At 41.9% G+C, this 72,089-nt stretch overlaps 1 long non-coding RNA gene across 1 annotated transcript; it reads left to right on the top strand.

The window, feature by feature from the left end:
* The first annotated feature begins 31,450 nt into the window (after positions 1 to 31,450).
* Positions 31,451 to 68,191, top strand: LOC140104227 (uncharacterized). Its single transcript, XR_011850277.1, has 3 exons — positions 31,451 to 31,611; positions 64,070 to 64,134; positions 65,719 to 68,191. It is a non-coding gene; the product is annotated as an uncharacterized lncRNA (long non-coding RNA).
* The last annotated feature ends 3,898 nt before the right edge of the window (positions 68,192 to 72,089 follow it).

Here is a 72,089-nt window from a genome sequence, read left to right as displayed (position 1 = left end):
ATTTTTGAAGAAAATAAGAAGATAACTGCAGTTATGATGCCTGGATCTATGAGTGTCCCTGGTTTATCATGTTTGGTTTTCATGGTAGATTTCCTTGATGAAAAAGTAATTGATCAGATTAAAAATATTTACTTCAGACAATTCATGTCAAAATAATATTACTGTATATATACTCGAGTATAAGCCGAGATACCTAATTTAACCACAATAAAACTGGGAATTGACTCGAGAATAAGCATTGAGTGGGAAATGCAGCCCTCTATTAAAATGTCCATTAGTTTCCCCTCATCAATAAAATGTCTACTAGTCTCCCCTCATGAATTAAATGCCCAGCAGTCTCCCCTCATGAATGAAATGCCCAGTAGTATCCCCTCATGAATGAAATGTCCAGTAGTCTCCCCTCATGAATGAAATGTCCACAGCAGCCCCTCCAATTAATATAATGTCCAGCAGAGTGCCCCATTAATATAATGTTTAGCAGATTGCCCCATTAATGAAATGTCCAGCAGAGTGCTCACATTAATATAATGTCCAGCAGAGTGTGCCCATTAATATGTCTAGCAGAGTGCCCCCATTTATATAATATCCAGCAGAGTGCCCCCATTTATATAATGTCCAGCAGAGTGCCCCCATTAATATAATGTTTAGCAGAGTATCCCAATAATGTAATGTCCAGCAGAGTGCTCCCATTATTACAATGTCCAGCAGAATGCCCCCATTATTACAATGTCCAGCAGAGTGCCCCCATTTATATAATGTCCAGCAGAGTGCCCCCATTTATATAATGTCCAGCAGAGTGCCCCCATTAATATAATATTTAGCAGAGTATCCCAATAATGTAATGTCCAGCAGAGTGCTCCCATTATTACAATGTCCAGCAGAATGCCCCCATTATTACAATGTCCAGCAAAGTGCCCCCATTATTCTAATGTGCAGCAGCGTGCCCCCTTAAAAAATTAAATTATTACTCACCCTCCGAGGCTGACCCCCGGTCCAGAAACTATGGCGTGGCAGTGTCGCCACCTGCTGACATCATAGTTTGTGTGACAGAAGAATGCATCTCCTGGCCCGTCTGGGAACCCAAAATGGTGACGCTGGGAGAAGAGGACGCCAGTGGTGAACGCCAGCGAGTCAGTACTAACTTAATTTTTTTATATACTTGAGTACAAGCCAAGTGGGGCTTTTTTTTATTATCCCTAGTAACAAGGAGAAATTATTAAGTTATAATGCAAACTTAGATATTTTTACACCATCATACAATATTCTGTTCATCACTTTGCTAAGGCTTCCAGTGGACTACAATTCCTAGATTCCTTTCCCTTCTTTTTCTCGCAGTTATTGGAGTAGATTCACAAATATGGCACAGTGCAGAATTAAACTACCCTCATTCCTAAAAGTGTCTCAGAAGTTTTAGAATAAGACTGTCTAGTATAAACTTACAGCTTTAGTTTTTTTGGCTTAGTTCACCCAAGCAATATGCCAAAATTCAGGTGCCACAGGCACATTTTTTAACACACCAAAGGGTATAAACATGCCCCATTTTTATCCATTTTGTCGAAGTGTCTACAAGCTGTCTAAAACACTTGTTAGATGGGATGTAAGGCATTATAGACAATTTTCTGTCATATTTTCTGTCTCATTCTGCTTAGTACAAGTCCCCCAGGACTCAATTTACAGATGTCTTCATTCCTTTATGCCTCTATTACAAGATGTAATCTTCTGTAATTATGAACTGTCTAAAGAAACTTCTGCCCAGTACGTAAAACACAATCCATCCCCCAATGACAAGGGGATAAACAGGAGCCAGGGAACAGTGAAGATAAAATGCATGTGCTCGGCTATGTCATCAGCTACTGGATGGTAGACAAGATGGAAGAATAAGATAGTAGTCATTACAACTGGGGGCATGGAAATGGTTTACAGGGCATATCAGCTACATACACTACAATAAATGCCTAATCCCCCAGGGCTTAGACTTCTATGTTATACTCCTCAACACATTATACAGTACTGTACTGGGTTTGGTCTGGAACTGTATCCATTATGTCTTCATATTTATCTATCTATAAGACCATAGCCAGATTAAAAACATTGCAGCAAACAACAGAAAGTAACAGGACAACATAGTACAGAAACACATGCTCTAATATTACACAGTGATAATAACAACAAAGTAATTTTACCCACAGGATGTCAAAAATAAGGGCCACACATTAAACTAAATCTCAATAATGTTTCTAAACTTTAAATGGCATTTAAATGATTTATTGTAAAGGTGGTGTCACGCACGGGGGGTGTGGGAGAGTTTCTTGGGGCTAGAGTCTGTGGACTCCCTGAACCACCACCGGAGATGATGGTACTAGCCGCAACCGGAGTCTAAGAGGACCCCTGGTCTCCGCCAGAGCCCACTGCAAAGCGGGATGGTCTTGCCACGGCGGGGAGCCACCAGGTCGTTCCACGGGTGCAACTAGTCTAGAAGGTGGCAGCCAAGGTAGGGATGCAGTACCTCATGTAGGCAGGACCTCGGGTAGGCAGGACCTCAGGAAGGCAGGACCTCGGGAAGGCAGGACCTCGGGAAGGCAGAACCTCGGGAAGGCAGAACCTCTGGAAGGCAGGAGTACAGGACCGCCACAGGAGTACAGGACCGCCACAGGAACATAGGACCGTGGGAATACCACAGGAACACGGGAAACACGGAGGCATCTGGAAACGCACAGGAGGTACACAGGAGGCTTTCTCTTCAGTGATCAGATCTGGCAGAGAGTGAAGGGAGGTACCGGATTATATAGGCAAGCTGCAGGAAGGCAGGACCTCTGGAAGGCAGGAGTACAGGACCGCCACAGGAGTACAGGACCGCCACAGGAACACAGGACCACCACAGGAACACAGGACCACCACATAAACACAGGACCACCACAGGAACACAGGACCGCCACAGGAACACAGGACTGCCACAGGAACACAGGACCGCCACAGGATCACAGGAATACCACAGGAACATGGGAAACACGGAGGCATCTGGAAATGCACAGGAGGAGCACAGGAGGCTTTCTCTTCAGTGAAATGATTTGAAGATCCGTCAGAGAGTGAAGGGAGGTGCTGGATTATAAAGGCAAGCCGGATTAGAGGGACACTGGCCCTTCAAATCCTAAAGAGCTGGCACACATGCGTTCCAGTGAGTGGGTAGGTGCATGGTCCAGTGAGAGCAGGGTCACGGCCTAGTTGGGACTGGAGCCAAGCAGGAGCCAGGAGAGGTAAGTCCGGACCAGGGGAGCAGGGGCACCAAATTGCGGACATCGCGGGGCACCCATGACAGGTGGTACAATATAACCTTCTTTTCTTGAGACTACTGTTGAGTAGTAGTGTTGAGGAGACCTGAACCACAAAAGTTCAGGTTTGTATTGAACTATGTGAGTGTGTCTAACTTCCAAATCTTAATTTGTAATGGCTGCAGCCATGCAACAACATTAACCTGCTGGCGCTACTGGGCGTCATTAATATTGACCCTACCAAAATGGAGGTTTCACATGGTAGAACTGGTGCACACTTGACCTCATTCGTTTAAATATTGTTTCCGTTTCACTGATCAGTGCCAGCACCATTGGCAGGTGTGAACCCGACCGGAACAAGATTTTAAAATTTCAATTGATCAGTACCATGGGTCATGTTTTCCAACTTCTGAAGACTGGGAATAGTGTTGTTGAATAGAATATAGCTGTTAAAAAGGTTGACCACTCTACTTCATGTTTTGTGTAATGAATGTGTAAGAGTGATGGGCTGGATATTAGGTCATTTACCAATGTACATCTATTAAATATTCTGCACTGGTTTTTTTTTAAATGTATAGTGAAACTTCCTGGGTCAGAAAAATATTTTACCTTATTAGATGACATTTCTGTCCATAAAATAGCCACATATAAGGGGTTGTGAGATCTCTATCTCCCAGGACCTTAAGCTAAGTTGCATTCATGACTACTATCATAAGGTCCTGGAAGGTAGATTGATCATGGAGAGTTTGGATCACATGACCCTTCATCTGATTTCATTTTATGGATAGGAATGGGAGCCAATGAGATAAAAGGCAAGAAGGTGCTGAAGAATAGTTCATAGATGTATATTTGTGCATTACCTAATATCTTGCCCTCCACATTTACACACACATTACAAGAAACATAAAGTAAAGTAACCGACCCCTTTAACTACCCTTCATACTTATGACTTGACATGCTTTTTATGCTCAACATCGCACACAAGTTTCTTGTTCATTATTGACACATTTCATAAAAAGGAACATAATATTATTGATTGTGAACTACCCCGGAACATGTGTAAGATAATGTCGATCACCGGAGCTATTTTTATGTTGTTTAATTATTTACTTGCAGAGGCCTGGGAAACATACCGCATGCCAAACCCTTCATCAAGATACCAAACCTCAACTCAAGACGCTTCCTTCCTTTATGAGACAGATTGAAATTCATTAGTAGTCACTTTGTGGTACAAGATTCCTTCAGTGAACTGTATTTACATCAGATAGACATATGGAGCCGCGTTATCTGGCAGAAATACTTTCCCATCGATGTGGCATCAGGGTGGGTCAGGCGCCCACAATACGAATATCTCTCACCTATAATAATAAATTAGTATGCACACGACTCCTAGATCTGTGATGGATCGGGAGGGCAATCAATCACATACATTATGGGACAAGGTTATTTTTTTTTATAATAGAGAAGACTTTATTCATTAACCCCTTTCCTGCAACAAGCGTATAGCAAACAGATTACTACAACTGCAAGTGCTGAATCTTAAATGAGGTTTCAACTTGTCAAAAAATCCTTTCACATAAGCAAGCCAGGCAGGGTGAATAGGACATTTCTGTGTACCACTTGTAATGATAGAATTAGTTGTTTTCCTGCCTTGCATTATTGAAATTATTTTGCACCAGGCAGATTTTTTTTTAAACTTATCCAAATGCAAATGCTGTTTCTGGAGAAAAAATAGGAAGCTCATTATTTCTGGGACAGGTGAAGTTTTTATGAAAGGTAGAAGTTTAGCAAAGAAATGGAATTTCACTAACTCAGAAGCTGCATATATGATATATTTAATGTACTAGGAGATACATTTTTACTGAGCTGTCTGTTTCATATACAGAGGGTTTTTTTTAGAGTTTCTTACCATTAGTCCCCGGGGATGGAAGCTGTGTAGATTTTCAAGATGCTGCTGCTTGGGTGCAGTATATGACTAAATAATTAACTGTAATGCTCTTAAATATATGGGGGTTATTAAAATTGTATGATTTATAAAACAAACAAAACAAAACCTCATAGCTTGATGTTGTTGCCATGTGGGATTAAAATAAAATTCTTTTTAAAAATGTTATTACGGATTAATAACAATAAATAAATGTATTATATTACCCCCAGAAAAATAATCTAATAAAAATTGTATAATAGATATACAAATATAAAAGTTTCCTCTACCCAAAAAGAAAAAAAAATACTATATGATATGAGCAACAAGGCACAAAGAAGGTGACAGGTGTCATTGGACAAAGGCTAAAGAAACTCCATAATACATTGACAGATATGACTTCCTATGTTTCCTTGCCCTTCTGCACATAGTGCTGTTGTCATTGTTCTTAGTAAATCTAAGCCTTTGTGTTCCATATTGTGTGTCTTAGCGGAGAAGGCCATGCTTGGTTTAAAACAAATGGATCACAAAGTAAAAACAGGCACCGAAATATTGGTGCAATGTAAGCCAAACAATATGTTCTGAAGCCTATTGGTTGGCCTAACATGTCTAAAGATTTGCATAAATTTGATGTCACTTCAGAATGTCTAGTTTAATTCTTCACTGAAAATAAATTGCAGGTAAGTGTTGACAATGATCCACCGGAAACAGCAACAAGGCATATTATTAGTTCATAGAAGGTTTATCGGAAACTGCATGTTTCAGTTGCATACCACTCCCTTCCTTAGGTCCTAAATGTACAGACCAGGGGCGCACCTGCCATGAGACGAGTTGAGAATCTCGCCTCAGGCGGCGCGCCTCCTGCTGTACGAGGGGGTGGCACCGTGCTCCCGCCAGCCAGCCTGCATCCTACTCCCACCCGCCCTCCGGCCCGCACTCCAGCCGGCAAGAGACTCCTTGCGCCAGCCGGCGCTGAGCTGCCCGCCCCTTCTGCCGGCCGGCAAGCACCGAGGTCCCGCCGGGCGCCCGGAACCGAGATCCCGTTTGCACGCCTTCCGGCCACTATCATTCTCCGGCCCGCGCTCTGGTCCCTGCCTGACGAAACCAAGCTGCCCGCCCCCAGGCACCGGGCTACCGCCCGCACGCACCATGTGACTGGCCGCCGGCCAGGACCATTCGACCGCCTGCAGACCAGCACCATGCTCCTGCCCATGCTACGACCGGCACCATGATGCGGCAGCCCACTGGGCAGCACCGAGCGCCCGGCTCCCCCACTCCCTGCATACCTGTCATAAAAAAAGGTAATGTAACTTTATCTGTGCATGTATATATTTATGTGTTCGTGTATGTATATGTGAGTGTATATGTGTATGTATGTGCATGTGTGTGTGTATAAGTGCATATGCTGTATGAGTGTTTATGTATATTCTGTGTATGGTGTGTGTATATATATATATATATATATATATACATATATATATATATATATATATATATATATATATATGTATGTGTGTGTATGCATGTATGTGCAGTGTGTGTATATGTGTATGCATGTGCAGTGTGTGCATATGCTGTATATACTGTTTGTATATGTGTGTATATATGCTGTATGTATATGTAGTATTTGTGATATTTATCAGAGCTTCTATTTTGTACTACATGGCAATATGCTGTATACATTTTATACTACATGGCGGTACGCAGTATGCATTTCATATTACATGGCGGTATGCTGTATGCATTTTATTCTACACAGCCGCACGCTGTATGCATTTTATACTACATGACAGTACTCTGTATGCATTTTATACTACATGGCGGCACACTGTATGCATTTTATACAACATGGCAGTACGCTGTATGCATTTTATACTACATGACAGTATGCTGTATGCATTTTATATTACATGGCGGCACACTGTATGCATTTTATACTACATGGCAGTACACTGTATGCATTTTATACTACAGGGCGGCACACCGTATGCATTTTATATTACATGGTGGCACACTGTATGCATTTTATACTACATGGCGACATGCTGTATGCATTTTTTACTGCACGGCCGCACGCTGTATGCATTTTATACTACACGGCCGCACGCTGTATGCATTTTATACTACACGGCCGCACGCTGCATGCATTTTATACTACATGGCGGCACGCTGTGTGAATTTTATACTACATGGCGACACGCTGCATGTATTTTATACTACATGGCGACACTCTGTATGTATTTTATACTACATGGCGGTACGCTTTATGCATTTTATACTACATGCTGATACACTGTATGCATTTTATACTATATGGCGGCACACTGTATGCATTTTATACTACATGGCGGGACGCTGTATGCATTTTGCGTTGCTTAATTTTTCATACCAAACCATTATGATGGATCTGGTCCTGACACTCCCAGATATATGATATATTACATATATGGGGGGGGGGGGCGTCTCTCTATGGCTCGCCTCAGGCAGCAGAAAGGCTTGGTACACCCCGGGTGCAGACAAACTATAGCAAAAACCAGGAGTACATATATATTTAGTATATATACTGATAAAAGAATTCCACATAGATCACATAGTACATAAAAATCAAGGCAATTATATTCAAGAAATTAAAATCTTATAAAAATGGTTTATAAAATCCATGAAGCGGTGTAAAACAAGGGGGAAATTAGATATACGTATGATTTATATACTGAATAAATATATATTATATATATTTTGCTGAACGTATCGCCCACCGTGCCATTTCTTACCCCCATAAGTACGGGTGTGCTGCACTTCTTCCGAAGGAGAGCATTCTTCCGAAGGAGAGCATTCTGTAGTTTGCGTAGTTTGGCAGTGGAGTGTACAGCGAGTGGCAGATTAATGAAGACTGTGTTCCAGTTTTAATTAATCTGGTGCCCCCGGCACTGCTCGGGAAGTGTGCAACATTTTTTTTGTTCATGTTGCAGAATTGTGGTGCAGACAGAATTGTGGTGCACGTCGGTAATAAATGTGGCACAAATTCCGTCTAAGCAGTAACACATCCCTTTAGGTTCACATTTTTTTTGCCTTGTCATGCACAGTGCAGCAGCAACACAAAAGTGGCACAGACACTTTATAAATTTATGTTCTTTCTAGTGCAAAGTAAGACAGAAAACTGGCGCAAACACTTTCATAAATGTGGGCCAGTGTGTTATAGCCATGCACCTATGTGACATCATATGGCCATGGACCAGTTTGTCTATAGGAGGTAAACAATGAAGCTTTGTGTTGCAAGACAATAATCAGAAATCTAGAAAACAGTGAAGAATTAATACAAAAAGTAAATCGGAAAATGTTATAACTTTTCATTATACAAACAATATCAAGTATTTTCTGGAATGTGCTTAAAGTGGACAACCCCTTTAAGGATGGCCATATCACCCCCTTTGTTGGCGGATTTTATAACTTGAAAGCATCCAAGGTAGAAGCATTTTTATGCCATTTTATTTTTTTTTTATTTAGTCACCTCAATTTACATGTATTATGTCATATTTTTATTTTTTATTCGTATATATTCTACATTTATCTGTACCACTGTTTTTATACTTCAGTCTGTCTATACATTTTTGACCCCTATAATGCATAGTCCTCTAATAATCCTTCTATGAACTATTAATTTCCTGTGTTTTGGCTCTTTCCCATAAAAAGTCTATCACCACTTACCTAAGGTTTTTTCCTCTTCACACAGGAGACACAGAATCTCACTATATATTTCTACTAACATTGTTGTTGTGCCTTCAGCATTTTCAATTTATAAAGTGCAATCTTCAACTGGATGTTTTTGTACATGTCTTCATTCTGGTCTACATAAAAGCTTACTGCTTAGGCTGGGTTCACATCACATTTTTTGCATACGACTGACGGACAAAAAAGTGTGCTACGTCGTATCCATATGGACATGTCTATGGACATAATGGACGCACAAACAGCGAACATTTGTTGTCCTGTGCGTCTGTATCTGTTTTTTTGGGTTGAGAAAAACATGGGCTCTTGCATTTTTCATGTCCTTTTGTAAAACATATGCAAAACATATACATTTTTTTAAACATTGGTGTAATGGGCGACATATGCTACAACGTGTTACAGAATGAATCCATCACACCCATTTTCATGCCAAAATTTGGATCTTGAAATTCTTCATCTTGGTAAGGACACATGGTTCAGAAGCTGCAGGAAGTGCAAGTGAAAAAAAAGGATATGTTTGTAAAGTGTAAAAACAGATGCCAGCGTATGCGATAGATACAAAGTATAAGTCAGAAAAGGTAGACGTATGACAAGGAATGCATGAGTTTTTGTCAATTATTAAACATTTCAGTATACGTCTGGCGGATGCAAAAAACGTGATGTAAACCCCCTATAGGTATCTGCAATATAAAACTTGTCCAATTTCCATTATATATATTTATATACTGTATATATACGTCTGTACAACTTAGTCTATTCTGAAAAAGACTAAGATAACTGTCTAATACTATGGCTCTAACCTTTTTATTTAGTGTCTTGAGCATTATAATGGAACATAAAAGCTGTTTTCCAAATGTTTGCTTTGGAATCATTTAAAAGATTGTACATTTATTAAATGTAATTAAGAGCATTGGCTAATGGTTGACTGATTCTCTAAATGCGGCCTTAAATTTGCTAATCTCTCCCTGACAGCGCTCCTGTAATTCCCAGGTAATCAACGCAGTACAGAAAGAAAATTGCATGTCTTGTTGAAGAACAATACTTCCATTAGTATTTTACAATTTCATTTTTGTTGCGTATAACAAATATTTTAATATTTAACTGCCTTATGTGAAATTGTGTGCCCTTTCTAATTTGTTAATTTTGATAGACCTCTATTCTGCAAAATCATAGATCTTTACAGGAAGTTTTTTTTTTCACAATTAACTTTATTAAAGATGTTACTGAGAGAAAAACCACGCTACAGTATGGCACACCCGGTTTTGTCATGAATGGGCAACTCCATAGAACCAGATACATGAACACCACAAAAAACATCTAAAGCAGAAGGGTTCTCAGATTAATTGTACAATGGTATGATCAGCATTGAAAAAACAAGAGAAAACTAAACTAAAACAATGCAGAAAGTAAGTAGTAACAAAATGTATGTATTGTAAATGTAAGAAGTTAAAGCTGATTGTACAAAATTGGAAAACAAGACCAACAACTCTAAGGACCTCTGTAGTTATTGACTATCCACAAACTTCCAGTAGAAGAAACTCTTTTGTGACCGGAGCTCAAAAACGAAAAAGACGATCCATGCAGGTTTCCTCCTTATTTGTGCACCAAACACAAGGGATCACTTTCAGGGATAAGTCACCATTCAGACCAGAAACCGTCAATATTTTCACTCCTGTCCTAGTCTCCTCCACTCACTGCATATAAGAGACATATCCAGACATAGTGTAGACAGTTTCAAACTTTTAAAACTTTTATTTCCAGTTCTACTCACATATGTAGATAAAAAATGCGCATATCACAAATGACTCCACGAGGACGCCAATCCTTTGTTGGTATCCACAAACTTGCCAACATTTTTCATTGTTTCTTCCCATGCTACGTTTTTGTAGATCAAACCACTATTTATGCCAGATCTCTTTCATACAATGGGATGTATAGAAGCTTGTACCATGCGCAAGTACAATTGTTTCTAATTCTGCTATGGGAATATTTTTTTTGTAAGAAATATTGTCATTGATGTGTATTCTGAACCAAATTAATATATTGTGGTTCGCCAAACAATTTAACCAATAAGCTTAAGCTTCCTCAACCTTGTGAAATGTTTTAATGTGGTACAAAAGCTCCCTTTTTTTCAAAATGTTGCACCAAAGATTATATGAGAAGGTGTGGTGGAGCACAAAAAAATTTCAGATGTGACAATGCATCCAGCCTAAAGTAGGTACAAACAATAGAGGCGACTACTTTAGAAGCTAAGTTTACACTCAGGCTTTGTGTGGTCACCATCCGAAACTTTTTATAATACCCTAAAAAAGACACTTGTGCAGAAACTAAAATAAAGTGAAAATCACACCACAGGCATGTAAAGTAAATCAAAATTTTACTATTTACCATATATTCTAAATGGAAAATTCAAAGCATATTTGGGTTGTAATCAGGTTGTTGCCAGTTAAAATGGTTCTATAGAAAATTTATGAATCTCAGAAATTGTCAACACAAGAATTATCTGCCCTGCTCATTGTAAAAGGATACCGTAGATATACCATCTGAAGACTAAGAGGAACCTACAAGGATAGTTGGCAACCACAGTAGTACAAAGCCACTTAAAAGAGGTTGTCCGATTGTTTTTAAAATTCTGGAGTCGTGCTGGGGAGGGATTTAAAAAACAAACAAACCTGTACTCAACTCCTCCGTTGCTCCTGGTGTATCGCACCGCTATCTCACCTGGCTGTGCCCCTGTTTGTTTACAGAAGCACGAAAGCTGCGCTGAGCTGATCTGAGGTGGCCAGCCACGAGCATCCAGCACTTTATCATGTGCAGATATATGGGGATGGGTGGGCATGGCCAGCCATCTTGGCTGGCAGAAAGCTGACTTCAGCACAGCTTTCGTGTTGCTGTAAACAAACAGAGGCCCAGACAGCATGCGGAGGTGCGGGACACAAGGTGAGTAAAGGTTTGTTTTTAAAAATTCCTCCCCAGACCGCCTCCAGAATTTTAAAAACAATCAGAAAACCCCTTTATGGCATATAGTTTTTGCACAATCGAGAAGTCAGTTCATCCCTGTCAATTACAAAGTAATATAAGTAATAATACAGCTTATGGTGCTATGGGCAGGGTAACATACACAAAACTGAGAAAAAGTAGTGCAAATGAGAGCATCTAGCGTTGCCCTTGGTGAGAATTCATCTGAGAATACACAAATTATTGGGAAATCATTGAATGAGAAAGAGAAAAAGTTATGGTAACTGCTATCCAGTGCTCTTCTTATAATTCACCTGTATTCATTTAATAGAGGGAGCACACCTTTTTGTAGCTTATCAGTGGTTCTCTATTCTTATAATGTAGCAGCAACTACGTACAATCAAGTATCAAAGAGTAAGGAAACTGAATAGCACTCACCCAGCTCTTGATTCCTCAAGCCAAAAAACGCTATTGGCGAGAAACGGCCATCACTTGTTTTTTGCACCTCTGCATAACCACATATCCTCTGTAAGTTGTTCGTATATTTCAATAAAGAATGAATTTTGGAAGTGACAGCTGGGGGAGTGCCATTCAGTTTCCTTAATCTTTGATACTGCATTACTGATTGGGGATACTGCTGACACCCTTTTCCCTTAGAAAGGGGAAGGTACCACCCACTTGTCAGTTCACTCATATTACAGAGTAGCTGCACAATGCAGAATTTTATGGGATGATGCTTCTGAATTATCATGATGACTATATGTACATTTATGACACCTTAGCTGTACTTTAAGTATGAATTTTGAGTCTGTGGTTAATGTAAGAAATTAAGGAATCTTAAAAAAAATAGCAATCTCTATTGATTGTCCAAAATGTACTGTTAATTTCTAGTAAAAACTGCATTAGTCAAATGATTATGGTAATTTTCCCATTGGATTCCGTAATTTAATGGGTTACAGACACCAACTTTTTTCTTCAATCCATTGGCAGTCAATTGACTCGAAGAGCTCAATGATGGTATTACCACTTGTCTGGGCTTATATCTGCATGTTCCAGGATAAAACGGTGCAGTTTTTCTATCATGGTAACATTTTAGTGTATTTCTTATTTCTTTGATGCAATATTTTGTGACTTTTTTGGCAAAGCCAGACATAGAATTTCTTCCACATATTAAATCAGTCTACTGTGTTCTTCCAAGCTTTGATAATATGTATTTTACAAGCAATTGTCACCTGGGTTGAAAGTAGCAATTGTCATGTAATGCAGCCGGTGTCACAGCCTGTCATTTGGAGCTTGGAAGAGACTATTGTACCGCGATGTCTAACAAGATAAAATAGCTCTCTCCATTAAGATTAAAGCGTTTAACACTGGCAGTTTCACCTACGCAGCGACAGGATTTCATGTCTATGTGTCATATTTATGCCATTTCCACTAATGTTTTCCTAAAGTCAATTATTAAATATAAATTCTCTGTTACACTAGAAAAAAAGGAGAATAAATTGAAATAAGTGTAATAAATGCCTCCTCTCCGCAGATAAATCGCTGCATTTGATGTAAAAAGCTTTGAAGTTGCCGGGATATGATATGGAGATGATACTCTTTGCTCTCTTATGAGATGCAGCAAATGTATTTTGGTGTTTTAGTTTGCTCAGTGTGGCAATTTAGATAATTGTATTATGATAATGCACAAAGCAAAGCCCCAAATAACTGGGACTATATATTTTTCTCAATTTGATTCTTTAACCCCCTCTTCACATCCTACCAGAATATGAGAACTGGAAACAGATATTCTCTGTTATAAGGATGAGGATAGTCCAGGTCAAACATTTAAAAGATTTGTTTATTACCTAAGCCCACCCTTATCTGACCATCACAATGGGGCTCATTTACTTACCCCGTCCCCGGAGTACACAGAAAGTGCATTGTCCGACGATGACGCACAAGATTGTATGCCCGATATCCTGCATGTGTCACTTCCCCGCTCAGGTCCGTCAAATTTCACCATCTTTTTAGAGGTGCATGTAAGTGCATGGGCTTGCGACACAATTTGAATGTTAAAATCCACCCTCAGTCCGAATCTGTGGAATCTAGTGCAGCTGCGCCAAAAACAGATTGTGTGCGACACAATCCAAGCGCAAATACTTGTTAAATACCTGTCCAAGCCGTATAATCCCTGAAAAAGGCTCACAGTCTGACGAAAGTGCTCTACCCGACCCTTAGTAAATGAGCCCCAATATCTCCTTAATGGAGATATCTACCATCATTATCAAGCATGACACAAACTCTTATTCATAGAGTAAGTGGTAATCATATTGTTAACAGAGCTCTGGTAATCTTCGTATGTATTATCCTTACTTCTAAAATTAACTGCTAAAATTATGGAAATGAGACAAAAGGGCTTTGGTGAGCGTTACCAGAGCTCTTCTGTGCTTGGGCTGTACATACTGTTACACTGTTTCATCCTCCTCCCTGCTCCCTCTGAACTTCTCCCTTCATCTGCCAGCTGTAATCTTACATCAGCAGAAGACATTCCAGCACACAGTGAGAGGGGGGAAGTGCTCATGCACAGTGCCCTTCTGGTTCATTAACATTATTTTAATTCTTTAAAATGGTTTTTCAGCAATCCCGGGAGAGTTCCTTCGTTGTAGTTGTCTCTGGTTTACCAGCACCGCCATGTGAGCCTAAGGTTTGGGGGAATTGTTTTCTCTATGAAGCGAGCGAGAACAGGAGACTGACTTAACTCTGGAGCCAGAAGCTGCAGTACACTTTTTCTTTTGCTTACACCTGCCCCAGACCCTGTTTTTTTTCCTTAGGTACAGTATGGGCTACATGTCTAATTCATTGCATTGCTATGCTAGTAAAAAAAAAAAAACTCCCTACTTAAAAGGGTATTTTGAGAATTGTTTATTGATTACGTATCTTTAGGAGAGGTAATCAATATCAGATGTTTAATAGATTTCAGAAGCCTTTTCTCTGTCCACTATGCACAATGACGGACACTGTATATTGGCTGTGCCTGGCATTACGGCTACATTCATTAAAAGGGTTTGTACATGATCACAATTTTTTTTAGTGCTGCCGCTAAGTGGTGTAAAAATAAGAAAAAAAATGATACTTTCCTCTATCTTTTACTCCAGTCCACTCCTATCACTATCAATCGCTGATGTCATGTTAGTAGTACGCTCCTGCTACAGGCTATTACAGATCAGTGGCAGGCCTCTTCTCGAAGTCAGTCCTTCCTTCATATTTGCCCCTCCTCATAGTCAGCTCCCCTTCATATTTGTTTACCTCCTCACTGTCACCTCCTTCTCAAAATTGCCCCTTTTTCTCACATTCAGCCTCCCATTCACATTTGCCATTCCTCTCCTCATAGTCATCCCCCTTCATATTTGGGAACTCTCCTCACAGTCATGCCATGTTCATATTTCTGCCACACAGTCAGTCTCCCTTCATATTATCACCTCCTCTCCTCACAGTCAGTGCCCTCCTCATAGTCAGCTCCACTTTCTAACCCTCATTCAGCCACCCCCTTTATATTTGCCCCTCTTCTCGCTGTGAGCCCCCCTCTATATTTGCCTCAGTTTACCATTCATATTTCACCCCTTCCTCACATTCAGAATCCTTTCATATTTGTCCAACCCCTCTACATGCAGTCAGTCTCCCACTTCATGCGCCCTCCTCACAGTGAGAAGCCATATACTACTTTAGGTAGTGTTAGTACTTTCCAGTTTTTTCTAGAACCTGTTGGAAGGTAGGCAAGACATGCTAATGAGGAACGCACACACAAACCCTACATGTAACTGGAGGGGAATAAGTGGTTGTTCAGTTGGGGAGTCAGTTCATACTGCCTTTGGCCAGACATGTCTGCTGCAGATAAGGTGAGAATAGTAAACAAGGGCTAGAACTGAGAGTGTGAGAAAAAGTTCACCAGATGCTTTCCACAGAAACCAAAGGTACCTCTACTGTTAGTGGGGAATCCTCAAAGCAACTGGACTTGAGTAATATAGGGAAGCAGAGCTTTTGGCTTGGCCTAGATACTTTAAGAGAACCTGTCAAGGAAATTAATCCCCCCCCCAACTAAATATTTTTTTTTCATAAACTGCCATTAGATAGCATTGCTCCTATTCCTTCATTGTCCCTCTACATGCCTATAAACTTAAACAATCAGGTCATGAATCTCAGGCACTGCCCACCCCCCAGTGCTAGACTGACAGCCTGTATAATGATGAGACACTCCTAGTGCTGGCTCCTCTATGTGCTTCCTGGATCTGGCGCCCGTTGCAGCCTGTGTGTGTTTGAGATACTCCTATGCACTTGACTGACAGCCTGTATAATGATGTGACACTCCTGGTGCTGGCTCCTCTATGTGCTTCCTGGTGATGGCAGCTACACCCACTGCAGCCTGTGTGTTTACCTGATACTCCTATACACATGACTGACAGCCTGTATAATGATGAGACACTCCTAGTGCTGGCTCCTCTATGTGCTTCCTGGATCTGGCGCCCGTTGCAGCCTGTGTGTGTTTGAGATACTCCTATGCACTTGACTGACAGCCTGTATAATGATGTGACACTCCTGGTGCTGGCTCCTCTATGTGCTTCCTGGTGATGGCAGCTACACCCACTGCAGCCTGTGTGTTTACCTGATACTCCTATACACATGACTGACAGCCTGCATAATGAGGTGAGACTCCTGGCTGACTCCTCTATGTGCTCCCTGGTGCTGGCTCCAAGATGCAGCCATGAGAGGAAAGAGCATGTCAGGTATGAGAGGAAAGAGCTTGTCAGGTACTTGTCTAGCTGATGTCTGGTGTCTCTCAAATGTGTAAAGGAGAAGAGAGTATGCCAGGTACTTGTGTAGCTGATGTCTATATCTCTCATGGGCAGCAGATAAAGCACAGACACTAGCAATGCTTTACTATACATTGCACACAGACATGAGCAGGGGGAGTGGAGTGGTAACAGGGGTGACATCACTTTCTCTCTCCATTTGCCCAGCCTCATTCACATAAAGAAAAGATGATGACTAATCCAGGACAAACAACCTCAGTTCTTCTTCCGGAGACAGTTTATTTTATTGGATTTCATTTCCTTCAAAAATCTATAACTTTTTTATTTTTACACATAAACAGCTTGGTGATGACTTATTTTCTGTGTAACAAATTGCACTTCATGGTGACATTATTTAATATTGCATGCCCTGCAAAAGCAGTGAAAATGGTGAAAAAAATGCATTTTACGGCTTTCCCTGTGCGCCCCAAATGACAAGTCTACTTTATGCTTTTAGTTGAAGCAATCATGGGGATAACAAATTTGTATAGGTTTTATAATGTTTTCATCCATTTCCAAAAATTAAAACCTCCTGTAAAATGTTTTTTTTTTAAATTTTGCTGGCGCTTTTTATACTTTGGTGTACAGAGCTGTGGGTGGTGTCATTTTGTGATTTTTGATGACGTTTTCAGTGCTACCATTTTTAGGTCTGTACAATCTTTTGATAACTTTCTACTGAATTTTTTATATTATTAAAATGGCTGAAAGTGCCATTTTCGATTTTGGGCACTATTTTCTGTTAGGGGGTTATACGCAGTGAAAAACCATCATTATATTTTGACAGAACTGTCATTTTTGGATGCAGTGATACCTAATGTGTGTATGATTTTTACTGTTTATTTATATTTATATAGCTTATAGGAAAAGGTGTTTTTTTTTATAAATTTTTTTTTAACATTTTTTAATTTTTACTATTTTTCAGATCCCCTAGGATACAATGGCGGTGCATGGGGTGATGGTGTCGGTACCGAGCGAAAAGGAACAGGGGGGCTGTGTGGAGCTTGATAATCAGGCAAAGGGTGAGGTGTACAAATGTTTTGAGGGCAGCTGGGGGCTTAATCGAAGAAGAAGATGAAAGAAAAAATATGGAAGGACAAATATGTCTAAATATTTTCTCTTTTGCCTCTGTCAAAATTTAACCTGGAGATGTGGAAGAGGGATGAGAGCAAGAAGGAGGAGAAAAAAAAAGGAGGTGGAAGCTTATTTGTCAGACCTTCTCTGACTGGTCCCAAGTTTTTTTCTATTGTGGCGCGTGTAATAGGGGAAAAAACGTCTGAGCACTGCTCCGCGCTTTTCATGTATCAGGAACCCCATGAGGAGGGCAAGCATGGCTACGCTATGATGAGGAATTCCGGCAGCAGAAGGCAATTAGACCTAGCATTACGTGGGACCAAAAAGATATAGGCCTATGGTTAAAGGTTATGGCACCGACGAAGTTTGGGCACTCCTTTCGTGACGGGGGGCTAACACTTCTCAAGGGACTGGGTTTTCAGGGGGCCACCAGGGAGGGAACAAACTTGGACTATGCTGGAAGTTCATTGAGAGCCAGTGTAAGTTCGGGAATAGCTGTAAGGTCAAGCATATCTGTTCCTCATGCAGTGGGTCTTCCCATGGCTCAGCAAAATGCTGGAAGAAAGGGAAGGGTAGGAGCAGGCAGCGGCTGGGCAAGGGTGCGACACTGGTGAGTTTCAACAAGATGGTGCCGTACCTAAATAGGTACCCAAACAGGGATTATGCAACATTGCTTTATGATAGGTTTATTGAAGGTTTTGTTATCCCAGCCCCTCAGCATCAGGTCCCCTGTAGCACTAAGAATCTTAGGTCCACTTTAGAGCACCCGGGGGTTGTAAGGGAGAAGCTGGGCCACATGGCAGTCTCATTTTCCTCACCTCTTAAAGCAGATTTCATTGTTTCCCCACTGGGGGTGGTATCAGAAAAAGGGCCGAACAAGTTTCAACTCATCTACCACTTATCCTATACTAGGGGGCTATCAGTGAACGATGGCATCAATGATAGCCTATGTTCAGTGGTATACACTTCCTTTGATACAGCACTGGATTGGGTTAGGAGGTTAGGCAGGGGCACTTTGATGGCAAAACTTGACAGTGAATTGTTTTTTTTCATGAAGACACGTTTCCTTGAAAATAACAAATTTAAGCCTATTACCTTCTAAAATTTCTACACATTTTTCAAATTTCTTATTTCCATTAATGGCACGCGGTCCCAATTTTGTTTTCATTCATTAAAACCAAAATATATTAGTTTGTTCAAGTCTGTTCTGATATAGAGTTTTGTATAACCGTGAGCTAATTGCACAGTTTTAACAGCTGTTTTAAGTATGTGACCCCTTTTCCATTCTTCTTTGGTAACATGTCCCATACCTGTGTCTACCGCCTATTACACAACACTGACAATACAAGTCAGTCTGCGCTCTCCGCCCATCACTTTCCTAGTCACCCCTGTACTGCGTGAAATACCACATAAGTACCATAAGTATATTCAATATAGAGTAGATCTACTTCATCACTATTTATCTGGTATCAGAGTCTTATTTCTGTCCAGAGGTTGACATAGAGTAGCTATGGTTCAGTAACTGGCTGCTGTGTTAGTATGAAAACCAGATGGATTAGCATATAAACTGCCAGAAGAACACAGTTTTTTGTGTATTAATGTTAGTGGTTCATTGTCTGTATAAAGGATGAGACCGGTCTTGGTGCAGACCCTTTCCACTTTGAATATTTTCGGATTAATTTGCTGATAGCTCCCATCGACAAACTGCAGTCATTTCATGATGATTTTCATTCTCTTGTGCATCTACCGTGTTGACTAAAGTTTATACTATTACTTTACAGCCTAAATTACAATGAATCAAGTACTTATTAGCATAACCTATTACTTCCCACAAACACCTTTTCTAATATGAAAGTGAATTAAACAAAATCCATAAAATGTGTGCACACTAGTAATTAACATATGTACAACATTAATAACTTTCCCCCAGACTGCACATGCCAAATATGAATTCTGTCTGTGGGTTTTCAGAATATTGGAATAAATTCAATTAAAGATGTATTTGCCCCGAGTAAAATGAAATGACAGACAGTTATCCTGCTACACACCGCTGCTCATGACATAATTCACCAGTCTGTAGTTTCATAGACTCGAAAATGAAAGATGCTCCTGTGCTGCATACATGTAACTCCCAGAGAGTATGTGGGGGGCAGTTCTCCCCCACCACTAGAAAATCAGATTTGTTACAATATAGTTGACATGAATACTGTGTTTTCATTTACATCTATGTTGCACACAATATTTAGTGAGGACAGAGTCTTAGGCTGCCGATACATGTTCTGACTGAGAAGTGTCCCGTACCAAATTAATAAATATTGCTGAAAAATCATTACAAAATTATTATTTAGTGACTATACCATGTACTGTTAAAGGAAGTATACCATCTGTTTTCATGCATTGAGAACCAAACATACCTTGAGAATGCTGTAGCGACACTGATGCAGAAACATATCTTGTTTAACCCCTGATCTGAGTGGTGTGCTGGGTTGCATGCTGCCTGCCATTAATAAACACCTAACACTGAGCTTCCTGAACTGTCCAGACACGACTAATCAACCTGAGCTGGGTGACTCATAAAATTCAGCTGGGGGATGGTGCAGTGATTGATTACTTCTTCCTGTCAGGGGCAACACAGTGATTACATCATTCTCTGGAGCAGTGCATAATTAGGGTAATTCAAGAAGTGGTGAGCCAGCCACACGAGCGCCAGAGATGCATTAGCATAATTTTGGCATAGTCTTTTTCAGCAGAATGGGTGGTACAACTTATAAAATGATACGTGGCTGATTACATAATTATGCGTGATAGCTTATTGGCAGTATCTTGTGGGTCAGACATCTGGAATATTTCAGCTCTCATGTTCGACCTAAAAAGGAGGCAACTGGCGCCTCAATAACATCATGGAATGTCCTTGGCCTTCTACATGTTTTCTGAGGCCAGGATGATTTTTCAACTGCGGACTGATGTAAGATGATAATATGCAGACAAAATGGAAGCTTAACTGTGTTTGTGTATATGTATCCTAATCATGTATATAGAAATATACACACATCAAAATATTAGTTCTGACCATAACTATCACACCAGTAATGTGGGCAAGAAGTAGGTGATTACCTCTTTTTATTAAACAATTGCCACTGTACAGAATTTTAAGTATTGCATGAAAAATTCAGCAAATTAAGAACGCTATTAAAAATAGAAATATTAAAAATGTTAATGATAAGAACAATGGTGTAATTCCAAGGCATTGGCCCTATAGCTGGGGCCCACTATAGCTTACCTTATTTTTCAGACTATAAGGCGTACCGGATTATAAGGCGCACCATCAATAAATGCCTGCTAAAACGTCTAGGTTCATATATAAGGCGCACCTGATTATAAGGATGAATATATCATGATAAATCTGAAAACTATAGCACAAGCACTGATAACCCCCCCCCCCCCTTATTTTTTCAATGAAGTTTGGTGGGGGGAGTTGTATCATACATTATATGATCCAAACCCCAACACCCTCATTGCCTCCTAATAAATATTGCTTGGCATAGACGAAATTGCTTGGTGCATTGTGCACCTGGTCTCAGTTCTATGCCAGGTCCTGACTGGTGTAAAACTGCACTTTAGCCTGTGCTCGAACTTGGCTAAGGCTATATCTAGCGGTTCTCCCTTTCGAGTAGTAACCCTCCTTCTGTATTGGTAACAGACAGGGCAATCCTGGTCTTTGGGGGCTTGCACCAAGCGCTATTCATTTGTTGTTATGTTTTCTTTTTAATCCTTGTGTTGCTTTTGAATTTCCTTTCCTAAAGTACCTATTTATCTATATATTTTTCTAGAACATGTAACAGTACAGGAAAATCTATCTATCTATCTATCTATCTATCTATCTATCTATCTATCTATCTACTTCAAGAAAATGAAAACAGCACACCAAAAAGTAAGCAGGTAGTGGTGGGTGCAGGCACACTGGGATCGGGCCACGGATCCTTTGTCAAGATATGATGAGAAAGTAGGCAGCACTCCAAAGATATCGTGCAAAAAAATAGTGTCCTTTATTCCATGTTTTTGAAAAAGTACAGCAAGAGCGACGTTTCGACTCACACAGAGTCTTTATCAAGCTGAATAACAAGAGTGAACATCACACATTTATACCAAACAAAAGTGATCACGTGACGTGGAAGTTCACACCCACATAATTAGCATGTTGCGTCATAAAATTCATAAAAACAATTGTATAGCAGAGTAAAATAGAGCATATCATAAAGAATGCAACAGTGGATAAAGTGCTAGTGCATATACAGTATATAAAGGAGTCTTTTGTGATTACCTGGTGCCTAGTGCATGTTAAAGTGTCCAGTGTGTTTAAAGTGTCGTGATTTTTTTAAAAAAGACAATACAAATATACATATGAGAATGACATGAGGTTCTCACCGCCAAGTCCACACGCTGAAGACAAGTTTATGTGTGTCCCGAGCCTGAGAAGATAGGTCACGCGCCAGGGTATGTTACCCTGGAACGCAGCGATGGAGCGCAAACAATGTGTCGCTCGTAGTGCGCATGTCAGAGGAACTCATGTTGTCAGGGAGACTGTGTAAACAGTCTAGTGTTCCCTGATGAGTCCTGGGCAGCAAAGTAATACGCAGGAGACAATGATGCAACATAGTTGCTGGCACAGCGTGAGGTAATTAAATAAGCATTTGGACTATGCAAGGAGGGCAACGGAGAAACTATTAACCCCAAACATGGGGAAACAATTGAAAAATTATTCCCTAAAGTCTAATACAGACTTTATCAGGGATATTGAGTGTGCCAACCGTTATATGCAAAACAATGTCCATAATGTCCAACAGTTATATGCAAAACAATGTCCATAATGTTCACGCTGGCCTTTGTGTGAGGCAATATGAATGACAAGCAATGTAAGAGAGGGGAGAAGGAAAAGGGGGACACCCAGGCTGGGACGAATGGAATCAAACAATTGACAGCGTGGATGTGGAGGAGACGGTGAGAATTGTCCCTCGGTGACTCTCTGTTTTGTTCATGTAGTCTGTAATGACAAAAACATTCATTATGCATACATAAAAAAATAATGTCTGAATTATGTTGGTGGGTTCTTGTTACTGCAAACTTACAATACACACAGAGAGGACCGTGAAAAATACAAACAAAAATAGGACAATGAATACTGACATTAGACTACACTTAATTTGAAGTCCACGTTCAATCCATGCGGACGTAAGGTATTTAATGTATGTATCCAACGCAGTTCTTTGATTTTAAGGATCTTTACTCTGTCACCACCCCTTCGCAATGGGGGTACATGGTCAATGAGTTGGAACCGGAGTTCCCTCTCGGTGTGTTTAGCGTCAAAAAAGTGCTTGGGAACAGGTAAATCGCGCCTGTTATTGCGTATGGTGTATCGGTGCTGGTTAAGTCGTGTCTTGAATTCAAGAGTCGTCTCGCCTATGTACAACAATCCACAAGGGCACGTGAGCATATATATGACAAAACTACTGTCACAATTAAGATAATGCTTAATGTGGTATTGTACATTATTGTGAGAAAAAGTACTGCCTTTATTCATTTGCTTGCAATTAATGCAATTCCTGCACGGAAACGAACCCTTGTTCAGTTGTCCAAAAATGGCTGTTTGTCTGTTGGGGCGCGATGTGCCTACATCTGCTCTTACTACACGGTCTCTGATGGATTGTGCTCTTCTGTATGAGAAGAGTGGGGGATTCCTGAACTCGGGGACCGAGGTCGGACTACCAGATAACTTAGACCAATGTCTACGTATGGTGTCACTGATGGAATTACTATATTCACTGTAAGTTGAGACAAATGGTATTCGGGCACTGTCTGGTTTTTTGTTAGTAGTGGACAGGGACATGGATCTGTCTACGCGGTCCACTTTTTGTAAATTTTTGTCAATGATACTGCGGGGGTAACCGCGTTGTATAAATTTGTTGGTCATGTTACAAAGATTTTTATTTGCTTTATGAGAGTCACTTGTGATGCGCTTTACGCGTAAAAACTGACTGAAGGGTAGAGATTTTACCATGGCTCGTGGATGATGGCTTTCGTACCTGAGCAGGGTGTTTCTGTCAGTGGGTTTTATGAAGATGTCAGTTTCAAGAGTGGAATGGCTAAGTGTTACCAACACGTCAAGAAATTGTATTTCAATCTTGGAGTGTACCAGAGTGAACTTAATCGACTCGTCTATGGTGTTTAAATATGTGTGGAACTCTAGAAGTTCAACCTCGCTGCCTGTCCAGAGGAGGAAGACGTCGTCTATGTACCTCCACCACCGCAGGCAATGCCTGAAGTGGGTGGAGGCATAGACGGCGTCTTCCTCCAGAACCTCCATGGTAATGTTGGCGTATGTGGGCGCCATATTGGCGCCCATTGCCACACCCATTAGTTGAATGAAAAAATCATCGATGAAGAGAAAGTAGTTATTTTTTAGGACTAACTCCAACAGATCAATTATGAACAGCTGTGTGGCTAATGTATATGCGCTGGTCGCTAACTTGCGTCTCACTGCGTTTAGACCCCTTTCGTGGTCAATTGAAGTGTATAACGAAACAACGTCAAAAGACGCCAAAAATGTAACATCTGTAATCAATTCGCCAAGATCCGAGATTTTATTAATAAAGTCTGTCGTGTCCTGTATGTATGAAGGGCCAGAGATGGAAAATTCACGTAACGCTTTGTCTAGAAAAGTTGCAATGTTGGAAAAGATGGACCCACTGCCAGATACTATAGGTCTCCCTGGAGGAGAGGTTAGATTCTTGTGTATCTTTGGTAATGTATATAGTACAGGCGTGGTGGGATGTTGTACCGTCAAAAATTTTTTTAGGTGAATGTCAATGATATTGTCAGATAAAGCTTTGTCTAAGATGGATTTAATTTTTTTAGTCAACATGAATTTAGGATCTGTGGTTACTCTAAGGTAAACGTTAGTATCTGAAAGCTGTCTACGTATTTCAGCTATATATGCACTTGTGTCCATGACGACGACCGCCCCGCCTTTGTCAGCAGGCTTGATGGTGAGGTCGCCGTCATGGACAAGTTCCTGCAATGCCAAAATTTCTGTATGTGTGAGATTGGGATGAGCCAACTCACTGTTCGTGCTAGACAATTGTAATTGGTGTATCTCATGCCTCACTGCAGAAGTGAACGCCTCAATGTGAGGTGCATCAACGTCTGGGGCGAAGCAACTGAGATTGCGCAATTGAAATTGTTTAAGACAAAGTTCAGGAGCATTTGTAACATCAGATATGGTAGGTACAACTGCATTATGAAAAAAATGTTTCAACTTGATGGATCTAAAGAAGCGTTGTAGGTCCATCTCAATTTGAAACCAGTCAGGTTTAGAAGCTATACAGAACGATAGACCCTTTGATAACACAGATGATTGTTTAACAGTTAGTGGTTTGGAGGAAATATTTACCACTAGGGGATCCTCTTTCTGAGAGCCATAGCTGGTAACATCTGTTTCTGTTTGGGTCTGGAACCGCTTCCTGGATCTGTGGTGTTTCCACCCGCCTCTCCTTGTCTTGGCCGGTCGTCTGATGGAATCATGGTTTGTACATCTAAAAAAACTTCGCCTGTATTGGAGGAAGAGGTATTACGTGCAGTGTCCCTTTTAGTGGATGTTTTCTTATTGTCGTAGTTCTGGTGTTGTGCCTTGCGTCTCTGGTTGTTCTTCTCATAAGATGATGGTTGGGAGCCTTGCCATCCATAGATTACACCAGACTTGTAGTCCTCGGTGTCCCGGTTCCACTTCTTGCGCTTAACGATCTCCTGTTCCTTTTTGAGGTTGGTGGACTTGGTAATGACAACATCGTTACATTTAGTGAAATCATCTTCAGAAAGCTGGGATTTAAGTGCAGCAGTTGTAATTAATAAACTGTTCTTTAAAGTGTCAATTTCTTTTTTAAGAAACTCCACATTGAGGAGTATCAAATCCATGGAGTATTTGTTGGAAATGTGAGCAAATTTGGCACAAAATTCCATGTCATGTGCAAAGAAAGATGGCGCTATTCTGGAACGCATTCCTCTAGGTATCATATGTGATCGAAAATATTCAGATAAGGTGGCTAAATGTAGTTGAAGAGTGACCAACCTTTTCGAGTCGTTTTCAAATTTGCGTTGAATCTCTGGTGTAGCTGGAGTAGTCAAAAATGCAGCATCAACGTCCAGGTCTTGTAGGATCCTTTCACTGTCTTCTGTAAGCAAAAACATGGGTGGGAGTATTCAATAAGATGTTATCCATGTCGTCTGTAAGGGTGGGGTGCACGCTCCAGCCAAAAAATACTTCAAGAAAATGAAAACAGCACACCAAAAAGTAAGCAGGTAGTGGTGGGTGCAGGCACACTGGGATCGGGCCACGGATCCTTTGTCAAGATATGATGAGAAAGTAGGCAGCACTCCAAAGATATCGTGCAAAAAAATAGTGTCCTTTATTCCATGTTTTTGAAAAAGTACAGCAAGAGCGACGTTTCGACTCACACAGAGTCTTTATCAAGCTGAATAACAAGAGTGAACATCACACATTTATACCAAACAAAAGTGATCACGTGACGTGGAAGTTCACACCCACATAATTAGCATGTTGCGTCATAAAATTCATAAAAACAATTGTATAGCAGAGTAAAATAGAGCATATCATAAAGAATGCAACAGTGGATAAAGTGCTAGTGCATATACAGTATATAAAGGAGTCTTTTGTGATTACCTGGTGCCTAGTGCATGTTAAAGTGTCCAGTGTGTTTAAAGTGTCGTGATTTTTTTAAAAAAGACAATACAAATATACATATGAGAATGACATGAGGGACAATTCTCACCGTCTCCTCCACATCCACGCTGTCAATTGTTTGATTCCATTCGTCCCAGCCTGGGTGTCCCCCTTTTCCTTCTCCCCTCTCTTACATTGCTTGTCATTCATATTGCCTCACACAAAGGCCAGCGTGAACATTATGGACATTGTTTTGCATATAACTGTTGGACATTATGGACATTGTTTTGCATATAACGGTTGGCACACTCAATATCCCTGATAAAGTCTGTATTAGACTTTAGGGAATAATTTTTCAATTGTTTCCCCATGTTTGGGGTTAATAGTTTCTCCGTTGCCCTCCTTGCATAGTCCAAATGCTTATTTAATTACCTCACGCTGTGCCAGCAACTATGTTGCATCATTGTCTCCTGCGTATTACTTTGCTGCCCAGGACTCATCAGGGAACACTAGACTGTTTACACAGTCTCCCTGACAACATGAGTTCCTCTGACATGCGCACTACGAGCGACACATTGTTTGTGCTCCATCGCTGCGTTCCAAGGTAACATACCCTGGCGCGTGACCTATCTTCTCAGGCTCGGGACACACATAAACTTGTCTTCAGCGTGTGGACTTGGCGGTGAGAACCTCATGTCATTCTCATATGTATATTTGTATTGTCTTTTTTAAAAAAATCACGACACTTTAAACACACTGGACACTTTAACATGCACTAGGCACCAGGTAATCACAAAAGACTCCTTTATATACTGTATATGCACTAGCACTTTATCCACTGTTGCATTCTTTATGATATGCTCTATTTTACTCTGCTATACAATTGTTTTTATGAATTTTATGACGCAACATGCTAATTATGTGGGTGTGAACTTCCACGTCACGTGATCACTTTTGTTTGGTATAAATGTGTGATGTTCACTCTTGTTATTCAGCTTGATAAAGACTCTGTGTGAGTCGAAACGTCGCTCTTGCTGTACTTTTTCAAAAACATGGAATAAAGGACACTATTTTTTTGCACGATATCTTTGGAGTGCTGCCTACTTTCTCATCATATCTTGACAAAGGATCCGTGGCCCGATCCCAGTGTGCCTGCACCCACCACTACCTGCTTACTTTTTGGTGTGCTGTTTTCATTTTCTTGAAGTATTTTTTGGCTGGAGCGTGCACCCCACCCTTACAGACGACATGGATAACATCTTATTGAATACTCCCACCCATGTTTTTGCTTACACAACAGAAGACAGTGAAAGGATCCTACAAGACCTGGACGTTGATGCTGCATTTTTGACTACTCCAGCTACACCAGAGATTCAACGCAAATTTGAAAACGACTCGAAAAGGTTGGTCACTCTTCAACTACATTTAGCCACCTTATCTGAATATTTTCGATCACATATGATACCTAGAGGAATGCGTTCCAGAATAGCGCCATCTTTCTTTGCACATGACATGGAATTTTGTGCCAAATTTGCTCACATTTCCAACAAATACTCCATGGATTTGATACTCCTCAATGTGGAGTTTCTTAAAAAAGAAATTGACACTTTAAAGAACAGTTTATTAATTACAACTGCTGCACTTAAATCCCAGCTTTCTGAAGATGATTTCACTAAATGTAACGATGTTGTCATTACCAAGTCCACCAACCTCAAAAAGGAACAGGAGATCGTTAAGCGCAAGAAGTGGAACCGGGACACCGAGGACTACAAGTCTGGTGTAATCTATGGATGGCAAGGCTCCCAACCATCATCTTATGAGAAGAACAACCAGAGACGCAAGGCACAACACCAGAACTACGACAATAAGAAAACATCCACTAAAAGGGACACTGCACGTAATACCTCTTCCTCCAATACAGGCGAAGTTTTTTTAGATGTACAAACCATGATTCCATCAGACGACCGGCCAAGACAAGGAGAGGCGGGTGGAAACACCACAGATCCAGGAAGCGGTTCCAGACCCAAACAGAAACAGATGTTACCAGCTATGGCTCTCAGAAAGAGGATCCCCTAGTGGTAAATATTTCCTCCAAACCACTAACTGTTAAACAATCATCTGTGTTATCAAAGGGTCTATCGTTCTGTATAGCTTCTAAACCTGACTGGTTTCAAATTGAGATGGACCTACAACGCTTCTTTAGATCCATCAAGTTGAAACATTTTTTTCATAATGCAGTTGTACCTACCATATCTGATGTTACAAATGCTCCTGAACTTTGTCTTAAACAATTTCAATTGCGCAATCTCAGTTGCTTCGCCCCAGACGTTGATGCACCTCACATTGAGGCGTTCACTTCTGCAGTGAGGCATGAGATACACCAATTACAATTGTCTAGCACGAACAGTGAGTTGGCTCATCCCAATCTCACACATACAGAAATTTTGGCATTGCAGGAACTTGTCCATGACGGCGACCTCACCATCAAGCCTGCTGACAAAGGCGGGGCGGTCGTCGTCATGGACACAAGTGCATATATAGCTGAAATACGTAGACAGCTTTCAGATACTAACGTTTACCTTAGAGTAACCACAGATCCTAAATTCATGTTGACTAAAAAAATTAAATCCATCTTAGACAAAGCTTTATCTGACAATATCATTGACATTCACCTAAAAAAATTTTTGACGGTACAACATCCCACCACGCCTGTACTATATACATTACCAAAGATACACAAAAATCTAACCTCTCCTCCAGGGAGACCTATAGTATCTGGCAGTGGGTCCATCTTTTCCAACATTGCAACTTTTCTAGACAAAGCGTTACGTGAATTTTCCATCTCTGGCCCTTCATACATACAGGACACGACAGACTTTATTAATAAAATCTCGGATCTTGGCGAATTGATTACAGATGTTACATTTTTGGCGTCTTTTGACGTTGTTTCGTTATACACTTCAATTGACCACGAAAGGGGTCTAAACGCAGTGAGACGCAAGTTAGCGACCAGCGCATATACATTAGCCACACAGCTGTTCATAATTGATCTGTTGGAGTTAGTCCTAAAAAATAACTACTTTCTCTTCATCGATGATTTTTTCATTCAACTAATGGGTGTGGCAATGGGCGCCAATATGGCGCCCACATACGCCAACATTACCATGGAGGTTCTGGAGGAAGACGCCGTCTATGCCTCCACCCACTTCAGGCATTGCCTGCGGTGGTGGAGGTACATAGACGACGTCTTCCTCCTCTGGACAGGCAGCGAGGTTGAACTTCTAGAGTTCCACACATATTTAAACACCATAGACGAGTCGATTAAGTTCACTCTGGTACACTCCAAGATTGAAATACAATTTCTTGACGTGTTGGTAACACTTAGCCATTCCACTCTTGAAACTGACATCTTCATAAAACCCACTGACAGAAACACCCTGCTCAGGTACGAAAGCCATCATCCACGAGCCATGGTAAAATCTCTACCCTTCAGTCAGTTTTTACGCGTAAAGCGCATCACAAGTGACTCTCATAAAGCAAATAAAAATCTTTGTAACATGACCAACAAATTTATACAACGCGGTTACCCCCGCAGTATCATTGACAAAAATTTACAAAAAGTGGACCGCGTAGACAGATCCATGTCCCTGTCCACTACTAACAAAAAACCAGACAGTGCCCGAATACCATTTGTCTCAACTTACAGTGAATATAGTAATTCCATCAGTGACACCATACGTAGACATTGGTCTAAGTTATCTGGTAGTCCGACCTCGGTCCCCGAGTTCAGGAATCCCCCACTCTTCTCATACAGAAGAGCACAATCCATCAGAGACCGTGTAGTAAGAGCAGATGTAGGCACATCGCGCCCCAACAGACAAACAGCCATTTTTGGACAACTGAACAAGGGTTCGTTTCCGTGCAGGAATTGCATTAATTGCAAGCAAATGAATAAAGGCAGTACTTTTTCTCACAATAATGTACAATACCACATTAAGCATTATCTTAATTGTGACAGTAGTTTTGTCATATATATGCTCACGTGCCCTTGTGGATTGTTGTACATAGGCGAGACGACTCTTGAATTCAAGACACGACTTAACCAGCACCGATACACCATACGCAATAACAGGCGCGATTTACCTGTTCCCAAGCACTTTTTTGACGCTAAACACACCGAGAGGGAACTCCGGTTCCAACTCATTGACCATGTACCCCCATTGCGAAGGGGTGGTGACAGAGTAAAGATCCTTAAAATCAAAGAACTGCGTTGGATACATACATTAAATACCTTACGTCCGCATGGATTGAACGTGGACTTCAAATTAAGTGTAGTCTAATGTCAGTATTCATTGTCCTATTTTTGTTTGTATTTTTCACGGTCCTCTCTGTGTGTATTGTAAGTTTGCAGTAACAAGAACCCACCAACATAATTCAGACATTATTTTTTTATGTATGCATAATGAATGTTTTTGTCATTACAGACTACATGAACAAAACAGAGAGTCACCGAGGGACAATTCTCACCGTCTCCTCCACATCCACGCTGTCAATTGTTTGATTCCATTCGTCCCAGCCTGGGTGTCCCCCTTTTCCTTCTCCCCTCTCTTACATTGCTTGTCATTCATATTGCCTCACACAAAGGCCAGCGTGAACATTATGGACATTGTTTTGCATATAACTGTTGGACATTATGGACATTGTTTTGCATATAACGGTTGGCACACTCAATATCCCTGATAAAGTCTGTATTAGACTTTAGGGAATAATTTTTCAATTGTTTCCCCATGTTTGGGGTTAATAGTTTCTCCGTTGCCCTCCTTGCATAGTCCAAATGCTTATTTAATTACCTCACGCTGTGCCAGCAACTATGTTGCATCATTGTCTCCTGCGTATTACTTTGCTGCCCAGGACTCATCAGGGAACACTAGACTGTTTACACAGTCTCCCTGACAACATGAGTTCCTCTGACATGCGCACTACGAGCGACACATTGTTTGCGCTCCATCGCTGCGTTCCAGGGTAACATACCCTGGCGCGTGACCTATCTTCTCAGGCTCGGGACACACATAAACTTGTCTTCAGCGTGTGGACTTGGCGGTGAGAACCTCATGTCATTCTCATATGTATATTTGTATTGTCTTTTTTAAAAAAATCACGACACTTTAAACACACTGGACACTTTAACATGCACTAGGCACCAGGTAATCACAAAAGACTCCTTTATATACTGTATATGCACTAGCACTTTATCCACTGTTGCATTCTTTATGATATGCTCTATTTTACTCTGCTATACAATTGTTTTTATGAATTTTATGACGCAACATGCTAATTATGTGGGTGTGAACTTCCACGTCACGTGATCACTTTTGTTTGGTATAAATGTGTGATGTTCACTCTTGTTATTCAGCTTGATAAAGACTCTGTGTGAGTCGAAACGTCGCTCTTGCTGTACTTTTTCAAAAACATGGAATAAAGGACACTATTTTTTTGCACGATATCTTTGGAGTGCTGCCTACTTTCTCATCATATCTATCTATCTATCTATCTATCTATCTATCTGTATTGATCTCATAACTATCTACCTTCACATAAGTATAATATACTGTATCAATAGATAGACCAAGCTAATGGAGGAATGTTCTATAAACACACAATGCCCTACAATCTTTTACTTTTCTATATATGGGCATTTTTACATTTCCCACATCCAGTATAATATAATAATCAGAGAACTGTACCTTTTGATGTCCCTGTGTAATAATGTGGATGTATCAGTACAGGTTTAAACAATATGTGACCCCCTACCCCTGGCAGGATAGAGCTGTTCTCATGCAATTTTTCCATCTCATTTTTTTAATTCACCAGGAGGTTCTGCTGAGTTTAAGAATCTGCAATATCCAATTTCCAGCCTCGTTTCCTGCAAAATCTAATATTGCCAATCGCTAAACTGCTTCAGCATCATCCTGCCTGCTCCCTCTACCTACCCACAGACGAGATTCATTAAATTAATTGAGATGATGAATGATTGTATAGCGCCCTGACTGTTCTTAGCTTTGTGCCTTGGAAAACAAAAGCAAAGGCTGGAATACAAGCACAACCACACTTCTCTTACATCTCGTAGCAGAATATTACACTATTTAGTCTAGAAATATCTCACAATTAGCATTTACTATTTGTTCAAAGGTGTTTTTTTTAACCTTTATTCATATTTAACTTAATTTTGTACTGATATTGTTGTATTCTATTCACCTAACTGCCTGGGTGGAGTTAGGACTTTGTCGTGCTTACATTTTTTACTATATCATCCAACCATTAATTGGGATCCCATGTACCTTACTACTGTACCTTATTCCTACTGCAGGTCCATGTGTGATACCAATATTATTTGTGGCCTTTTCTGGATGCATTTGTGTGTGGGGGGGGTAGTTGCGCTGCATAGGGAGCTGTGCGACTGCGTTGCATACTTAGGTAGGAAAAACACTGAGCCTTTGCGCCTGTTTTCTGTCGGACTTTGCACTAGAAAGAATGTGCAAACTGCTTGCATATGTATTTAGAAGTGTCCGCGGCATATTTGTGTCATGGCTGCACTGTGCCTGCCCCACCACAAATTCTTTTGTACCGACTCGACAGAATTGTTTCGCACGTTCTACGTTAAAGGTGCACCAAAAAAAATGCTCCACACTTCTAGAGCAGAGCAGTGCAGGAGCATGCCCTTCAGGTTTATTAGCATAATTTAAAAGTTGATTTTAGAAGGAAGGGGGCCTTGGATAGCAAATCTATGAGTAATTGCCCCTGGTCGCTTGATTTTGTTGGTAAAACGCAAAAGGACCGTCAAACACGCGAGAAGTGGTTGAGGTCAATGTCCAATTATACAATATCGAATACAATATAAGGTCAAAGATGTATCAGATACAATTTAACAACATGGGGGTATATCCAAGGATCCCATCAACATCAATATAGCCTGTAATGTTTGTATTGTCAATTCAATATAGTATATAATGGTCATTAAAGGAAATCTACTGTGTGAATTGTACTTACTAAAGCAGTTTTACTAGCATATTCCGCTTCCCACCCTGATGCTGGATCTGTAGTGGAAATTCTCTTAAAGGGTCTCCTTTTTGTTAAAAAACAAGTTTAATAAATATGCAAATGAACTGCAAGTGCTCTGGGGAGAATAACCTAGACCCTCTGGCTCCCGGTAGCACAATTATTTGTCCCCTGGAGAACTGATTACACGCCCCATATCTCCAGAATTTCGTATTTTCTCTGAAGCCTATGTCACAGGCCTATAGCAGATTTTTGCATGGGATTTTGGATATACATATTTGTACACAGGCGTTTATACAATTACACACACTTATATACACTCATTTATGTACTTATACATACATTCATACACCAATACCAACAGTTGGAGTAACTATTTTTGTGACAATATTTGGAGAAATTTTTATTAATATAATTTCCCTTACTTCTAAGTAGTACGTACAATACATTTCTCCATGTACAGGATGCCACTTATACAATCACAGTACCTACAAGCTATAGGAATTGGCTTATCTGAGCTACTAATGCAATTTCATTCAACAAAGATTAGAAATATTGGATGAAAACTGTTGTTACCATAGTTTTCATTGAGTTAGGCGAAACCAACTGGGTCTACCTCGAGTCGAGTAGATTCCAGTTAGTAATTCACCAGCTGTTAGGGAAGCTCTGCTTGACTAAATGTTATAACTGTATAAATTATAGAATCAAGTTGTAATCAAATACACATTTCATATAAGAACATGAAACCACATTCAGGTAATGCCATGGTCAGTGCTGGCCTACAATATATAAGACTGTGTAAGATGGATACAGCCACTGCGCACATATCACTAATACAAAGCCCTGAACCCGCACATTGGGGGCCCTAAAAGAGATTATCAGCTGTACACTTACTGTTCAGCATAATTTACCTGCAATACAATTATTTATGTACCTACTGGCAGTACACAGACTCCAGATTATTGTACTATCAAGGCATGGTTTTAATTTACATAATAAAATTTTTATGCTACAATAATCCTAATGAAGATACAAATATTCGAAGATTTTAGATGGCCTGATGTATAGTATATATAATTTATAACAACATTTAATCACTGGCAGGTGAAAAGAAAAACCTTGATGAAATTCATCAAAACTAGTGAAGTCTTTACTATGTGTAGTTTGCCTGTGGAGTGGGGAGAGTGCGGCAGATTCATCAAAACCAGTGCTTGGTCTTCATTAATCTGGTGCCCCTGCACTGCTCAGAGAGTGTGTGTCAGGGTTCTGTGGACCCTCTGGCCCACCACGGAAGATAGTGCTAGCTGACACCTGGGACCGGAGTCTAAGTGGCACCTGGTCTTCACCAGAGCCCACCACAAAGTGGGATGGTCTTGCTGTGGCGGGGTGCCACCAGGTCATTCCACAGGTGTGACTAGCCCGCGGTGGCAGCCAAGGTAGGAACGCATATTGCAGACAAGGCTTACCGGTAACACCCGCGATCGTCGCCATTGTAGCCTCAGTTCTTCCAAAGACCCAAGGCTACTTCGAGTTAACCCATGCATTACAGTGTGCTATCATACTGTAGTATGGCAGTATATGATAGGATCGTACAGACACCCTAGGGTTTAAGTACCCTAGGGAGTCTAAAAAATAGTAAAAATAAAAAAAGTAAAAAAAAAATTATAATAAAAAAACCTAAAAACTCAAATCACCCCCCCCTTTCCCTAGAACTGATATAAATACAAATAAACAGTAAAAAACATAAACACATTAGGTATTGCCGCGTATGAAAATGCCCAATCTATCAAAATATAATAACATTTTTTCACTGCGTTTAACCCTGTAACGGAAAATCGCGGCCAAAGTCAAAAATGGCACTTTTTATTGCCATTTAAAAAAAATGTTAAATTCTATAAAAAGTGATCAAAAGGTCAAACAGTCCTAAAAAAAGATAACATTGTAAACATCATCAAAATCCACATGAATATGGCACACATGCATTTTTTACCAATTTCACTGCATTTGGAATTTTTTTCCCGCTTCCCAGTACACGGCATGGAATATTAAATACCAACATTTTGAAGTGTAAATTGTTACACAGAAAATAAGCCATCACACAGCTCTGTACATGAACTCTCACCCCATGAGGTTACCCTTTAAATGATGATATCACGGGTTTCAAAGATAGGAAGATAGTGGCACTTCTATCTTAAATTTGGGTTCAGGTTTTGCTCCCTGTCAAATTGAAATAATAGTTCAGGATTGGTTTCTTAAAGGCTTTTAAGGATTTGCTATGAGCATTTTAGTGCACAGTACCAGAGGATACCTTTAGAGGTTTTGTAAGACAGTGCTGTGGCGGTATGGTAGGGATGTTCAGAGTAGATGCTCCGTAGGCCACTGTGTACATCTCTAGTTGATATATTTAAACCTATTAAGACTTAACTATAGGCAGCATTTGATGAGGTTTCAAGTTTAGATGGTTTTATTATTTAGTTTGTGTCCTTCCTTGCATTAATACTTTCTACTTCCGTGAATCGGAAATGTCAGACAATGTATTCTTGAAGCTCAAGTAGTTTTTTTGTTAACAGTAATCTTTGTTTTTCTAGTGAAGATCAAAAATGCACACTTCAAGATTATACTTTTCAAGGAAGACGGGAATCTGGGTAAATAATTCCTTTTAATTAAAGGAAATGTTTGCTTATACTGTATTGAGAAAATCCGATGAGTTTGTTTGCCGTCCCTTCGTTACTCTGTGTTGCTCCTGTTAATTAAACAAACGAGTCTCATCATTATTCTTTGGAGATGCTGTTAATCTGTGAGGATAACGCAAGCTGTCTTTATGCCAATGTTGAATTTATTGCTTTGGGAAGCCTGGAAGCAGAGCTGTACTTGGACATTAAGACTCTAGGATGCTATGTCTATTATGATGAGAAGCATACAGAGATCACAATGTTTGTTCTGCAATTGGTATGGAATCACATGGCTTCCTGGGAGATAAGGAAATGTGTACTTTACTTTGATATCAGTTGGTGGGTTTTTATAGCTGCAGTAAATTGTATTTGTTTAGTATGCAATTCACATAAATTATATATGATCTTGTATGTATTAAAACCAGGTAACTTGAAGATTTTAAGAACTGCCTAAGATTTGCCTGGAAAATTGAATAGCTACTGGCTATCGTAGGTTTGCCATGTTTGAACAATTTTCATAGTAGAACCACTTGCCATTTGCCTGAGTGGAAAATAGCATTTCACCCCCAACTTTTTGTTATGATTGATAATCCAAAATAATTTAAAAAAAAATATGGGACCCTGGAGTGTTGACACTGACAAGGAGTTAGAGACATGCGCTCAGAGCCCTGTTCACTTGTCTAACAATACTCCAACACTCCCAATCACTTTGTCCCTGGTTTTCCTGCTTACCCCTCCTCTTGCCCTTTGGCTTTCAAACTCTGTACCCTAAGTTGTGTGCCAAACATTTGGTTGTAAGGAATGTTTCCAAGACTAAAAGAAGAACGAGCTTACCAATGATGATATTACCAGCTGAAATTGGTGTTTGAACAGGTCTCTAGACATAGATAAGAATCCAAAAAAGGAAAAAGACATATTGCATTGGAGTGAAAATATTCTTCTGAGAAGGTCTGTAGAAAGGAAAGGTTGCAAGTAGGTGTTTCTTGTAGAGGAGGAGGTCTGATGAAGACTTTGTTCTGGTCTAGAAACGTGTAGTCTTTTAAAATTATTTTTATGAAAGAGCATCCTTTGATTCCTAGTGACACATCTGTAGGCACTCTGTAATGTAACCTTTCCTCTAAAACAACAATGCGTTTATTTTATTGGGGTCTAATAAAACATCTACTAATGGGGAACACAATAAACATCTAACCCAAGGTATGCTTCAGCTTTAACACAAAACTACCAGACATTATTTTCGCTCTACTGGTTGGATTTAATACGTTACTGGCTTAACCCTGCTATGTTGATAAATTGTCTTCTATACCAGTGCAGAGTGTACCTATATCTATGTCACAATTAAATCTTACTGATTGATTGGCCGCCACATATGGTCCATCTGCTGTTTGCGACATGTATACTACTTTATGGTCATGCCTGTGCTTACCCACTTCTTTAGAAAAAAATAAATCTAACATCTTGTAAAAAGTTTCTTAAATATTATTTGTATGACTCTTAGGCTGACAACAAAAGTTTATTATTATGTTTATTATGTTTTTCAATATTATTCTAACAATAAAACCTCTTTTCCTTTTCTGATTTACCTTCTCAGATTTAATACCTCTCCAAGTACCACTTGTGTATTCTTTGTTCATTTCTGACAAAGCGCTCTTGTTCATCAAAATAACATCACATTTACTGTATCAATGCAACTGGCAACTTAACAATCTTCCTGCTGACTCATATTCTCAGAAATCTGGCCTCACTTACAAATGAGAGCAGCATACTTTCTTAAACCTTATTGAAAATAAAGCCAATGAAATATTAACTACATTTTAGTGCTGAGCATATTTTAACAATCTTTTAGTAATGTCGCTAATGGGAATGATAACCATGAAAAATATGATGTATGCCTAGTACATGCAGGGCATAAACAGCAGCTAGCAAATCTATAAAAGTGCAAGTGATCAGAAAAAAATATAGTGTCTTTGGAATGTGCTGAAATATAGTGTGCTAGATATTGGAAAAAAAGGCCCTTTGGAAGGAAATCAACCACTCGAAAAACAAAAAAGCCCCTTAAAATACTTACCTCCAATCCTCTTGATCTTTATCCCGCGCTGTCCATTGCGAGTTTTGACATGTTGGGATCACTTAGAAAAGAAAGTTATAATAAGCAGCATGAAGCACAGAGACGAGATGTACGATACTCTGGGCTGCAAATTATGCACTTTCCCCCATCTCCCTCTCACATGCCTCTCGTGTGACTTCACCTCACTCTCCCATGCTCCCAGTATGGTAGAGGGAGGTGCCACGACTTGTATAATTAGCAATCCGGAGTGCCGGACATCTCGTCCCCACACTCTGTGCTGCTAATTCTAACTTCTTTTCTGAATGATCTCGACGTGTCAAGACTAGTGACAGGCAGTGCTGGGATCAAGATGAAGAGGAGCAGGTGTGAGTATTTTTAGTATTTTTTTCAGTGGTTTCTTTCAGGGGTGACACTTGTGGTACTGGTGGTAATGCAACTGCCATGGCTGAACATGCAGTGTCAAAGGGAGTTTATTGGATCAGGTTATTGATTAGTATTCTTACAGCCAAAATTATCAAAAAATGTTTTTTGACTCTTGGCTGAGCTCTCACCATACACAGTGGATGACAGCTGTATAGCACAGCTGACACTAACTGCCAGTTAAGCCTGTTAAATGTTGCAGCTGAACCTAACAGTGCGTGATGTCATTGGAGGGTAGAGCTGCAGCCTAACGTATCATAGAGACTCATAGGCCTCCCATGGATACTGACCTTTAATAGCAGGCTTTTAGAGATTAGCAGCAAAATTGCAATATACTGCAGTACAGTTTTATTGCAGCATATTTTATGAGCCATCAGACCCTCCAGGGTTAAAGTACCATAAGGGGTCTGAAATAATAGTAAAAAAATAATAAAATAAAAATAAGTATTTTGTTTTTTAAAGTAAAAGTTCACCACTGAATCCCTAGAACACATCTAAAAATAAATAAACAGCAAAAATCATAAACATGTTTGGTATCGACTAGATATGAGCAAGTATACTCGTCCGAGCTTGATGCTCGTTCGAGTATTAAGGTACTCGAAACGGCTCGTTGCTCGGACGAGTATTTCCCCTGCTCGAGATCGAGCATTTAATTAAAAAAACACAGTGAAGAATAGAATAAAAACAGTGAACACAGGATCATTTAAGTGAAAAAGACAGTGAAGAACACAGTGAAGAATAGATTACAGATGTTCGGCACATCTGCTTACTTGTCGGAAGATACGCGCAGAACGGCAGCAGGGAGACATCAAGCAGCAGGGAGACATCAAGCAGCAGGGAGACATCAAGCAGCACGGGGAGACATCGGGCAGCACGGGGGAGACATCGGGCAGCGGGGAGACATCGGGCAGCACGGGGGAGACATCGGGCAGCACGGGGGAGACATCGGGCAGCGCGGGGAGACATCGGGCAGCAGGGAGACATCAAGCAGCACGGGGAGACATCGGGCAGCACGGGGGAGACATCGGGCAGCGGGGAGACATCGGGCAGCACGGGGGAGACATCGGGCAGCGGGGAGACATCGGGCAGCACGGGGAGACATCGGGCAGCACGGGGGAGACATTGGGCAGCACGGGGGAGACATCGGGCAGCGCAGGGAGACATCGGGCAGCACGGGGGAGACATCGGGCAGCGCGGGGAGACATCTGGCAGCACGGGGGAGACATCGGGCAGCACGGGGGAGACATCGGGCAGCGCGGGGAGACATCGGGCAGCACGGGGGAGACATCGGGCAGCGCGGGGAGGCATCGGGCAGCACGGGGAGACATCGGGCAGCACGGGGAGACATCGGGCAGCACGGGGAGACTTCAGTGGAAGAAGAGGAGCGGATCCCGGGACAGCATATCACCCCGACAAGTAAGCAGATGTGCCGAACATCTGTAATCTATTCTTCACTGTGTTTTTCACTGCGTTTTTCACTTAAATGATCCTGTGGTCACTGTTTTCATTCTATTCTTCACTGTTCTTCACATCTGTTAACTTGTCGGGAGATAATATACGCGCAGAACAGTGAAGAATAGATTGCAGATGTTTGCATACATCTGCTAACTTATCAGAAGACATTCTTTTTCAATTAAATAACACATTTTATTCCCGAACCATGGTCCCTTTGAAAAATGCTCGGGTCTCCCATTGACTTCAATGGGGCTTGTTATTCGAGACGAGCACTCGAGCATCTGGAAAAGTTTGTCTCGAATAACGAGTACCCGAGCATTTTAGTGCTCGCTCATCTCTAGTATCGACACATCCCAAAATGCCAATTCTATCAAAATAAGAAAAGATTATTACATGCCCAGAAATAATGCCCAGATCTGTACACTAAAGTATGAAAAAGTTATTGGCCTCATTTTGGAAATTTTGTTTGTAAAAAAGATTTTATTTCTTTTAAATCTATTTTAAAAATAATAAAACCTTTATAAATTTGGTATCATGGTGATTGTAATAACCCAAAGAACAAAGAGGAGGTGTCATTTAGAGTACAGAAAGAAAGCTGTAAAGAAAATGCTAAAAATTAGGGGTTTTTTTTGCCAATTTCAACTCACTTAAAATTTTTTCCAGCTTTCCAGTATATTGCATGGAATATTAAATGGTACCACTAAAAAAGTTAAATTTGTCCTGCATATAACAAGCCCTTACATGTAATGGAAAGAGGAAAGTAAAAACAGAAGCGCATTACCAAAATAACTAGAGGATTGACAGTCATTATATATTTTCGGTACCACATTCTAATACAAATTTAGAAAAAAAAACTGTGCAAGTTTCTATTGGTACATTTTTTTTACTTCTCAATTGCTTTATCTGTTGGAGCAATAAAAATGTATGTGAAAAAAACCTGTAAGATGAAATCAGTTAGCCATTGATTATAGATGCTTCGTTTAGTCTCCTTGTCACATAGCAATTTGGACAATTCTGAGTTTTAAAAGAGTAGTTTGGGTAAAGTATTTTTTTGTTCCAGCATAACTATGGGCCTAGTAGTTTACTAAAGTCCATAAAGGCATGCTTGGATGAATTTGGAAAAAAAGACTGTCTGTTTGACCCTTTACATTCTGCGGTTGAGCATGGCTGCAACATTTATTGGGCTACTCACCTCTCCCCCTCACAAACCACGACCTCTCTGCTTGTTTTGTCGAGTGCCTATTGTCTCCATTGCAACCCTGGGCTCCGATGCAGAACCTAGTAGTTCCAGCGTCAGCCAATGCATCCTATAGGCCGACTGATCTAATACATTCCCAGATATCAATAAGACAGTGTATTCATTTGAACAAGTGATCAGATAATTGCTTATTCAGGTTCCAGACTGGGACGAAAAAATGTGTTAACAAAAAAAAGCACAATAAAAGTCCACTAAATGTGATGTATTTTATAAAACACCCAAACCACATAAAAAGTATAAATCACTACACAAATTACACATATTAGAAATTTCCTTAAAAAATAAAAACCACAGCAGAAAAATTATGAGTTTTAATCAACCAACTTAACAAAAAGCACTAGAAAACATGATCAAAAAGTCTCATTTATATTATCATGATACCGATAAAAAGTACAACTTGGCCCATAAAAATAAAGCTAAATGAGTTTTTATTTTGTAGAACTAGTTAAATGTTAAAAAAATCTATATAAATAGGATAAAATATTAATATTTTGTCAACGTAAAGCAGACATATGGTTAAGGTTAGCTAGTAACCAATTTGGGTGGTCAGACTAACTGTAAGATTAGCATAAAATTTAGAAATCTGAAAATCACAAATTGCAAAAGTTTTCACCAAATTTACATCGGGGCCACCGGAGGGTGAGTATATACGTTTTTTTTTTTTTGTTAGTGCTGGGCAGGCTGTATACTACTGGGGGCAGGCTGGGCTGGCTGTATACTACTGGGGGCAGGCTGGCTATATACTGGGAGGCTGTGACCAATGCATTTCCCACCCTCGGCTTATACTCGAGTCAATAGGTTTTCCCAGTTTTTGGTGGTAAAATTAGGGGTCTCGGCTTATACTCGAGTATATACGGTAGTCGCAAAACTGACACAAAAATGTGTGACAAAATGAAAAGGCTCAAAAACAACAAAAAAAAAAAACAAGTGATACATCCGGCCCTATATATACAAATACCCAATTCTGTTGTTGATCCAGATTTCAAATGCAGCAAATTTTGGATATTCTTGCTATGGATTTCTTAAAGCTATTTAAGCTGCAGGTATGCTGAGTGGAGTTTGTTGAACCAATTTTACCTAAACTATACTGGATTGTAAATATTTCATGGTCATGCTTTCATGTGGATTCTAAAATTTTTCAGTAAATATTCAATGAAGAAGCATGATGGGGAAATTCAAAAAGTGGCATAAAGGCTATCCTCCCTATAGGTACTGTGGGGGGGATTTATCATATGCTTGTGGGTGGTGCAATCGCTTCCCCCTGCATGTACTCGATTTATCAGGAGACTGATATTTCTAGTGTCCCGCAGGAAGTGGGACATTTGTACTAAGCCAGTTTCTGCCTGGCATAGTACAGGCAGTCATCAGGTTATGTACAGGATAGATTCTTTAGGTTTGTACTTATATTGGATTTGAATGTACATCAGAACTCGTATTTATTATAATTGTAGCTCCAGACAATTTATTTTTTTTGTCCCTGTGAAAACTGGATTTTCAAAACAAAGATTATAAATAAAGCTTTATCACAGACACCTTACAGCTGAACATTGCTGCCTGGGACTAAAGTAACATCCAGAGAGCTTTACTAAAGGGTAGCAGTGGGCAGAGATGTCCATCTGCAACTAGGGGTCATCTGTAAGTCGGGTGTCCTTAAACCACTGATGCAGACACATAACTTGTTAAATCCCTAAACTGAGTGGTGTTGCTAAAAAAATAATTATAAAATTCAGGACCTTGGGAAAGCTGGGTGGCGTACATAAAAGAGCTTCCTGAATTGTAAAGACAGCACAAATCAACCCTGAGCTGAATGACACACAGCAGCTGGGGGATCGTGCAGTGATTGTTTACTGTCAGGGACAACACAGTGATGACTATTCTGGACTTACGCTGGGTGAGACAAGGCTGGTGCAGCACATAATTTGGGAGAAGAGAGCAATGGGGAAGCCACAGGAGCAACAGAGCCATCTCAAGGTATGTTTGGTTCATAATGCATAAAAGTAAACAGTAGATTTTCTTTAAGTAGGGGACCATCTGTATTTTGCTATAGCCTGGGTTAGTTTGTGATGAAGGCTACCGCTGGTGCGCATGCGCTGGGCAGGAATGACCCACACTGGCCTATACCTTTCATCCCTCTCCATGCCCACTTGGTGTGGAGATAGTATAAGGGGGATGTAGGTGCAATTCCTGGCCATGCACTAGAAATTGTGACTATTTCAGGGTGACTGTTTCAAGCTCTGGTGAATCCCCCTACTATCCATAGGCTGGATTATAGTTCTATGCCGACATAGTGTAGGAAGATGACCTTAAATGAAATATTTCCTAACATGTCTTTCCTGGTTACAGTCACGGTATACACTACACCCTATATAGTCTCTGAGGGCAGAAAGAGTTTACCTTCCTGACAAACCATCAGCATGTTTTGGGAAGATGTAATGTTATAAGGTAGGATAAACATAATTTATTCATTTGTTCAATATACATCAGTGGCTGTCATACCTTTTTTAGGATGCATTTCACTCAATTGTCTGCATAGTGTTTCCATGTCATGTCAAGGTGAGTATAGTTATAGCGCTGACTGCAACATTGTGACAAACATGTAAAATGTGATTATCAGAGCAGAGGAATACATGCGCTGTATCACCTGTCTGGCTTTGCATGGCTATGGAGTGTCAGTTTGGTCGTGAAGCTGTTAAACTACAAGGTCAATGTTATGACCTTGAAAGTTAAGTGGAAAAGACACCCCCAATATCTCCTTGAAACATTCTCCCAATCACTTTTTGTAAAAGGAATTAAATTTTCATGAGATTTCGAGTACCCAACGAACTTCTCCAGGAAAGTACAAACTGCATCTGACGTTGCTCTGCTGCGCTGAGTGACACATCCGTTTGGAAAGCTGCTTTTTTTCTTTTTCTTCAAGGTGATTGATGTAATTTTCTATTAGACTGACCTTTGCTGGAAATGTTTTGACTGTAATGATTTCCTGTCCACTTTACTCAGCAGTCAGAGACCAGCTCCAGCTAACAGATGTTACATTGCCCAGGAGAAGTGGGCTGTGAAGGAGAGAGGAGGGACACGTGGATTGTTGTGGCATAGACTGCTCAGGATTTCCCATAGATAAAACATAGTACTGGAGTTTATCTACAGAACAGAAGCCGTGTCTTCCTTTCACAAAGTAACGTACACTATGATTCTGCTCCAGTATATTTAAAGAGGTTAAAAGATCGGAATGTTTTTTGTGGGGATGGTTCTTGCATTCTAGAAGGAAGGTATGAGATACACAACTAATACAATGGTCTTAAGTAGATCAAAGGAATTACACAAAGATTACTTTTTTTGTACAATTTTTAATGGTTTCTGCAGAGTTCTCTGAAAGGATAGAGTACCATCAAAGCCATCAAGCATGACTAACCAGAGACACTTACCCATAGATCCAGGCACTGAAAGTGGAAATCTTCTTTTATTTGTTATCCATGGCCTCTTTTCATTGTAAACCAACTTTTTAATTATACTTATTAACCTGAAGGGCTCTGAAGGGCATTACCAGAGACCCTCCATGCTCTGGCTTCACAGGCTGTTACACTGTGCAGGAGCATGTCTCCCTCTCCCCCCTCCTCCCTTGGCACTCCCCCTCCCTCTACCTGCTGATATCTTACACAAAGAGTAGGGCGGTAGTGTCCATGGTTTATACACAGTCTAAATTGTAACATCCAGCTCACCTGGGAGTGCACAATCTTGAAGCTGGGATGCAGACAACACAGATACATGCAAACGTTTTCAAAAGAAGGATCAGCAACTTCACCTTAGATGAATACAAATTTCTTTGTTCAGCTTCTTTTTTATAATGGCATGACCAACAGCAGGATAAAGCAGCCTGTTCCAGCATGGAAAATTATCAAAAGGAGAAAATAAAATTACTTCCCGTTTATCTGCCTGCAAATATCCAAACTGGACTGTTAGAAAAGCAGAGGACACAAGTGACACTCGGGATCGTAAAAACTTATAACAGGCAAATTCTAATATGAATACTGCAAATAAAGACAAAAATAACTTTAATTGTTCCATTTTTGTCACTACTTACAGTGCTGAATTTTGCAAAATTCGTAACATTATATCCAAATATTTACCCATTCTACAAGAATATAATAAACTAAAATGTATATTTACCTCTGGCTGTAGATTTTCCACAAAAAGAGCACCAACATTGAACACTTAGTTATCTCCCAGCCAGAATAGAAAACAACTAAATGCAAATATGTGGTTAAATGTGACTGTTTTTTTCAGATGTGGCAAGACAGTGGGTTTTGTATCCATTTACAAACTAAATCCGCAATGTAACATCTGCGATACAAGATAAAGTGTTTCCTATAAAATCTTTCATTAATTGTAACTCGTGCAATATTTGTTAGGATTGGGTACACAAAAGACAGGGGATAGTGTGCCCTGAGCTTGCCCCAGCCTCTGTCCCTTCCTATAGCCCCCCCACGCTAAACCGTGGGGCGACTACTTGAAGACTCGGAATACGCTGGTTTAAGTGGGGGAAGGGAAATACAAACAGACAGACAAACATAAAACACAAAAGAATCGTAAACTAGCCGGAGTCACAACGGGAGGGTACGTCAATAGCAAAGTCAGTAAGCAAATAGTCAATGTCAAAAACTAGCCGAGGTAACAACAATACAGATACAGAGCAATACAACCTAGTGCAGCAAGCGAGTGGAGAAAGAGATTTCAAACACTGGCACAGGTGACTAGTGAAGCTGCAATTTATGCAGCCAGAACTCTACCTCCAGAACCTGATAGGAGCTGGACAGCATCTGGGAATTAACCCCTCACGGTGCAGAACAACAGGCATCAAGCAGAGGTTCAAGTCCCAGCCACTCCTAGACAGCGCGAGATCTTAGCAGCCGCTGCCCAGGACGAGAGGTGGAGTTTGCGCGGACACGCGCCGGGGTTCGGAGAACGCTGCTGGCACCACCAGAAGTCCCAGCATTCTCCCTAGCGAACCTGACAGTACCCCCCCCCTGACGGGGGGCCTTCGGACCCCTAGATCTTAAAGATGGCTTCTGAGGGTAGGTCTGATGAAACAACCTGAGTAACCGTGGAGCATGAACATCTCTAGCCGGAACCCAAGACCTATCCTCAGGACCAAAACCTTTCCAATGGACCAGGTACTGCAGGGAGTTACCTACCCATCTGGAATTCACAATTTTTTCTACCTCAAATTCCAGATTCCCCTCCACAATAGATGGAGAAGGAGGGTCAGAAAGAGGCAAAACAGGCTCAACATAGCGCTTCAGAAGACTCTTATGGAAGGTGTTATGGACCCGCCACCCTGCTGGAAGTGTAATCTTGAAGGATACCGGGTTAACAATATGCGTAACAACAAACGGACCCACAAACCTGGGCGCAAACTTCAAAGAGGGGACCTTCAATTTAAGGTTTTTCGTGGATAACCACACTTTATCCCCCACCACAAACGTATCGGAGTTAGTGCGCCTTCTTTCAGTTTGTTGGACCATAGAATTTTGTGCCCTCTGAATATTCCCCCGAACCTGTGACCAGAGTGAGCGCAACTTGGATGTAATAGCTTCCGCTCGAGGAATATTAGAGACAGGCACAGATGAAAAAGAGAAACGAGGATGAAAACCATAATTGCAGAAAAACAGAGATACCTGTGTGGAAGAACTACTGTGGTTATTAATAGCAAATTCTGCCAACGGAAGGAATTTCACCCACTGGTCCTGACTGTCCGAGACAAAGAGTCGCAGATATTGAATCATCTCCTGATTCATCCTCTCGGACTGACCATTAGACTCAGGGTGAAACGCCGACGAGAACGATAAATTAACTTCCAGTCTAGAACAAAATGCTCGCCAAAATTTGGAAACAAATTGTACGCCCCTATCTGACACAATATCATCTGGTATACCATGGAGGCGTACAATATTCTGTATAAACAATTCAGCTAATTCTTCAGCTGAAGGTAACTTTTTTAATGGAACAAAGTGTCCCATTTTAGAGAAACGGTCCACTACTTCCCAAACCACTGTACAGCCTTGAGACGCTGGCAGATCAGTGACAAAGTCCATAGACACTTTAGACCACGGCCTGGTGGGAACTGAAAGCGGAAGAAGAGGCCCCTCAGGACGTCTCCTGGGAGTCTTTCCTCGCGCACAGACCTGACAGGCTTGGACAAATGCGTGCACATCCTTAGTCATGTGAGGCCACCAGTAACTTCTCTTCAAGAGATCCAAGGTGCTCCGCATTCCCGGATGACCTGCCAACACCGAGCAATGCGTCTCTTCCAACACTCTCAAACGACAAGAAAGAGGAACAAATAATTTGCCTTCCGGAAGGTCTTTAGGTGCAGATCTTTGTCCTGCTAAAATTTGAGAGGAGAGGTGGGAGGAGACAGCTGCCAGCACGACCCCTGGAGACAAAATATTACTGTCAGTAGCCTCTGGAAGCTACGGGACAAGGCATCAGCCTTCACATTTTTTGACCCAGGTCGGTAGGTGACCACAAAATTGAAGCGAGAGAAAAACAAGGCCCACCTAGCCTGACGTGAGTTCAAGCGTTTAGCAGTATCCAAATATACTAAGTTCTTATGATCCGTGAGCACAGTGATCGGATGAAGAGCTCCCTCCAAAAAGTGTCGCCAGACTTCAAATGCCCACTTAATGGCAAGGAGCTCTCGATTACCAATATCATAATTCCTCTCACAAGAGGAAAACTTTCTAGAGAAATATGCACAGGGCCTAAGTCTGGTGAGAGTGGAGGACCCCTGAGACAACACTGCACCAACTCCTACCTCGGAGGCATCCACCTCCACAACAAACGGTAGAGAGAGGTCAGGTTGAACCAAGACTGGGGCTGACGAGAATGCCGCTTTTAAAGTTTCAAACGCTGAGCAAGCGGCAGGGGACCAATTGTTCGGATCAGCACCCTTACGGGTTAGATCCGTGAGGGGTTTGGCGATCACGGAAAAGTTCTTTATAAAGTTCCGATAATAGTTAGCGAAACCTAAAAAACGTTGTAGGGCCTTAAGATTGGTAGGCCGAACCCAGTCCGTGAGCGCCTGAACCTTACTCGGATCCATCTGTACATCAGAGGGAGTCACCACATAGCCTAAGAAGGAAACCTTCTGGACGCAAAAAACACACTTTTCCAGCTTAGCGAAGAGGTGGTTTTTGCGCAACCTGGTAAGTACTTGGCGGAGGTGTTGCTGGTGAGAAACCATATCAGGAGAGAAAATCAAAATATCGTCTAGATAAACCACCATAAACACACCGATGTAATCATGAAAGATGGAGTTCATAAACCCTTGAAAAACCGCTGGGGCATTACTCAAACCAAAGGGCATAACCAGGTATTCAAAGTGTCCCAAAGGTGTATTAAATGCGGTTTTCCACTCATCCCCTTCCCGGATTCGAATCAGGTTATAAGCCCCTCTGAGATCTAATTTAGAGAAAACTTGGGCCCCAGAAACCTGATTTAAGAGATCCGGTATCAAGGGGAGAGGACCTGAGTTTTTTACCGTTATCTTGTTTAATTCTCGATAATCAATACACGGCCGTAAACCACCATCTTTTTTCTCAACAAAAAAGAACCCGGCCCCAGTGGGCGACTCAGAAGGACGGATATGTCCGATTGCCAAACTCTCATCAATATAACTCTTCAGTGCCTCCCGTTCTGGTACTGACAGGTTATATATACGACCCTTTGGCAATCTAGCATCAGGAAGAAGGTCAATTTTACAATCAAACTCCCTGTGAGGAGGAAGTACTTGGGATAAGGGTTTTGAAAACACATCTGAGTAATCAGAGAGAAAACCTGGAAGACTCTGATCTTCCGCCACTACTGTACATAATGAAACTCTGGACAGGTGATCCTTACAGTAAGGACCCCAATGAACCAGCTCCAGAGTTTCCCAATTAATTACCGGATTATGGATCCGGAGCCAGGGTAGACCAAGAATGACATTTTCAGACAAGTTTTCCATAACTAGGAAAGAACACCATTCTTTATGCATAGCTCCTACCATAAGCTTTATCTGCGGGGTTCGGAATTTAATCAACCCTGCCTGTAGAGGGGTCAAATCCGCACCCGACATCTGGATAGGAGTGGACAATGGAATCAATGACATGCGAAACTGAGAGACAAAATTATAATCAATTAAGTTAGACGCAGCACCTGAATCCAAAAAGGCGCGACCAGTGCAGGAAACAGACTGAAACTTAATAGTACAAGGTAAATACATTCTAGACACAATTGGGAGTACCTGAGCTCCTAAGCAGTCCCCCCGACTACTGCTTAGGAGCGGAAGTTTTCCTGCTGCTGCCTCTTGGAACAGGTGTTGACCTGATGATCAGGACTTCCACAGTAGAAACAAAGATGACGTCTCATTCGATGTTGCTTCCGCTGTGCAGGAGAGATGCTATCCAGCTCCATGGATTCCAATTCTGGACTACCCGGAGACAGATTGGCCGCTGGCTGACAGTCAGAGGACACCCGAGGTGATCGCCTGGATCTTAGGCGACGATCAACTCGGATGACCAGAGTCATAGCATCATCTAATGTCTGAGGCTCGGCATAAGCTAAGACTAAGTCCTGTACTCGGTCTGACAGTCCGGACATAAATTGGTCTTTTAGGGCGCAGTCATTCCATTGCGAGTCAGTCACATACTGTCTGAACTGGGCACAATAATCTTCTGCTGTCCGTTTTCCCTGACACAGAGATCTAAGGTGGGAAACTGCAAGTGCTCGGCGGTCAGGTTCGTCATAAATCTGGCCTAAAGCAGAGAAAAAAGCGTCAAGAGAAGAACGGGATGGAGAGTCAGGTGGGAGAGAAAAAGCCCAATTTTGCGGATCCCCACACAACAGGGAAATTACCACGCCCACCCTTTGAATCTCTGTGCCCGATGAACGAGGGCGTAAAGAAAAGTAAAGTTTACAGCCCTCCCGAAATGAAAAAAATTTCTTACGGTCACCAAAAAACACGTCAGGGAGAGGAACCTTAGGTTCAGGCGTGGGTGGCAGTGGATCCTGCGGTGATGTCTGCCGTGGAACCTGCATAGATTCCTGAATTTGGAGACGGGAAGCTAGATCCTGAACAAGCTGAGTTAGGGTCTGGACCTGAGCGACCACAGCTGACAAAGGCTCCATGGGAGGAGAAAATGTAGCAGGTCGGATACAGGATGCAGACCTGTGAGTGGCCAGTGTTTCTGTTAGGATTGGGTACACAAAAGACAGGGGATAGTGTGCCCTGAGCTTGCCCCAGCCTCTGTCCCTTCCTATAGCCCCCCCACGCTAAACCGTGGGGCGACTACTTGAAGACTCGGAATACGCTGGTTTAAGTGGGGGAAGGGAAATACAAACAGACAGACAAACATAAAACACAAAAGAATCGTAAACTAGCCGGAGTCACAACGGGAGGGTACGTCAATAGCAAAGTCAGTAAGCAAATAGTCAATGTCAAAAACTAGCCGAGGTAACAACAATACAGATACAGAGCAATACAACCTAGTGCAGCAAGCGAGTGGAGAAAGAGATTTCAAACACTGGCACAGGTGACTAGTGAAGCTGCAATTTATGCAGCCAGAACTCCACCTCCAGAACCTGATAGGAGCTGGACAGCATCTGGGAATTAACCCCTCACGGTGCAGAACAACAGGCACCAAGCAGAGGTTCAAGTCCCAGCCACTCCTAGACAGCGCGAGATCTTAGCAGCCGCTGCCCAGGACGAGAGGTGGAGTTTGCGCGGACACGCGCCGGGGTTCGGAGAACGCTGCTGGCACCACCAGAAGTCCCAGCATTCTCCCTAGCGAACCTGACAATATTATTTATAGAATAGATTGTTCTGTATGTAATTGACATATATTGGATGTACAGCACAAAGGTTTAAGAAGCGCATTGGAGAACATATAAATGATATTACAAATTAAAACAAGCGGAATATCTCAGACGCTTTTCGCTTTTTCGTGCTGTTCATAATGGAGATATTTCGTCCCTAAAATTTTCTGGCATTGAAAGGGTGTTCTTCCATTCAAGAGGTAGGGTTTCTGGATTCGGTGACTAAATACTATTATTCCTTACGTCTGAACACTAGGGATGATTTAATTTTAATATATTAAATGTCTGTGTAAAAAAAATTTATGTTTTTAAAAAAATAAATTAAAAAAAATTAAATGTATGTCATAAGGGTAAATATCCACCCTCTAAGGAAGTGATGTAACTAGTTCTGGGCATATATCTAACCTGGACATTCTGTTTCATTGTTGTCCAAGATCGGAAAGACCTGAAACGCGTAAGACCACTCGTGTTTGCTTTATCCTGCTGTTGGTAGTGCCATTTAAAAAAGTAGCCGAATTAAGTAGTTTATATTCATTCAAAGTGAAGTTGCTGATCATTCTTTTGCTACGTTAGTGTCCATGGTTTATCATGCTAGATTTTGATAGTAGATTTGATTGATGATAAATTCTCACAACTTTGAATGTTTACAGTCTAGAAAAGTGAGTGCACCATATTCCAGAAGGATTTTAGATACACGGCAGAAGGAAGAGCAGAAAAAAGACACAGAGAAGTGATTCTTAAAGAAAGGATACTGATCTGTAATAAGACAAATATGGCATCAGTATGTATCAGGGGCTATAGAATTGAAAATAGTGGTGTCTAAAGTGACACTCTACCAGCAACCTCTAAATTTTAACTAATCTCTGGAAAATATGACATTCTCACCTAATTTTCATAGGACTTTGTAGGATACTTTTTTATAGATAAACAGGTGAGATTTCACATAAAAGATTGGATTCCAGAAAGGACATTTCTAGAGATGAGCGAACATGCTCGTCCGAGCTTGATGCTCGGTCGAGCATTAGGGTACTCGAAACTGCTCGTTGCTCGGACGAATACTTTGCCCGCTCGAGAAAATGGCAGCTCCCGCCGTTTTGCTTTTTGGCGGCCAGAAACAGAGCCAATCACAAGCCAGGAGACTCTGCACTCCACCCAGCATGACGTGGTACCCTTACACGTCGATAGCAGTGGTTGGCTGGCCAGATCAGGTGACCCTGGGATAGACTAGCCGCTGCCCGCGCTGCTCGGATCATTCTGTCTCTGGATGCCGCTAGGGAGAGAGCTGCTGCTGGTCAGGGACAGCGTTAGGGTGCTAGTAGATTACTGTTAGGCAGGAGTGATTCTCAAAGAACCCAACAGCCCTTCTTAGGGCTACAATAACGTTCTACTTTTTTTATTTTAATTTGCATCTTTTACCATTTTGTGAGGAATTAGCAGGGGGACTTGCTACCGTTGTGTTTAGCTCTTAGTGGCACACATATCCATAGCAAAGACCGAAGTGGGAAAATTCAGTAGGGGTTGGATTTCTATTAGGCAATAACTCAGTGTCATCTCATCTGGCATAGTAGTGTGCTTCCTTTGATACTTGGCTAGAAAATAGCCATAGGAGAATACAAATAGCTTCTTGAAGCCTACAGTAGCGTTCTATATATTTGATTTCTGGTTGATCTGCTGGTGGCTGTAGTTTCTGCAGTGCATGTACTTGCCAATTCTGAGCAATTTGTAGTGAGACTTGCGACCGCTGTGTTCTGCGCTTAGTGGCGCACATATCCATAGCAAAGGCTGAAGTGGGAAAATTCAGTAGGGGTTGGATTTCTATTAGGCAATAACTCAGTGTCATCTCATCTGGCATAGTAGTGTGCTTCCTTTGATACTTGGCTAGAAAATAGCCATAGGAGAATACAAATAGCTTCTTGAAGCCTACAGTAGCGTTCTATATATTTGATTTCTGGTTGATCTGCTGGTGGCTGTAGTTTCTGCAGTGCATGTACTTGCCAATTCTGAGCAATTTGTAGTGAGACTTGCGACCGCTGTGTTCTGCGCTTAGTGGCGCACATATCCATAGCAAAGGCTGAAGTGGGAAAATTCAGTAGGGGTTGGATTTCTATTAGGCAATAACTCAGTGTCATCTCATCTGGCATAGTAGTGTGCTTCCTTTGATACTTGGCTAGAAAATAGCCATAGGAGAATACAAATAGCTTCTTGAAGCCTACAGTAGCGTTCTATATATTTGATTTCTGGTTGATCTGCTGGTGGCTGTAGTTTCTGCAGTGCATGTACTTGCCAATTCTGAGCAATTTGTAGTGAGACTTGCGACCGCTGTGTTCTGCGCTTAGTGGCGCACATATCCATAGCAAAGGCTGAAGTGGCAAAATTCAGTAGGGGTTGGATTTCTATTAGGCAATAACTCAGTGTCATCTCATCTGGCATAGTAGTGTGCTTCCTTTGATACTTGGCTAGAAAATAGCCATAGGAGAATACAAATAGCTTCTTGAAGCCTACAGTAGCGTTCTATATATTTGATTTCTGGTTGATCTGCTGGTGGCTGTAGTTTCTGCAGTGCATGTACTTGCCAATTCTGAGCAATTTGTAGTGAGACTTGCGACCGCTGTGTTCTGCGCTTAGTGGCGCACATATCCATAGCAAAGGCTGAAGTGGCAAAATTCAGTAGGGGTTGGATTTCTATTAGGCAATAACTCAGTGTCATCTCATCTGGCATAGTAGTGTGCTTCCTTTGATACTTGGCTAGAAAATAGCCATAGGAGAATACAAATAGCTTCTTGAAGCCTACAGTAGCGTTCTATATATTTGATTTCTGGTTGATCTGCTGGTGGCTGTAGTTTCTGCAGTGCATGTACTTGCCAATTCTGAGCAATTTGTAGTGAGACTTGCGACCGCTGTGTTCTGCGCTTAGTGGCGCACATATCCATAGCAAAGGCTGAAGTGGCAAAATTCAGTAGGGGTTGGATTTCTATTAGGCAATAACTCAGTGTCATCTCATCTGGCATAGTAGTGTGCTTCCTTTGATACTTGGCTAGAAAATAGCCATAGGAGAATACAAATAGCTTCTTGAAGCCTACAGTAGCGTTCTATATATTTGATTTCTGGTTGATCTGCTGGTGGCTGTAGTTTCTGCAGTGCATGTACTTGCCAATTCTGAGCAATTTGTAGTGAGACTTGCGACCGCTGTGTTCTGCGCTTAGTGGCGCACATATCCATAGCAAAGGCTGAAGTGGGAAAATTCAGTAGGGGTTGGATTTCTATTAGGCAATAACTCAGTGTCATCTCATCTGGCATAGTAGTGTGCTTCCTTTGATACTTGGCTAGAAAATAGCCATAGGAGAATACAAATAGCTTCTTGAAGCCTACAGTAGCGTTCTATATATTTGATTTCTGGTTGATCTGCTGGTGGCTGTAGTTTCTGCAGTGCATGTACTTGCCAATTCTGAGCAATTTGTAGTGAGACTTGCGACCGCTGTGTTCTGCGCTTAGTGGCGCACATATCCATAGCAAAGGCTGAAGTGGGAAAATTCAGTAGGGGTTGGATTTCTATTAGGCAATAACTCAGTGTCATCTCATCTGGCATAGTAGTGTGCTTCCTTTGATACTTGGCTAGAAAATAGCCATAGGAGAATACAAATAGCTTCTTGAAGCCTACAGTAGCGTTCTATATATTTGATTTCTGGTTGATCTGCTGGTGGCTGTAGTTTCTGCAGTGCATGTACTTGCCAATTCTGAGCAATTTGTAGTGAGACTTGCGACCGCTGTGTTCTGCGCTTAGTGGCGCACATATCCATAGCAAAGGCTGAAGTGGCAAAATTCAGTAGGGGTTGGATTTCTATTAGGCAATAACTCAGTGTCATCTCATCTGGCATAGTAGTGTGCTTCCTTTGATACTTGGCTAGAAAATAGCCATAGGAGAATACAAATAGCTTCTTGAAGCCTACAGTAGCATTCTATATATTTGATTTCTGGTTGATCTGCTGGTGGCTGTAGTTTCTGCAGTGCATGTACTTGCCAATTCTGAGCAATTTGTAGTGAGACTTGCGACCGCTGTGTTCTGCGCTTAGTGGCGCACATATCCATAGCAAAGGCTGAAGTGGCAAAATTCAGTAGGGGTTGGATTTCTATTAGGCAATAACTCAGTGTCATCTCATCTGGCATAGTAGTGTGCTTCCTTTGATACTTGGCTAGAAAATAGCCATAGCAATAGGATAGGATTGTTTGGTTCTAAAAACTCAAAAAAAAACAAAAAACACAAAAAAAAACAAAAAACACAAAAAAAACACACAAAAAAAAAAAAAAAAAGTAAAAAAAAAAAAAAAGTTATAACTCTCATTTTAAAAATGTTTAACCCCAGGGCTAGGGGTAGAGGACGAGGGCGGGGACGTGGGCGTCCAACTACTGCAGGGGTCAGAGGCCGTGGTCCTGGGCGGGGTGAGACACCACCTGCTGATGAGGGAGCAGGGGAACGCCGCAGAGCTACACTCCCTAGGTTCATGTCTGAAGTTACTGGGACTCGTGGTAGAGCACTGTTGAGGCCAGAACAGTGCGAACAGGTGATGTCGTGGATTGCTGACAATGCTTCGAGCAATTTGTCCACCACCAGTCAGTCTTCCACGCAGTCCACCCATGTCACCGAAATCCCCACTCCTCCAGCTCCTGCACCTCAGCCTCCTCCCCCCCAGTCTGCCCCCTCCCAGGAAAATTTGCCATTTGAACCGGCATACTCTGAGGAACTGTTTTCTGGACCCTTCCCACAGTCACAAACCACTTGTCCGGTTGCTGCTGAGCAATTTTCCGATGCCCAGGTTTTCCACCAGTCACAGTCTGTGGGTGATGATGACCTTCTTGACGTAGTGGAAGTGTGTAAAGAGGTGTCCGACGATGAGGAGACACGGTTGTCAGACAGTGGGGAAGTTGTTGTCAGGGCAGGAAGTCCGAGGGGGGAGCAGACTGAGGGATCGGAGGATGATGAGGTGACAGACCCAAGCTGGGTTGAGAGGCCGGGTGAACACAGTGCTTCTGAGACGGAGGAGAGTCCTCGACCTGAACAGGTTGGAAGAGGCAGTGGTGGGGCCAGACGGAGAGGCAGGGCCAGAGCTGGTGCATCAGCGCCACTGTCAACTAGTGAAGCTCCCGTGGTGAGGGCTCTTGCGGCGAGGGCTAGATCTTCAGAAGTGTGGAGGTTCTTTAAGGAAACACCGGATGACCGACGGACTGTGGTGTGCAACATTTGCCAAACCAGGCTCAGCAGGGGTTCCACCACTACTAGCTTAACTACCACCAGTATGCGCAGGCATATGAATGCTAAGCACCCCACTCAGTGGCAACAAGCCCGTTCACCTCCGGCCGTGCACACCACTGCTCCTTCCCCTGTGTCAGCTGCTAGTCAGCCCCCTGCCCAGGACCCTGGCCCAAAAACCCCATCGTCGCCTCCACGATCCTCCACAGCATCCACCAGCGTTCAGCTCTCCATACCCCAGACGCTGGAGCGGAAACGCAAATATAGTGCAACCCACCCGCACGCCCAAGCCCTTAATGTGCACATCTCCAGATTGCTTAGCCTGGAGATGCTGCCCTATAGGCTAGTAGAGACCGAGGCCTTTCGCAACCTCATGGCGGCGGCCGCCCCTCGGTATTCGGTCCCCAGCCGCCACTACTTTTCCCGATGTGCCGTCCCAGCCCTGCACCAGCACGTGTCAGACAACATCATCCGTGCCCTGACCAACGCCGTTTCTGACAAGGTCCACCTGACCACGGACACGTGGACGAGTGCTGCCGGGCAGGGCCACTATATATCGCTGACGGCACATTGGGTTAACTTGGTGGAGGCTGGGACCGAGACTGACCCTGGGGCTGCTCATATACTGCCGACGCCGAGGATTGCGGGGCCTACCTCGGTCCAGGTGTTTCAGGCCTACTATGCCTCCTCCTCCTCCCACCCCTCCTCCACCTCCTCCTCCGAACTACCATCCGTGGGCACGGCGCCATCAGTCGGTAGCTCTAGGCACAGCAGCAGTGCCGTCGCTAAGCGACAGCAGGCGGTGCTCAAACTGCTGAGCCTAGGCGACAAAAGGCACACCGCCCAAGAGCTATTACAGGGCATCACGGCGCAGACTGATCTGTGGCTGGCACCGCTGAACCTCAAGCCGGGAATGGTTGTGTGTGACAACGGCCGTAACCTGGTGGCGGCTCTGCAACTCGGCAGACTGACACATGTGCCATGCCTGGCCCATGTGTTAAATCTGATAGTGCAGCGTTTCCTCAAGACATACCCCAATCTGTCTGATTTGCTCACGAAGGTGCGCCGCATCTGTGCGCATTTCAGGAAGTCCAGCCCAGATGCTGCCACTCTCAGGGCAGCGCAGCGCCGCCTCCAACTGCCCGCTCACCGACTGTTGTGCGACGTGCCCACGAGGTGGAATTCAACACTGACCATGTTATCCAGAGTTTACCAGCAGCGCAGAGCGATTGTAGACTGCCAGATGTCAACTTCCACCAGAACTGGTAGTCAGGTCAGTCAGCTTCCTCAAGTCTACAATGAGGAGTGGACGTGGATGTCTGATATCTGTCAGGTGCTGAGTAACTTTGAGGAGTCAACACAGATGGTCAGTGGCGATGCCGCCATCATCAGCCTCACCATCCCGCTGCTTGGCCTGTTGAAAAACTCTCTGGTCAGCATGAAGTCGGAAGCTTTGCGCTCGTCACAAGAGACGGGGGAAGAATATTCCCTTGTTGATAGCCAAAGCACCCTGAGGTCTGTTTCTCAGCGCATATCGGAGGAGGTGGAGGTGGAGGAGGATGAGGAGGAAGAGGAGGAGAATGTTGGCGAGACACAAGAGGGGACCATTGTTGAGTCCTTCACTGTTCAGCGTGTATGGGCAGAAGAAGAGGAGTTGGAGGAGTTGGAGGAGGAGGAAATGGACAGTCAGGCCAGTGAGGGGAGTGAATTCTTACGCGTTGGTACTCTGGCGCATATGGCAGATTTCATGCTAGGCTGCCTATCCCGTGACCCTCGCGTTCAAAGAATTTATTCCAGCACCGATTACTGGGTGTTCACTCTCCTGGACCCACGGTACAAGCAAAATCTTGCCACTCTCATCCCTGCAGAGGAAAGGAGTGTGAGAATGCATGAATACCAGCAGGCCCTGGTGCACAAGCTGAAACAGTATTTCCCTTCTGACAGCGCTAGCGGCAGAGTGCGTAGTTCTGCGGGACAAGTAGCGAGGGAGAGTAGGCGAGCAGGCAGCTTGTCCAGCACTGGCAAGGGTACGCTTTACAAGGCTTTTGCCAGCTTTATGTCACCCCAGCAAGACACTGTCACCTGTCCCCAGTCTCGGCAGAGTAGGGCTGATCTTTACAGAAAGATGGTGAGGGAGTACGTAGCTGACCATACCATCGTCCTAAATGATCACACAGCTCCCTACAACTACTGGGTTTCAAAGCTGGACATGTGGCACGAACTGGCGCTGTACGCCTTGGAGGTTCTTGCCTGCCCTGCCGCTAGCGTCTTGTCCGAGCGGGTTTTCAGTGCAGCTGGTGGCATCATCACCGATAAGCGTACACGCCTGTCGACTGACAGCGCTGACAGGCTGACGCTTATTAAAATGAATAAAGGCTGGATTTCTCAGAATTTCCAATCTCCACCAGGTGAAGGAAGCTCAACCTGAATAATTGATCCACTCCTCCTCCTCCTCCTCATTTTCCTCCTTCTCCTCCTCTTTGTACAGTAAAGCAGAGGAAAATGGCTATTTTTTGACAGGGCCCACTGGCTCTTGCTATACTTCATGCATTTAATTTTTCTGGAGGGCCACCTACCCGGTCCTCTGTTTGAAACAATTTTTGTGAGTGCCACATACAGGCACTCAATCTATTCCATTTTTCTGGAGGGCCACCTACCCGGTCCTCTGGTTTGAACAATTTTTGGGACTGCCACATACAGGCACTCAATCTATTCCATTTTACTGGAGGGCCACCTACCTGCTCCTCTGGTTTGAAGAATTTTTGGGACTGCCACATACAGGCACTCAATCTATTCCATTTTACTGGAGGGCCACCTACCTGCTCCTCTGGTTTGAAACATTTTTGGGACTGCCACATACAGGCACTCAATCTATCCCATTTTACTGGAGGGCCACCTACCTGCTCCTCTGGTTTGAACAATTTTTGGGACTGCCACATACAGGCACTCAATCTATTCCATTTTACTGGAGGGCCACCTACCTGCTCCTCTGGTTTGAAACATTTTTGGGACTGCCACATACAGGCACTCAATCTATCCCATTTTACTGGAGGGCCACCTACCTGCTCCTCTGGTTTGAAACATTTTTGGGACTGCCACATACAGGCACTCAATCTATCCCATTTTACTGGAGGGCCACCTACCTGCTCCTCTGGTTTGAAACATTTTTGGGACTGCCACATACAGGCACTCAATCTATTCCATTTTACTGCAGGGCCACCTACCTGCTCCTCTGGTTTGAACAATTTTTGGGACTGCCACATACAGGCACTCAATCTATTCCATTTTACTGCAGGGCCACCTACCTGCTCCTCTGGTTTGAACAATTTTTGGGACTGCCACATACAGGCACTCAATCTATTCCATTTTACTGGAGGGCCACCTACCTGCTCCTCTGGTTTGAACAATTTTTGGGACTGCCACATACAGGCACTCAATCTATCCCATTTTACTGGAGGGCCACCTACCTGCTCCTCTGGTTTGAAAAATGTTTGGGACTGCCACATACAGGCACTATCCAAATTAAATTGTCTCCATAGCAGCCTCCACACGTTGTCTCCATTCCTACCTCCAAAAGTCGTCCATATAGCTGCCTCCATACATCGTCCCTTTATCAAACGAGGTGTGTCAGGCAGAAATTTGGGTTGTTTTCATGGATTCCACATCAAAGTTGTTAACTTTGTCGCCACCCTGCTGTGTAATCCACAAAATATACTTGCAAACTTTTACCATTTAGGGATATTATTTCAGCGCTTCTTGCGCATCTGTTTACATTCCCCTCACCCGCCATATCCTAAACTTATAAGAACGCTACTACACTTGATCTTATACAAAAGTGCTGTTTGGGGAGTAGCCTAGAGACAGGGGCTTGGATTTGCGAAAGCTCGCCTGGCAGCGGAGCGCCAGCTCCATGCGCATCATGCGCTTCTTGCGCATCTGTTTACATTCCCCTCACCCGGCATATCCTAAACTTATAAGAACGCTACTACACTTGATCTTATACAAAAGGTTCTTAGAAGTGCTGTTTGGGGAGTAGCCTAGAGACAGGGGCTTGGATTGGCGAAAGCTCGCCTGGCAGCGGAGCGCCAGCTCCATGCCAAGATCCAACTAACATAGTTTTAACTGCAGCACCTTTAATCTACTACTAGTTCACTGCCTCCATACATGGTCCCCTTATCAAACGAGCTGTGTCAGGCAGAATTTTGGGTTGTTTTCATGGCTTCCATGTTAACTTTGTCGCCACCCTGCTGTGTAATCCACAAAATATACTGGCAAACTTTTATCATGTACCGATATTATTTGAGCACTTCTTGCTCACCTCCTTTGGTTCCTCTCTGCCACCCATTGGTTTGAAGCCTGAGTCCATTTAGAGTATGTCGCCATGCCACTCTCTAGCCTGCCGCTGCTGCCGCTGCCTCTGCATGCCGTCCCCTATAGTGTCAGGGTCAATTATTGGATGTTTTACATGCTATCTAGCTTCATTCTGTCACTCTGTCATGGCCATGCTGTTGCCCATAGTTTTGGCATAATGGTGCGATTAAGCAGCCTCAGAGGCATCCATGCATGCTGCCCCTGCTGTTTCCTGTCCATTTCCGTGGTGTTTCCATCCTTTTCTGAGGTTCCCAGGTGTTTGGCCAAGCTTCCCTGTGCAGAGCCTTGGTCCCCTTGAAAAATGCTCGAGTCTCCCATTGACTTCAATGGGGTTCGTTATTCGAGACGAGCACTCGAGCATCGGGAAAAGTTCGTCTCGAATAACGAGTACCCGAGCATTTTAGTGTTCGCTCATCTCTAGACATTTCATATCCTACCTGACGGGGCTGTTGGTTAATTAGATAAAATCTAGCGTCAGAGTCCCTTTAAAGCGTAATTCTGACTATTCTAGCTATTCTAGCTAAAAATTGTTTTATTCAGATAGTTTTAGGTGAAAATATTTGACAACAATTCCAACGATACCTATATCATGTTGCTGGCTTTTTCCAAGCCTGAGATACAGTCTGATAAATCCGTCAGCCATTCTTATAAAACCATCTACAGCTTCTCCTAAAGTAGTTGGGTGCATTCTGGCTGTCACATCAGCTAAGGCCTCTAAGGCCAGAGCTGCTTCCCTCGCTTTCCATAATGCTGAGCTCTCCTCTCTAGCACTAGCAGTTATAGCACACAGATTAGTACACACATATATACACCTATGCATTGTTATACAGATAGACCTATAATTTAATACAGCTTTATTCACTTATACACTGCCTGCCATGATGGATGTGTCAGCCAGGCCATTCAGCAGATTCTATCACTCTCACATCTTCACATAACAGTGGGGGATGAGCAGTACAAAGAACAGAGGAGAAAAAACACAAATAGAAGTGAATAGTCTTCATCCTGTATATCAGACTTATCTTACCCCTTTCTCTTTAGTGACCCCACTATTGCCTTGTCAAATCCTAGAGAGAAATCGGTGGTGTGCTGGGATGGCTTATGGATGATAATAGAATCTTTATTAAACTGAGCAGCTCCAGGGGGGAGGAGTGTGTGGGATCATGAGAGCAGAGTGTACACAGAGCAGACATTACAGAGCTGCTGCTTCCTGTAATTACTGAGCAGAGATCTAAAACATGGCTATAGTGCATGACCCTACCCCCTTCCCTTCTGTGACAACTCAATCCATAAATTGCATCTCCTGTTCCCTCCTCTTTCACTCTACAGAGCAAACAGAATGCCAAAGCAGAATCTGTTGTAATAAGGTATGTACTGTATATAAGAAAGTAGATTGGAAAAATATTAGATTTCAGCTAATACAGCTATAGAAAAATCTTTATAAACTTTACAGCTACACTTTTTTATTAAGATAGATTTTTCAAACTAAAACATTCAACTTCTTCATATATACATATATATTAACCCCTTAAGGACCAGGCTCTTTTTCATTTTTGCGTCTTTATTTTTAACTCCCCACCTTCAAAAATCTATAACTTTTTTATTTTTCCATGCAAAGAGCGGTGTAAGGGCTTGTTTTCTGCACAGCAAATTGCACTTCATAGTGATGGTATTTAATATTCTATGCCGTATATTGGGAAGCTGAAAAATATTCTGAATGCAGTGAAAATGATGAAAAAACACATTTGCGCCATTTCTTGTGGGCCTGGATTTTACGTCTTTCACTGTGTGCCCCAAATGACAGGTCTACTTCATTCATTGTGTCAATACAATCACAGGGACACCAAAAATGTATAGGTTTTATAATGTTTTCATACATTTACAAAAATTACATCCTACGGTACAAAAAAAAAAAAAAAAATTCATTTTGCCGTCTTCTGGCACTAATAACTTTTCCATACTTTGGTGTACGAAGCTGAGGGTGGTGTAATTTTTTGCGACTTTTGATGACGTTTTCAATGGACTGTGCAACCTTTTGATCACTTTTTATTGAATTTTTTATATTTTTCAAAATGGCAAGAAAAGCCATTTGCGACTATTTTCTGTTAGGGGTTAAACGCAGTGAAAAACCATTATTATATTTTGATAAATCGGACATTTAATGCATTTATGATTTTTACTGTTTATTTATATTTATATGACTTCTAGGGAAAGGGGTTTGATTTGAATTTTTAGTTTTTTTTCATATATTTTTATTTTATTTTTTTTTATTATTTTTCAGACTCCGTAGGGTACTTTCACCCAAGGTTGTCTGGTTGATCCTACCATATACTGCCATACTACAATATGGCAGTATATGGGGATTTTGCACACCATCTATTATAATGTGCAAATCGCACATTGTAATAGATAGCCTAAAACATGATAGCCTCGGATCTTTGTGTGACCCGAGGCTGTCATGGCAATGGATCGCTGCTCCCCAATGACGTCATGGCTCATTGTGAAGCAAGCACCCGGTGAGTATGAAGAGGGCTCTGCCCGTGAGCCCTCTTCATGCTCCCCCATGCACAGCAATGTACGTCTTATTGCGCTATGGGGTTAAGGAAATTGGAGACATGAAAATGGTAGTAAATGAACAGTATATTGTTAAATTATGATAACTATGATGACCATGTGTGCTAAAATGAATATTATATATATATATATATATATATATATATATATATATATATATATATTGGATATAACTGAATATCCTGCACACTTTGTCCACCTACACTAAGCTGCTATACTAACAGAAAACATCAGAGATAAGAGTACCTAGGATGAATACAGTTAAGTGCCTATTGTTACTACAATTAGAGTAAGTAATGAGCTTCCAATTTATTGTACACACAGGAGAGGAACTAAAAGGAAGCCTTAGGCTGCATTCACACTGCCGCAAGGGAGGCGTATATACGGCTCACCTCCTCCTCCTCTCCCCGTGCGCCGCCGTTGCCCGCTGTGCTACGGTACGTCGGATGTCTGAATGTAGCCTTAACATGATGCCAATGACAACCCTGAGGAAGCGCAGCAGTTTGGATTCCTCTCCGTCGTCCTACCAGGCTCTGATGTGATGAAAGAAAAGGGAATGCACTGATGATTTCTAATTCTTTCCACAGATGGTCAGTGCTGAGGTCAGCCATGTAGGGGCGTGACATGGATTAGACAAGGAACCCTCTTTATTGTAAGTTGTCTGCTTCAAATATTTAATTAAACAGACTTTTCAATTATTCTTGAGTATTTGTAAAAATAAGTAACAATTAAGCAGTTTTCATAATAACTTTTTGAAGGTTAAATTAAAGTGAAATATTTTTGGAAATTTGCATGAGACTTCTCATGTAAACTCTTTTAACATCTTATTTTTTTAATAAAAGCAAAAATTTATATTTCAGAAATACAGAATTTACTCGACTACAAGCTTATACTCGAGTATGTAGAAATATAAGCTCAGTGCTGACCTTTGCGACGCCCCTTGCAGGTCCTCTCATTCACTCCTGTGCGAGGGCTGCAACAGGTCCGTTGTGCTGACAGTGCACAGACTATGACATCAGCCACTTGCTGACATTATAGTGTGTGTGCCGCCAATACAATATAGTGTGCCCATGCACAGGAATCAAGGAGAGGGCCTGCAAGAGGATCTGCGAGGGCATTGGAAAGGTAAGTACTTAGCTTATTTTTTATGTGCTGGGCATACTGGGGACAGGGAGCTGGAAGGCTATATACTAGGGTAATGGGACTGGCAGACTATTTACTGGGGTCTGACAGGCTATATACTGGATAAAGAGGACTGGCAGACTATATACTGGGGGCTGGAAGGCTATTTACTGGGGACTATATACTGGGAGCTGGCAGGCTACATGCTGGGGGCAGGGAGCTAGCAGGCTATATGCTGGAGGCGGGTATCTGGTAGGTTATACACTGGGGTCAGGGGGCTGGCAGACTATACATGGGGGTAGCAGGCTACATATAGGGGGCAGAGGCTTGCTAGCTATATACTGGGGGCAGGAGGCTAGCTAACTATGTATTGGGAGGCAGGGGGTGGCTAGCTATATACTGGGGGAAAGAGGCTGGTCAACTATATACTGAAGCAAGGGGGACTGGCTAGCAATATACTGGATAGAGGTTGTGTCCAATGCATTTTTCACCCTGCCCACAGTTTTCCCAGTTTTTTGTGGTAAAATTATGGGCCTCGGGTTATATTTGGGTTGGCTTATACTTGAGTATATATGGTTTATAATATGTAGTCTACAAAATATTTGAAATTATATTGCACTGGGATTCCCATGAAGGTGACAACGTGGAAAAATAAAGAAAAAAATAATTAATGTTAAAACGAACATTATTATTATTATTTGCTATCCTTAAAGGATATCTGTCAGCAGGATGAAAGACTGTATGCTAATGAGCCTGAGGGGCTCCAGGCTCCATTTACACTTATGGAGCCTGGAGCCTTCAGGCTCATTTCCATACAGTCCTTCATCCTGGTGGTTTATGCCCTTTAATGCTTTATGAAGAGCGTAGGAGTCCACACTTGTGTAAATTAACCCTTTCCTACCAATGCCCTTCTATGTTTTTCTATTTTTTGCTCCCCTCCTTTAAAACTTCATAATTTTCCATGTACAGGGCTTAATGTGGGCTTTTTTTCTGCATAACAAATTGTACTTCCAAATAACAGAATTTAATATAGCATGCGGTGTACTGGGAAGCTGAAAAAAATTTCAAATGTGGTAAAATTGCCAAAAAATAACTTTTCTTTTTTTTATATCAGGCTTCCTCGGGCACTTTACCCGTAGGGGGTTCAGAGTGGTTCAGTGGCATCAGAGTGGGTGTTTAGTGCGACAGGGGCCATCGTTACCTCAAGGAGAACCCCCATGTCCACCCATAATGTGGAAAGACTGACCTTTGTCAAGATGAATCAGGCATGGATCGGCCAGGATTTCAACACACCAATGCCTTATGCATCAGATTAGATCAGCCATGACGCCTCCCCCAAATGTTGAGAAATGAGTCTGGATTCTAACTACCTGCCTCAGCCACTATTTTGATGCTGCCACCCGCCTGATGCCACACATCTGCTTCTAGTTGCTCCATCTGCCTCCTACCATCTTTACCAGGGACTGGAATTGTCACCCACCTCCACACTCTGTCATTGTGCTACTTTCTGCCCTCCTGCTGCTGCTTCTGCCGGCACCTCCACACTCAGTCATTGGGCCACACCGTGGGCTACCATGTTACTGCCACCACCAGAATTTGTCATTATGCCACTCACTGGCCTCATGCTGCTGCCGCTGCTGCAGACCACCTACACACACTGTGACTGTGCCACTATCTGACCTCCTGCTGCTGCCACCACCTCTACACTTTGTCATTGTGCCACTCTGTGGCCTACCATGTTGCTGCCACCTCCAGACTTTGTCATTGTGTCACTCTGTGGCCTACTAATGCTGCTGCCTACCGACCGCTGTTTGGTTTTCCCCTTCATTTCATCTGTCAGAAGGAATGAAAAGCTTCAGCATTGATAGCCAAAAGCAGGTGTCGATACAGAACACAGAGCACATGCAAATATCCCATTTACTGGTCATCTCTGTTTTGGATCCAATCCTGTTTGTTTTTGGCTTTAGCAATACTGATGATGCATTATTGACTGATTGAAAGCAGACTCTTACGGATGAAAAGAAGGGCAAAATGATCAGTGACATCAATGCAAAATTACTGCCAACACCCTCTCCACTCTTTTGGGGGTTTTCTACATGTGTCCACATTGAACAGAACAGATTCAGTCGTAATTTATGGAATTATCTGATGTCAGTGTAAAAAAAGTGCACTCTTTGATGTTATAGTGGGATCTTGGCCCTCAGCTGGTACAGATGTTACCTTGTCAGGCTGCGTTCCTGCTTCACTTATTTGGTCAAGTTGGCCCCTGTAATTGCCCATAGAATTTAAGAGTGAAGCATGTCATCTTAAAACACAGCATTGTTTGAAGACAAAACCATGATCCCTATGCATATTTGAGCATGGCAAAACAACACCCTACAGGCTCTCTGCAGCACGGAAAGACCTGTTTTTTAATATGTTTCGCCATGATTGGATTAGTTGAATTGAATTTTGGCGGAAAATTCTGCGAACTTGGCAAATTGAAATTTGTTTACAATTTGCCCATATCTAGTAATAACTCAAGGAACACTGCAGAAAACTAGTCAATGGTGAACTTTGAAAGGAGACAGTTTTAGGCATAAAAAAGTCGCAATTGAGAACAAGAACCATAAAAAGTCTTGAAAATTAAAGAAAATGGAAAGCCAAAAGTTTGATACATGTACTCCAATGGGGTAGCAGATTCATGATTTCTGGCGCAAGTTTTTCATGAATCTGGCACTGCATGCACTGCTCCAATACCACCTTTTTTTGGTGCATCATTAACATGGGGCGTGTGACATAATTCTGTCAGACTTTGCATGTTAAGTCTGGCGCATGGTCCGACTAAGCATCGGAACGGTTGGAGAGTAACGCGGCTGCAACACAAAAGGGTCGCAAACTACAAGCAGTTTGCTTTAGAAAGAACATGCAAAGTCTGCCAGAAAACTGGCACAAGGAGCTTAGTAAATACTTTCCTGTTCTAAAAGGTATGCATAGATTGGTAAAGGCAGGGCCGTTGCTATGGGTAGGCAAAGTGGGCAATTCTTTCAAATGAAACTTGAATTTTGTTTCTAGGTGCCAGGGATCCAGAGATATTCAGGTTTAAAGTAAGAATATCAGGTTCCATTTTATATATAAAAATCACTCCCAATGGCAGTTTAACAGTTAATATCTCAGATTTAAATTCATATAAAAGAGGAGACTCTCTTCTTCCATAGGAAAAAAAGAAGTGAGGTTCTATATGTCACAGAGCCAGAGATACAGCCCCCTGAATGTACTCCCCTCCAGATTCTTAGCCATCAGTCTACAGGGAGAATTTGCAGCACACAGAAGCTGCTGCACCTCACAGATAATGGAAATATTCACTTTATATGTTACTACATTCTGATAAGGAATAATATCAGCTAATGTTCATGGTTTTAACCCTTCTCTATCCAGAACTATCTAAGAAAACATTTTCTCTCTTATTGCCTTTTAGTTTATGATAGTTTTTTTTTTGTTGAGAAAATTGACTGATACAATGAACATTTGATCCTCTTTGCCTAATGTGGCAATTATATATTAACACCACAACCCAGAACATGTCCATAAAGTTATATGTAACACCAAAAACACAGACATGTTCAGGAATAAAGTTTTTATTTCCCACCATTCTCCATTACTTACACCTATGTTATGACTTTCTCACTCAAATTTTTATGAAGCGCGGAGGGTTCTGTTATTGTGCGGCTAATACATTGGCGCACATCTAAAAGTGACTTTTATTATCTTATTAGAGGGGTTTATGGATATATTAGTTATTTATTTGGGTTACCGTTGTGTAAGGGAACATGTAATGATACATCTGTGTGATGCTCAGTGCAATTTTCTGCAAAAATTGTTTGGTGTCCCCTGTGGATTTAACGTTCCCTTTGCTGAATATTTTGGTGAATATATTGGTGTGGGGTGTGTATGATCTCCTCACATCTTACCGATTGTCAAATCATTCCCTATCAATCTATTCAACCTACTAGCATGTTTTGGAGTGTGGTAGGAAACCCACGGAAACACAGAGAGAACATACAAACTCTTTGCACATGTTGACCAGCGCTGCAAGGCTATAGTGCTAACTAATAAATTTCACCCATTTTACATCTTGTTTTACCATACTAAAAGGAGCCTCTTACTGACTGTGACTGGTCATTAAATGGTTTTATTTTGGGGCCCCGCTTTTAGTTTTGCCCAGGGCCCCACTTTGAACCGGCCCTCGGTAAAGGTAATAACATTGCAGTTAACTTTTTCCCACTATGTGGTACTTGGAAGCTATCCTATACATTCTGCTACAATGATGTCCAGGATTGACACTGGGATATTTTAAAGGGGACCAGGATCAAACATTTCACCTAATGGCAGATTACCATAGCCTTTTTAATACTAATTCCTAATCTGATTTTATCCTTAACATTACTGCTTCCAGAAAGGAGATGATGACACAGCAATAATGTTTCTATTATTCACAGGTTTGTAAGGGGTTTCTCATAACATCTAAAAACCACAGTGAGTCCCCACCTAAGTTCTGATTTTCCACAAAAGATGCTAGTACATTTAGGATCTTTAGGATCTTTACATTTAGGTTTTGCCACATTGTTTCTAAATCATGGACATTAAAAAACCCTGAATATTAATTGATTTATATGTATGTATATATATATCAATTATCTATTATAGCGTGCTCCAAAAAATGAGCAACTATTCACATATTTAATTTATAGATGGTTACAGTCAATAATTCCTATTGATAAATGATTAAAGAATTCATGTTTCCTTGAGCTAGTAGAAGGTAAAATAAGCAATCCATTACTGGAGGAGACACCAAATCCCTTTTTCTTCTCTGCAATCGCCTACAGTGTCTTAAGAATTTAAAAGTATTATTTGGGAGTGAAATCGTACATCCTATAGGCACCACTTTGTATCAGTAAAATAAATCCTTAAGTGAGTCTAGATAATTATTGTAGAGCAAATTAAGCTGCTTGGACAACTTACAGATACAGAGAAGCTGCAATTCCCCTTTGGGCTTTATTAATGGTATGTTGTTACACAAAACTGATAGATCTCTAGATAATATAATAAATATAAAAGCGCTAAATGCAAACATTACAGATATAAAGATGCTGTATTATCCTATCGTTAGCACTTTTCTCCTGTAAGATATAGCAATAGGCACCGATAACCCACATTTATAAGTGAACTGACCACTGTGCTTTATTATATAATCTTTATGCAATTCAATTAGAAAGTGGGACCTGAACAGTGGGACTGACGTGGAAAAGTGCCTTTATTTACATGTGTAGGTATCTATGAAGAGGACTTTATCCCTGTAAACTATGGTTCCCCCATAAGTTTTTCTGATTGTAAAACTAAAGAGGAACTAAGGAACAAAGAACAAAAGGAGACCTTGGAGTGAAGAAGTTCCAGACTTAAGAAGCTGTGATGTGTGTCTGTTTGGTGATGGTGGTGGCGGGGGGAGGCATTAGAGATTTTCCATTGCTAGCACTTTATTCACTATGCACGGGATGCTGACGGGAGGGTTTAGAACTTTAGACAGGCTACCTGTTAGGGTTTGGTAACACTGAAGACAGGGGATAGTGTGCCCTGAGCTCACCCCAACCTCTGTCCCTTCCCATAGCCCCCCATGCTAAAACGTGGGAAGGGAACAACACAAACAGACTGACAAACATAAAACACAAAACTAGCCAGAGTCAAAATGAGAGGGTACGTCAAGAGCAAAATCAGTAAGCAAAAGGGCCAACGTCAAAAACTAGCAGAGAACACAATAATACAGAACACCGAGCAAGTAAAACCTAATACAGAGAGCAAGCGATGAAGGGATTTCAAACACTGGCACAGGTGACTAGTGAAGCTGCAATTTATGCAGCCAGAACCCCACCTCCAGAACCTGATTGGAGCTGGAAAACTTCTGGGAATTAACCCCTCATGGTGCAGAATAACCAAGCACAATCGTAGGCACCATGCAGAGGTACCACAACTCCCAGCAGTCCAGAACACAACCCCTAAACAGTGCAAGGTCTTAGCAGCGCTGGCCGGAGCGCGCACTAGAGAACACTGGTAGTGGACGAGAGGTGGAGTTTGCACGGAGACGCGCCAAAGGTCCGCTAGCACCACCAGAAGCATCAGAGGGAGCACCAGAAGTCCCAGCACTCTCCCCTGCGAACCTGACACTTCTTTTCAATGACCCAAATAACATATCATGGCTATGTAAGAACTATTTGAAAAAGAGTTCTCCACAGTTAAAGCAACATACAATGCAGCACCATAATGTACGAACCCATTAGTTATCCAGAAATTGTATTGACTTTATCAAGGTGAGTCAGATGACTGTGAAATGATACCAACAAACTGGGAAATACATGAGAATGGGTCAAAAAATGTAATTGGGGTCAACTGTTACTGGTCCTGATGTGTTGCTGGGGAATCTCTGTGTTCCTGGATGCCAAACTTCAGAGCCAGGTGGAATAGGGTCAGTAATTCTCTTGGCTCCTGATTACAATTATAGTTTATTTAATTGTATGGATTCTCAGTATTTAAACCATAATTGTTTGAAATAATTTGTAACATTGTATTGGGTGGAGTTCAGTGAACACTTTTTTAATATACTTTATTAACAAATTCTGTTTGGTTTGTAAAAAAGAATAGGTAACACCTTCTTATCTCTCATAAGAAATGCATATTTCCACCTGTATAGTGTGTATCTAAGGAGGCTGACTACAGGCTTACATCTATACTCTGAGTAGTAAGGTTCAACCCTTTATGCTCTTCACCTGACTATAGTCTTCTATTGGCATTATTTTCTAACAACGATCTTCTCGATCCCTGCTCAGCCTGTTTTTTTTCTTTATCAAGCTTAAAGTGAAACTAAGGCGTCATGTACACCAACTTGTGTTTTTTTGCAAAGTCCTGTATGTACCACAAAACAATGGACGCATGACCAACGTTTGACTGCTGTTTCACAATCTGTATGCCGTAAATTGCAAAAAATGTGGTGGGCTCACAATTTATGTCACTAGCTTGTATATGGTCACCTAACTGGCCAAGACTCCATTTTATTTTGCAGAGCACAAAGTTAGACTCCATTGATAATTTGGTTTGTGGTTTCTGGCCTTCTTCCTCTTGTAATCGCTTATGCTCTTGATGAGGACCTTTTCCTGGACTGGTTCCTTCTAAGGCAACTCCAAAAGCAGGCACCTATGCTGGTAGAGAAATTGAAGAGGACCAGGCAGTTTTAGGTTCATCCTATTGTCACAGCCTAGGAAGGGTCACTTCAACAACCTGTACACTGACCTGCGGCGGCATCCAGACAAGTTTCAAAACTACTACCGGATGTCCATCTCCACCTTCTTTCAGTACTTCAATCAGGACTCCAGTTTCAACATACGAACCATTTGATCACCCCTGAGGAATGGCTCATCGTAACACAGCACTAAGTGTCTTCAAATGGGATTTTTTTTC

This window comes from Engystomops pustulosus, chromosome 10 (genome assembly GCF_040894005.1).
Source record: "Engystomops pustulosus chromosome 10, aEngPut4.maternal, whole genome shotgun sequence".
NCBI classification, from domain to species: Eukaryota; Metazoa; Chordata; class Amphibia; order Anura; family Leptodactylidae; genus Engystomops; species Engystomops pustulosus.
This window is presented reverse-complemented; position numbering and strand designations above follow the sequence as displayed.